The sequence below is a fragment of the Gossypium arboreum genome, chromosome 6, assembly GCF_025698485.1.
Source record: "Gossypium arboreum isolate Shixiya-1 chromosome 6, ASM2569848v2, whole genome shotgun sequence".
NCBI classification, from domain to species: Eukaryota; Viridiplantae; Streptophyta; class Magnoliopsida; order Malvales; family Malvaceae; genus Gossypium; species Gossypium arboreum.
This window is the reverse complement of record NC_069075.1, coordinates 142,007,214-142,078,446: the sequence shown is the minus strand read 5'-3', so window position 1 is coordinate 142,078,446 and position 71,233 is coordinate 142,007,214. Positions and strand designations below refer to the sequence as shown.

Genomic DNA, 71,233 nt, shown 5'->3' with positions numbered 1-71,233 from the left:
AGGAAAGGTTCTCTATACCTTATATTTATATATATATATATATATATATATATATATATATAATCTTTTCCGTTATATCTTTTATTGCGGAAAACTGAGTAAATTGATGAAGAAATTAATTTAATTGAGCAGAATCCCATCATCACTTCTTCCTATCACATTACATTTAGCATCCTCTTAGTTTTATTAATTTAATTTTACTTTCATCCACTTAATTTTATTACTACATACAAGGAAATAAGAGTGTGAAGAAATAAAATATTTGAAAGAATATAGTCATTATCATTTTGAAATATTTGTTTTAAATTTTTTAGAGAAACAATCTTTAATTGATATTTGAAAATAAATTTTGGTACCGAATTTGGGTTAAAGGTTTAAATTGGTAATTAAAGTTTATTTTTTTGTTCAATTAGGTACCTAAACTTGACTTCTAGGTTCAATTTAGTATTTGGACTTTTTTTATCCAATTAGGTACCTTGAGCAATAGACTTTTTGGTTCAAATTAGTGCATAAACTTAGTTTCATGGTTCAAACTGGTTTGAATAAATTATTTACTGTATGTACCAAGTTGGACCATATAACCAAGTGCAGATATCAATTTGAATCAAGAAATCAAGTTCAAGAAGCTAATTGGACCAAAATAAACTTTAAATATAAGTTCACATAATTGGATAAAAAACCTTGCATATGGTATAATTACATAACAAGTATGGTATGAAATTTATTGAATTCGACTCATTTCATAATAAAATTAAAATACCAATTATTTAGTGGAATCGTAAACAAAAAAAGGAAGGCGAGGAGTTATATGAACTTCTAATGGAGTTGCTTTAAAACTCGTTACCCCAAGTCCTTCACGCATATCGACTGCTATGCCTGATGGGGTTTCAAATTCAAACCAATGCAACACATTAGCCAACGTAAGCTGTAGAACTTGAAGTGCAAATGAAACTCCAGGGCACATTCTTCTACCACTTCCAAATGGAACTAGTTCAAAATTCTGTCCCCTCACATCAATGTCTTTGTGGGTAGTTATAAATCTTTCAGGTTGAAATTCAAAAGGGTTTGCCCATATAAGTGGGTCACGATGAATCTTATGAAGATTCATAATAAGCCAGGTGCCAGCTGAAACATGGTATCCATTAACCGTGCAGTCTTCAATGGCTTCATGGATCACGGAGAGTGGAGCAGGAGGGTATAGGCGTAGAGTTTCCTTAATGATAGATTGAAGGTATACTAAATTTTTTGTGTCTGATTCGGTCACAAATAATCTATCCTTACCAATATGGACATCTAATTCTTGTTGGACTTTACTCAATTTGTCACGATTATTGAGTAGCAAAGATAATACCCATGTCAATGTGATTGATGTGGTATCCTCCGCCGCTAAGACAAGACCCTGTTAGATCATATACCATGAAAAGATCAACAATGAAATAACAGCATTTCCTACTTATGTTTGTTATTCATAGCAATCTTGACAAAATAAATAAATAAATATGTCATTAATAACAATCTATTTGGTTAAGAGATATGCACGTACGAGACAAGTGGCTTTGTTGATTGTATCAGCATGGTGTTCCTCCCCATCACTGGGAATAGACAGCATCACTCCCATGAAATCTTCCTCACCATTTGCCTTATTTTCAGCTCTCTTCTGCTTGTGCTCCCGTAGCCATCGCTGCACAACTTGGTCCAATTGTTTAGCTGTCTTCTTCATGCACTTCAGGTCTCCACCTATGTCCAACCATCTCAGAAACGGCAAAGCATCTGATATTAAGAACTTTCCACTTAGTACAAAGAAGTCATCCATCGACTTCTTCCATTTCAAGTGTTCACCTCCTTCACTGGAATTTGGAATTCGTTTCCCTATAATAATCCTCATAATCACGTTCAGAGTAACTTCTTTGAACCATCCCTTCATCTCCATTAATACTTTATCGGAGTTAGCACTTCTCTTCTTGTTCCACAGCTCGTACAACTGTTGCAGAGATGTCTTCACCTCGGATTCCCTTACATGTTTAAGTAATTCGAGTCGGTGATTTGAGAGGAGCTCAATAGTAGCAATCTTGCGCATTTGACGCCAATAAGGTCCATATGGTGCAAAGCCTAACATGGCTCCGTTGTAACCCATAAGTTCCGAGTTTGCAAGTTTTGGACGAGAGGCAAACGCTTTATCATTTGTGGTGAGACATGCTTTAGCAATCTCCCAATCGCTCACCACCAAAGCTCTATGCACACCCAACTTGATAGTGAACATTCTTCCATATTTGTCAGCCATGTTAGCCAAGCTTACGTGAGGTGGTTGTGGCCCTTCTAAGAGGCGGAGATGACCAATAATAGGCCATGCTCCACCAGCTTCTGGTGCTGTTTTCTTCGAGTTTGTTTTTCTTCTTGAGATCCATGGGAAAGAGAAAAGAAGCAGTAGTGGAAAGGCAATGATTGCAACAGTTGGAATTGCTGTGACTGAATGGAAATAATCCATCGCTAGGTTCCCACTTTAAGATTAAGATAAGAAATGGAAAGTGAGTCGCAGAGATAAGAATATATATATATATATTCTATCTTTGAATTTTGTGTCTCGTTGTGGAAAACAGAGTGCATTGACCGAGGAAATTCATAGAAGATCTATATGAGGGAGTTAGGTTTATGGGGTTAAGTAATGTCACAGCATCGCCTATCATTATTGACCACTTATTCAACCGATAGCATCTTTTTTTGGTTTTTGTCTTTTAATATAAGGTTGGAAAGATATATAAATTCTCTTTTTATTGTCTCTCATGGTTGAAAACTGAGTATATCGACAGCTAAGTACTATTGAGAAATGCATTATTGATCTTTAGTTGTCTGAATGGCTAATTGTGATCAACCGCAAGAGACAAAACAGTCCATATAGTACTAGACCTCACAACTGGGCTAAACGTCTCATAATAATCATAGGCCATCACTTGAGAGTATCTCTTTTTCACCAACCTGGATTTATATCGAGCTACTGAACCACCGGGGTTCATTTTGATATTAAATAACCATTAATATCCAATAGGCTTTCTCCTTAGAGGAAACACTTACAGAGACCAAGTACCATTCTTGAGAAGGGCATCTAATTCCTCCTTCACAGCTTCCGGCCAAGTTGGATGCTTCATCGCCTCATGCACATTCACAAGATCAACTTCCTCGTGTGCAACAACCATAGGGACCTTGGTCTTAAAAACACCCGCCTTGGCTCTTCTAAACATAAGATGTTGATTGCTATAATGGGATCCACTACAGATAACAAGATTTTAAATTTGTGAGTAAATAAAATTCTGAAATATTCAAGATGAGTTTTCAATTAAATTTTTATAGACTCTGTAATATTGAAGATGAGTTTTAATTAAATTTTTATGGACAAAGGATAGTTGATAATAATCTACTAGAAAATTGTTTTTTTAAAACTTTTCACGCATTTAATATATTCCTACAATAATAGTATCATGAAAAGATTTTAAAAATACTCTGATTAAATCTCATACATACATTTTGGTGGTTGTGCAAAATAATAAATGGTTAATAAAAAATTATGAAAGTTGTCCCACTTGTTTTACTCCAACGCAAAAGTAAATAGAGAAATTCATAGTAATTTTAATAATAGAAGAAACCATGGTCATGATCACGGTTGCCATACGTAATAAATACTATTATCATGGAGTTAACAATTATTTTAATAAGAAGAATAACAGTGAAAATAAAGAGAAAAGTAATCTAACTCATCTTTCAACAATCTTAAATTTTTGCTATTATTAATGTGGTATGAATAAGCCTACAGTACATTAGTATCTTATTAAGTAGATTGAAATTTCGAGATAACCTACTTAAACAGATATCCATTATTTTTAATGGAATGCAATTAAATTTTATTATTAACTATATGCATAATGATAAAATAAGCTTCGGAAAATACAAAAATGTCATACAAGCCTTTATTTTATTTTATTGATTCCATCGTTTTCCACTAAAGCGGATCATATTTTCCAATTAAAAAAAGACCCACCATATGGATCTCGAGAGTAATAGATTTCATTAATTTAATCAAAACCAAATCTGTAATGACAAGTGACTGATAACAATATTGCAAGATAAATTTGTCATTTTGGAAGTATTCAAATTGATTTTTGATTTCGTGTGTAAATCAATTTGGATAAACTTTTGTTTGAATTATGTTATAGTTTATTAGTTGATTCCATAGATATCGATAATATTTTATAATATTACATATGTCTAAAATCCAACAAACAATAGTAATTAATTGCTGGATTGGTAAATAAAAGTAGGAAAACGAGGATATTATTTATTAAATATAGGTCTAAAATCAAACAAACAATAGTAATTAATTGCTAGATTGGTAAACAAAAGTAGGAAGACGAGGAGATATTTTAACCTCTAATGGAGTTACTTTAGGGCTAGTTAATCCTGGACCTTCACGCATATCAACTACTTCGTTTAATAGAGTTTCGATTTCAAACCAATGCAACACATTAGTTAATGTAAGTTCTAAAATCTTGAGAGCAAACGAAACTCCAGGGCACATTCTTCTACCACTGCTAAATGGAATAAGTTCAAAATCATGTCCCTTTACATCAATGTCTTTATGGGTAGTCATAAATCTTTCTGGTCGAAATTTTAAAGGATCTTTCCATATCTGTGAATCACGTTGTATCTTTTGAAGATTGAGAATAAGCCAAGTACCAGCTGAAACATCATATCCATGAATTGAGCAATCTTCAATGGCTTCATGGATTACAGCAAGTGGAGCAGCAGGATAAAGGCGTAATGTTTCTTTAATGACAGATTGAAGGTATACTAATTTTTTAGTATCTGATTCTGTAATTAAGAGTCTATCTTTACCAATATGAACGTCTAGTTCTTGTTTGACCTTGTTCAATGCATCGCGATTATTGAGTAATAAAGATAAAGCCCATGTCATTGTAATTGATGTAGTATCTTCAGCCGCTAAGATAAGTGCCTATTAAATCATTTAGTGTAAAACTATTAATATCATATTGAAATTGGTATTCAGGTGAATGATGAATATAAATATCAAACAAATATAGGATTTGATTAAGAAATGTACGTACGAGACTGACGGCTTTGTTGATGGTATCGGCATTGTGCTCCTCTGCATCACGAAGAATAGATAGCATCACTCCCATGAAATCTTCCTCACTGTTTGCCTCATTTTCAGCTCTCTTTTCTTTGTGCTCTTGTAGCCATTCCTCCACAACTTGGTCCAATTCTTTGGCTACCTTCTCCATAAGCTTTTTGTCGCCACCAACGTCCAACCATCTCAGATACGGTAAGGCATCCGATACCACGAACTTTCCAGTTAGTTCAAACAAGTCGTCCAACGACTTCTTCCATTTCACGGTTTCACCTCCTTCGTATGAATTCGGTATTCGCTTCCCTACAACAATCCTTAGTATCACGTTAAGAGTAACATCTCTGAACCATCTCTTCATCTCCACCATTACTTTGCCACAGTTTCTACTTTTCTTCTTGTTCCACAGCTGGTATAATTGTTGCAGTGATGCCTTCACCTCGGATTCCCGCACAGGTTTAAGCAATTCGAGTCGGTGATTTGAGAGGAGCTCAATAGTGGCGAATTTTCGCACTTGACGCCAATAAGGTCCATACGGTGCAAAGGCTATCATGGCACAGTTGTAACCCAAAATTTCCGAGCTTGCAAGCTTTGGACGAGTGGCAAACGCTTTATCGTTTATGGTGAGACATTCTTTAGCTATCTCCCAATTACTCACCACCAAAGCTCTATTTACACCCAACCTGATGGTGAAGATTCCTCCATATTTGTCTGCCAGGTTACCCAAGCTTATATGAGGTGGTTGTGGCCCTCCTAAGAGGCGGAGATGACCAATAATAGGCCATGCTCCACCAGCTTCTGGTGCTGTTTTCTTCGAATATGTGTTTCTTCTTGAGATCCATAGAAAAGAGAAAAGAAACAGTAGCGGAAAACCAATTATTGCCACAGTTGAAGTTAGTGTGACTGAATGGAAAAAATCCATTGCCGGATTCCCACTTTAATCTCAAGCAATGAGTAGCAGAGATGAGGGGGTTGGGATTTATAGGATTAAGGGATGTCACCACAGCACGTACCATTTATTTAATTGGTGTAGTTATTTTAAATAAATATTTATTATTATTATTAAGTAAAAAATTTATTAGGTGTTATTGTTCGGGTTATCTATGAGAGTTCCTTAAGTACATCGAATTTTGCTTTAATTCAGCGTATTTAAAATATTTTTTCTTAAGAGAACTTATGGCAATTGCACTATATCCCCAAGGAGCAGAATACAGTTGCTGACTGATTGGTAAAAGAAACTCTAGCTTCTAGAGTTAATTTGTAATTTTTTGATTTTCTCCCTTTTGATTCGAAGTTTTTTAGAGGAGGGTTAGTCTAGAGATTATTTTTCTAATGGTTCAAATGTAATTTTTTAGTTGGTGATTTTGTTTCTTTCCACCAAAAAAAAATAATAATCTAGTTACCATGGATGCATGTATGATATGTATATGTTTTCAGAATTTGCAATAGGCTAAGAAATAAGGTGTTGTTGTTGGTATAATCATAATGATTATTCAAGCACTTACGGCATTCATATTTGAAATTAGAAGGCATAAAGTGATGTCTTAAATTTTGATTTTTCCTCTAAACACGATAATGTATTATAATGTGAAGAAGAAAAAAAAGAAGAGAGATATGTTGAATTTAGGTCAATTATGTTGGGATTTGTGGGACCACATAAAATATTAATAATTGATTATTTAAATAAATTCACCTAGGGCGTATCCACATGATGGTAGGTTCCGACCCTTAAAATAAAATATTTTTATTAAAAATTTTAAAATTTTAAATTAATAAAGATAAAATTTTACTGTAGTCTTCTTTAAAAATAATAAAATTTTAGTTATTATTATATACTCATCAATAGAGAATAAAATTATACTAGATCATCAAATTTTAAAGACATGAAATTATATATTATTATACACTCATCAATAGAGAAATTCTTTTATAAACTCTTCTTACCACATTATTCATGATCCCTTTTAATTATTTAATAATATTTTAATAATTTTTTATGACATTAATACATAATTTTAATTTTTTTCCCTGAACCCAAAACCCAATCCCTTAACCTATAACCCCAAACCTATAACCCTATACCGATTATAATTATTGAAAGTCATCATTCTCCATTGACTCCTATTTAAATTGGTTAAATAACAATTTTAGTGCTTTGGATGATTGCTATCTAGGTCCTTAAGCATTTTCTAAATTAAAACTCAACAGCGATTGGACTTTTATAATTTGATTCCTGAGCTTTAATTAATTATTTTCTCAGTTAAATTACTTTATCGATCTTCAATTTATTTTCATAATAACTCCATAAATATTCTCATTTTACCTTTACAAACTTGTTTGATGGAAATAAGATTCTGAAACTACATTTTCTGGCACCACTTAAAATTGAGTTGTTAGAGTGATCATCACTTAAAAATTAAAAACTTCATACAAATTTTCAGGGGATGGCATGATACAATCTTAAAGTGTCACATACAACGTTCTAATAACTGGACATGTGGTTTAATGACTCTCAATTCAATCAATTTGATCGATTCAACTACTTGATCAACAACAATTAATTAATTAATCAAAAAATTATAAAAAAAATAAAAATTTCATTAAACCAATTCAACCCGTTCAACTACTGGTTTTTGTTACAGTTTTCAATTATTACCGATTTCAAGCAGTTTTTGATTCAGCTGATTCAACCCCTTGTTTAGACTAATATACTAGTCTATTCTCAATCCAATCAGTCCAACCGATCAATTCAATCATGTTCCAAGAATACTGGTCTCATTATCAAATCTTGATAGAATCTAAGTTTAAGAACCAGAATGAATATAATTGTCAATCTCAAATACCAAAGTGAAAAAAGGTACATATACGAAAATGAATTTAGTTACCCAATTATGATAAAAAAATGATATAATCTCTAGAATTGCGCAATAATATAGTCAAATAATTTTAATGGGAATACAATTAATTTTGTGCGTAATGATAAAATAAGCAACACCAGCCAGATCGGATATTAAGAGTTTGATAATACTCGTCCGTGGCTCATTATAAACAATCAAATCTCTATTTATTAATAAACTCTCAACAAATCAATCCACAACAAAATTTTCCTCGCTTGGCCATATCTCTCCTGAGCAGCTTCCCTGATACTTTCGACAACGCAGAATAGCGGATGACAGCTACTAATTCCCTAAAAAACCATTGCCAACGACGTAGCGGAGTCCGATTCTATCAAAACGGCTTTGAGACAAGCATCCCATGCAATAGAGCAGCCATGAAAAATTTCCCAAAGTTCAGCCAATGCAATGCTTCAGTAACCCAAGCTGATAGCAAACCCGATCATATGGTCCAACCCAAAAAAGAAACCCGACCATATGGATGGCGTGGGTAACAGATTTCATTAATTTCTTCAAAACCAAATCTGTCATGAACCATATGGATGGTGTGGGTAACAGATTTCATTAATTTCTTCAAAACCAAATCTGTCATGACGTGTGAATATTGCAAGATAAATTGTCATTTTGGAATTGTTGAATTGTGTAAATATAAGCAAATACAATTTAACTTAACCACCAAGTAAGATCAAATCAAATGATAAGTATAAGATTTGCTCCCATCAAACACAGCTCTTTCTTCTCTCATTCGGCCAAGGGAAAACAATAAATCATCCTACAACAATAAAATTAATCAAAGCAAACCCCGAAAGAATTATTCTATAGAATAATAAAAAAATTACATGCCAAGAATGACATCTTAGAAAGTTAAAATACCAAACCTTGCATATGGTAAGTATAGCACCTTAGAAATTTATTGAATTTTATAATAAAATTAAAATACCAATTAGTTAGTGAAATCATAAACAGAAGCAGGTAGGCAAGGAGTTATATGAACTTCTAGTGGAGTTGCTTTAGAAATCGTTATCCCAAATGCTTCACGCATATCAATAGGTTCGTTTGATGGAGTCTCAAAGTCAAACCAATGCAACACATTAGCCAACGTAAGCTGCAAAACTTGAAGTGCAAATGAAACTCCAGGGCACATTCTTCTACCACTTCCAAATGGAACCAATTCAAAATTTTGTCCCCTTACATCAATGTCTTTATGGGTAGTCATAAATCTTTCAGGTTGAAATTCAAAAGGGTTTGCCCATATAAGTGGATCATGATGAATCTTATGAAGATTCATAATAAGCCAGGTGCCAGTTGAAACATGGTATCCATTAACTGTGCAGTCTTCAATGGCTTCATGGATCACGGAGAGTGGAGCAGGAGGGTATAGGCGTAGAGTTTCCTTAATGATGGATTGAAGGTACACTAAGTTTTTTATATCTGATTCAGTCACAAGTAATCTATCATTACCAATGTGGACATCTAGTTCTTGTTGGACTTTACTCAGTTTGTCACGATTATTGAGTAGCAGAGATAGAGCCCATGTCAATGTGGTGGCTGTGCTATCCTCCGCGGCTAAGACAAGGCCCTGTTAGATAATATACCATGAAAAGATCAACAATGAAATAATAGCATTTCCAACTTATGTATGTTATTAATAGCAATCTTGACCAAAAAAAAAAATTGTCATCAGCCCCGATTCTAGGGTTGTTTGAGAATGTAGCCGCCCAGGGCTTAAAGTTGAAAGGGGCCCAAAAAATTTTCAGCTTTTATTACGGGAATAAAAATTTCAAAATAAATTAAATTAATTAAATGTTTAGAACTTTCAATTTTTCACCATAAATGTTTTATTTTGTAGAGCCTAAAATTTTTTAAAGTTTTTTATTGTATTACATTTTATAATTTCTTTTTAAAAAGAGCCTAATTTATTATTTTGCCTAAGGCCTAAAAATATCAAGAACAGTATGTAATTAATAACAATCTATTTGGTAAAGAGATATGCACGTACGAGACAAGTGGCTTTGTTGATTGTATCAGCATGGTGCTCCTCCCCATCACTGAGAATAGACAGCATCACTCCCATGAAATCTTCCTCACCATTTGCCTTATTTTCAGCTCTCTTCTGCTTGTGCTCTCGTAGCCATCCCTCCACAACTTGGTCCAATTCTTTCGCTGTCTTCTTCATGCACTTCATATCTCCACCTATGTCCAACCATCTCAGAAACGGCAAAGCATCTGATATTAAGAACTTTCCACTTAGTACAATGAAGTCATCCATCGATTTCTTCCATTTCATGTTCTCACCTCCTTCACTGGAATTTGGAATTCGCTTCCCTACAATCATCCTCATAATCACGTTCAGAGTAACTTCTTTGAACCATCCCTTCATCTCCACCAATACTTTATCGGAGTTAGCACTTCTCTTCTTGGTCCACAGCTGGTACAACTGTTGCAGAGATGTCTTCACCTCGGATTCCCTTACATGTTTAAGCAATTGGAGTCGGTGATTTGAGAGGAGCTCAATAGTGACAATCTTGCGTATTTGACGCCAATAAGGTCCATATGGTGCAAAGCCAAATATGGCTCTGTTGTAACACAAAAGTTCCGAGCTTGCAAGTTTTGGACGAGAGGCAAACGCTTTATCATTTATGGTGAGACATTCTTTAGCAATCTCCCAATCGCTCACCACCAAAGCTCTATGCACACCCAACTTGATAGTGAACATTCTTCCATATTTGTCAGCCATGTTAGCCAAACTTATGTGAGGTGGTTGTGGCCCTCCTAAGAGGAGAAGATGACCAATAATAGGCCATGCTCCACCAGCTTCTGGTGCTGTTTTCTTCGAGTTTGTGTTTCTTCTTGAGATCCATAGGAAAGAGAAAAGAAACAGTAGTGGAAAAGCAATGATGGCAACAGTTGATGTTGCTGTGACTGAATAGAAATAATCCATTTTGGATTCCTACTTTAATCTAAGATCTATATGCAATAGCAGAGATGAGAGAGTTGGACTTATAGGGTTAATTTAATGTCACCGCAGGGTGTATCATCATTCACCATTTATTCAACCGATTGCATCCCTTTCTGTCTTTTAACTAATGGTTCAAAAGATAATAAATTCTAATCTTCAAATATATATATTCTCTCTTTAAATTTTGTGTCTCGTTGTGGAAAACAGAGTGTATTCAACCGATAGCATCTTTTATTTATTTTTTTTTTCTCTTTTAATTTAAGGTTGGAAAGATATATTTTCTATCTTTTTATATTGTCCCTCATGGTTGAAAACTTGAGTATATCGACCAATGATATTAATTCAATCGAACGGAATTGTTTCATCACTTGATGTGATTCACCTTATATTTTATAAGTTGAAGTAATTGAGTTTGATTACTTGTAGCAATAAAGAAAGCCGATGGTGTAACTAAGCAAGACAGGTCGGTATAGTTAAGTCAACGATAATTTTATTTATTTCTTATCTTTATTTGCTTTACTTTAAGCATTTAGCTATTTTTTTTTATTAACTAAATACCAGCATTATTGGTGGTTGTGCAAAATAATGAGATGATTAATGAAAAATTAAGAAATTCTATTTTAAAAGTTACTTCATAGTAATTTTAACAATAAAAGAAGTTATGGTCGTGATTGTGATCTTAGCCATAAATATTGTCGAAACTATTTTTTTAAAAACGGGAATCGACGTTGTTTGAAAGTGAAAATTAAAACGGGAGTCGCCACCGATCTTTATTAGGTGTGATCGAATCACCTTTGTTTTAACAAAATATTTTAGTTTACTAAAACGACATTTTTGGTCTACGAAACTTGAAAGAATAGGCTCGGGAGTCGATTACGTGCGAGGAAGGTTAGCACCCTCGTCACGCCCAAAATTGGTACCAAATTGATTAGTTAGTGTCTTGATGTCGAAAGTTGAAAATCGAGAACAAATTTAAAATGCGATCTTTTTATTAATGTCGATATTGAAAAATGCTAGAATTAGCTCAAAATGATTGTTAAAGATTTCCTCGTCTAGAGATATCGGAGTATCACATCCCGTAAGTTAGGACACGATATCATGAACTTCTGAGCGCGAGTTTGTCTTTAATTTTAATTGGAAATCCATGTATTTTAAAACTCAAAAGGATATTTGGCAATTTAGAACTAACGAGAAAATCGAAACCCCGTAAATTAGGGTATAATTCCTCGAATTTCCTAAAACGCCAAATATTGCCTTATTTGGAGAATTTTCTTTTGAAATATAGCGAGTAAGATATTTATCAACGTACATTTATTTCGTTTGGAATAAAATCAAGCGATCCAAGTTGGATAAATACATTGGGTTAATTCACAATGCGATGACATGAAGTAAAAATGTAATAATGGGCATAGAATAATAATACATGAATTCAATATTACACAAGTGAATGACAATAATACAAAAAATACGAAATCAACAAATTAAAATACACAATGATAATCACACAACATACATCATTTAAAATGCTAACATCAACAATTGGAGAAAAATGAATTAAATAACAATTTGAAAGGTATAAAGCAAATAAAATGAATAAAATGTTAAACAACTTTAAAGTGATAATAAATGAGATTAAAATAAATAATGTGAAAAAGAAATTTAAAATCAACCATATACAAAACAATTTAAAATAGATGATATATATAAAAAATTAAATTAAATAATATATGGAAAAGAACCTAAAATAAATAATAATAAAACATTTTAAAACAAATAAAAGGGTTCAAAATAAGTTGTATAAGACAATTTTAAATAAATATACATAAAGACAAGTTTTAAATAATATATAAAGAAATCTAAAATAAATATTAAAAGGCTCAAAATAATAATATGTAAAATGAAATTTAAAATAAATAATATTATATAAAACCGTTTAAATAGGAAACATATGTATATAAATATTCCAAAATAAATAATATGTATAAAATTTATAATAGGAGGATATATAAATAATTTTAAAATAAGTAAGGTACAATAGTTTGAAATAAATAATATATGTAAAATTTAAAATGAATAATAGTTTAAGTATATATATAATATGTAAAAACTTAAAACAACTAACAAATAAACGATTTAAAATAAACAATAGAATAGTTTAGTGATATATAAAACTATAACAAACTAAATATAAAACTGTTTAGAATAAATAATGCGTATAATCATGAATAAATAAAAGGGAAAACAATAAAAACAGGATAAAAAAGGATTAAAATCAAGCTAATTAGGGATTAAATTGGAACAAATGTTAAATTTAAAGCAAAAATTACGACAAAATAAGAACACGGGGGTAAAAAGGAACATGCGCCCAAAGTTTGAGGACCAGACGGGCAAAAAAAAACCAATTCCTAGACATGTGTCCGTGTTCCAGTGCACCAGGACTGATTTGAAAAGTGCAGCAAATTTTGTGGCCAAATCTAAGAAAGTTAAAAAAAGAAAAGACCAAATTGTAGCACGCCACAAAGCGGAGGGACCTCACGTATAAATATCCCAATTATGGGAAACACGCGGATCCCCCCTAGGTATAGGTCGGGTCGCGCGAGCAGAGGCTCTATACGGCGCCTTTTTGGGCGCTGGGACTCATGGTGCAAAACGGCACCGTTTTGCCTTGTTATTTAAAGTAAGTTTTTTATTTTATTTTTCATTTTCTTCCCTTGTTTCTTAAAAAAAATAGAAAGAGCAGGCCTCTTGCCCCCCATTTCTTTGCTCTGCTAGGGTTTCTTAACCTGTCGGTGCCGTCGCCGAACCACCCCGTAGATGGCCATTGGAGAAGCGCGAAAAGGGGTTTTTAACCTCTGTTTTTAAAAGCGCCCGAAGGCTATGTTCTCTTAACCCCAAAAGCATGAAGGAATAGACCCTCGTTTTCCCTTTGGAAACGATTCCAACAACGGAGCAAGGGCTCCGACGTCGCGGTTTCGAGGTTCAGGTGAGTCCTCCTTTTTTCCTCTTTGTTTTTTTTTTTTGTTTCAAAACTGATTTAAGAAAAAAAGAATAAAAAAATAAAAGATATAAAAAAAATAAAAAAACGGAAATAAAAAGACGAGAGGATGAAGTTCAACCTTTTCATTTTTTTGATTGCTTAAATCCTATGTTTTTACAATATTTCGTGTTTGTGGCTATATAGCTGAATACAAAAATGCTTTAGTCTATTCCTTGCTACTGTTTTGCTTCGTTTCTGCTTTTTGCTTTCTTTTTGTTTCTGTTTTTACAGGCTTAGAGGGTCAACGAGTGCAAAAACATGCCGTTTTGGTGTAAGGAAGTAGCCATCGGGCGGAGGGTATGCTGATGGAGGTACGTGGGATGCGGGGCAACCGAGGCTGCGGCGCTGGAATGGATAGGAACCCTAGGGTTTCCTGAAAATTTCAAATATTTTGGGCCAATCGGGCCTTGTGATGTTGGGCTTGTGTTTGGGTTAATTTTTTTTGTAAATGGACTGTTTATTATTTTTTGGGGGTTTTTATTTAGTGGGCCAGGCGAATTTGGGCCTATACAGCTACCCCTCTTTACTCATTGTCGTATAACGGGAATGAAGTAAAGACTATAAAAGGGATAATTTCGCCTGGACCAGCTGAGTCTCGACTTCTTCGGTGGTTCTTTTCTTCAAGTAGCCTGATTCTAACCTACTGCAACTTCGGTGAGATAAGATTTGTACTATGGTAAATTTGGTCTGACCTACTGCAACTTCAGAGGCATAGGACTTGTGACTCGTAGCTTTGTCCTGTTCCACTACAACTTCAGGGAAATAAGATCCACTATCTTTAGTCTGCTCCGTTGCAACTTCAAGGAGATAAGACTTGTGACTTCAACCTGCTCCACTACAACTTCAGGGAGATAAGGTTGGTTTTGTTCTGCTCTACTGCAACTTCAGAGAGATAAGATTTGTTTATTTATAGCTTCAATCTGTTCCATTGCATCTTCAAGGAAATAAGATTTGCTATCCTCTGTCTGCTCCACTGCAACTTCAGGGAGATAAGACTAGTGATTTCAACCTGCTCCACTGCAACTTCAGGGAGATAAGGTTTTTGGCTTCGATCTGCCTCACTGCGACTTCAGGAAGATGAGATTTGCCATCTTCAGTCTTCTCCACTATAACTTCAGGGAGATAAGACTTGTAACTTCAACCTACTCCACTGCATCTTCAGGGAGATAAGGTTAGTGACTTCAATCTACTTCACTGCAACTTCAGAAAGATAAGATCTGCCATCTTCGTAGCTTCAATCGATCTTGCTACACTGTCTTCTGAGGGATATGCCTCGTAAAATTGATTTCTTGAGCCTATGCTTATGCTAAATGATTAGGATGTCATGAATGAATCAAATTCTCCTAACTAGATATGTATGATGTTTGCAAAAATGTTATTTTTCTTTTAATGCTTAATTTGATATTACTTACTGTTCATCAAGGTTTTATCAACGACGCATTATTCAGTCCTTCTCTTCAGTTGATTTTCTTGAAGAATAATCACAATTTGGGCCATTCCTTTTCAATGCTTCTTTGAATTTGGGTAGTTCAAACTAATTAGTCCCGTTTCAAGTCCTTGTATCATTTAAAATCATTCCAGAGTAATATACAGAACTCCTTTTGAATGTAATTAGTCCATTAATTGTTATTTTAATGAAAAGTGCTTAAAAAAGATTATCGCAATGGATAACACGGAATTATATTGAGAAAAAGCTCGAAATGAATAAGATAATCAAAATATAAAATTTTGCTAAGATATAAAATGAATAAAAATAGGTGCCCCAGATGTCGTAGCATGAGCTTCTCTGCCCAAAACTTCTTGAGGACCCTTTAAACTTGATATGTGTTTAGAAGACCAAGAGTACTTTGTTGATGCCCTAAGATGTAGCATTCTTCCTTCTTGTTAATTCAGAGAAGACAAAATTACTGTATGTCCCATTTTGATCAAAATTTGAATTGTCCATTCTTGGGTTTTCAACTCAAAACCCCCTTGGTCTCAAAGTGCCCTTTTGTGGGTTTTCGCCTTAGCCTCTTTTTTTTTTTTTTTTGTTTAAGTAAAGTACCTGTTGACTAAATTTGAATTCACAGGGTTAGGCAAGCTTTTGCCATCCATCTCAGTCATGATCAGAGCTCATCCAAAGAAAGCTTTCTTCACCACATAAGGTCCTTCCCAATTTGGCGTCCATTTTCCTCTGAAGTCCTTTTGTATGGGGAGAATCCTTTTTAAAACAAGGTCTCCTTCATAAAATTATCTAAGACGAACCTTCTTATTATAAGCCCGTATCATTCGCTTTTGATACATTTGACCATGGCGAATAGCTTTCAGCCTCTTTTCTTAAATTCAGTTCAGCTAATCATATTGAGACTGGATCCATTTTGCTTCATCTAACTTTAGCTCTGACAACACTCGAAGGGATGGGATCTCAACTTTGATTGGCAAAATCTCTTCTATTCCGTAGACCAAAGAGAAAGGCGTTACCCCGGTAGAGGTTCTGACTGATGTTCGTTAGGCGTAAAGAGCGAATGGTAACTTCTCATGCCAATCTTTATAAGTCTCAGTCATTTTTCCTACGATCTTTTTGATGTTCTTATTGGCCGCTTCCACCACGCCATTCATTTTTTGGGCGACATGGTGACGAGTTATGGTGTTTGATCTTGAATTGGATATAGACTTCCGCTATCATGCTGTTATTCAAGTTCAGCGCATTGTCTAATATAATCTTCTCAAGCATCCCATATCGACATATGATCTCTTTCTTCAAGAACTTGCTGACTGTTGATTTCGTGACGTTGGCATAAGAAGTGGCTTCTACCCACTTGGTGAAGTAATCGATAACCACAAAGATGAATCGGTACCCGTTAGATGCTTTTGGCGAGATCGGCCCTATGACATCCATTCCCCACATAGAAAAAGGCCATGGGGAAGTCATGACATGAAGAGGTGAAGGTGGTACATGAATTTTATCTCCATAAATTTGACATTTATGGCACTTCTTGGCATAGTTGATACAATCCCCCTCCATGGTGGACCAATAATATCCGAATATCATAATTTGTCTGGCCATTGTGAAACCGTTGGCATGTGTTCCGCAGATACCCTCATGGACCTCTTCCAAGATTTTCTTAGCCTCGACAGTGTCCATACATCTTAAGAGCACCTGGTCCTTCCTTCTTTTTTATAGGATCTCTCTGTCTAAGACATAGTCACTGGCTAGCCTTCTCAATGTCCTTTTATCATTTTTCGTTGCTTGGTTTGGGTATTCACAATTTCTCACATATCGCAATATATACTGATATCAAGGGTGATCATCCTTTTCTTCTTCTTCTTTGATGTTGTAACAATGAGCCGGAGTCTCATAGATACTTATTTGGATAGGCTTCATATCCTCTTGCTTATTTACTTTGATCATTGAAGCTAAACTTACTAAGGCATCAGCCATCTGGTTTTCATCTCGTGGGAGGTAACAGAAAGTAATATCATCAAACTCCTTAATTAACTCTAGAACCAGCTTTCGGTAATTGATCAGCTTAGGGTCTCTTGTCTCCTATTCACCTTTGATCTGATAAATCACTAATGCCGAATCCCTGTATACTTTTAATATCTTGATTTTACGTTAAATGGCAGCACGAATTCCCATGATGCCTGACTCGTACTCCGCCATGTTATTCGTGTAATCAAAATCCAATTTACTAGTAAAGAGATAATGATCTCTATTTGGGGATACCAAAACTGCCCCGATTCTGTTACCCACGGCATTTGAAGCTCCGTTAAAATTCAGTCTCCAAGGAGGATCTTCTTAAGAGTCTCCTTCCGTGGTTGCAACATACATTAGATCCTCATTCGGGAAATCGAAGCTCAAAGGCTCATAATCTTCTAGAGCCCTACTGGCCAAAAAATCCGCTATTGCACTTTCTTTTATGGCCTTTTGGTTCACGTAGACTATGTCGAACTCCGAAAGTAAAATTTGCCAATGAGCCATTCTTCCGTTCAAAGCATTTGACTCCATCATATACTTCAGAGGGTCTAGTTTTAAGATGAGCCAAGTTGTGTGATACAACATATACTGTCTCAGTCTCCGGGTTGTCCAAATCAAAGTACAATACAATTTCTTGACCAGCGAATATCTTGTCTCACATTCGGTGAATTTCTTACTGAGATAATATATCGCTTTCTCTTTTCTTCCCGACTCATCATTTTGGCCTAACACGCATCCCATGGAGTTTTCGAACACTGCCAAATACAATATCAGTGGCTTATCTGGGTAAGGTGGCATTAGTACTGGGGCATTGGACAGATAATGCTTGACTTTATTGAAGGTTCTTTGGCACTCCTCATCTCATAGACCTGGGTTGTGTTTCTTAAGGAGGCAGAATATCAGGTCACATTTCTCTGTTAGTTGTGAAATGAACTGGGCGATGTAATTTAGCCTTCCTAGGAAACCTCAAACTTCTTTTTGAGTGCGTAGCAGAGGTAATTCTTGTATGGCTTTGACTTTATCTGGGTCGATTTTGATCCCCTTTTCACTGACTACGAATCCTAATAGCTTTTCTGACCTGGCGCCAAAGGTACATTTCGCGGGATTAAGCTTTAGCTGAAACTTTCTTAATCTTAAAAATAGTTTCTTCAAGACTTGTACGTGCTCCTTTTCTGTTTTGGATTTCACAATCATATCATCGATGTAAACTTCGATCTTCTTATGCATCATGTCATGGAACAGAGTTACCATGGCTCTCTGCTATGTTGCTCATGTGTTCTTTAGTCCAAATGGCATCACCTTATAACAGAACGTTCCCCATATGGTCACGAATGTGGTCTTTTCCATGTCTGCAGAATGCATCTTTATCTGGTTGTATCCCGAGAATCTATCCATGAAGGAGAAAAGTGAGTAACCTGCCGTGTTATCCACTAATATATCAATGTGAGGCAACGGGAAATTATCCTTTTGGCTGGCTTTATTCAGATCTCGATAGTCCATGCACATCCGTACTTTTCTATCTTTCTTAGGAACTGAGACTATATTGGCTACCCATTCTGAGTATTTAACCACTTGTAAGAAACGGGCGTCAAATTGTTTCTTGACCTTCTCATTTATCTTCAACAAAACATCAGGTCTCATTCTTCGGAGTTTCTGTTGGACTAGCTTGCACTCTTCTTTTATGGGGAGTCGGTGTACCATAATATCGGTATTCAACCCGGGTATGTCCTGATATGACCATGCGAAGACATCCTTGAATTCTTGTAGTAACTCAATGAGGTCTCGCCTTGTTTCTGCGGTGATACAAATTCCAATCTTCAACTCTCTTCCTTCTCCTAAGCTCACGATTTCCATTGACTCCTTGTGAGGTAGGATTTGTTTCTCATCTTATTCTACTATTCTTAACAAATCCGGAGATAAGTTATAGTTTCGGTCATCTTCAAAATATTGAGAATCTTCTGTACACATATCTTGCTCAAAATGAGACTTTGAGTCAGTAGCAACATTACTCATATCGTTGATATCTGGAGAACTGTTATAGAGATGAAGAAAAGTCCAAAAAACAAAAGAATCTAAGAATATTTATTGGTGGTATGATTATGAAATAAAAAAATAAAAGATATTTGCTCAAGATGATACGCAAAGATACATTTTTATTCAAAAAACGATATTGGATAAGAGCCTATTTCACAAAAGGATTTCTATTACCCCTAGGCTTAGAGCAATAAGCTTGTTTTAGACATTACTCTGAATTAATTTTAAAGGTTACAAGGATCTCCTCTGTGGTCCAATTGTTTAAAACGCTCCTAGGCACGTATGGGCAAATGCCTACATGATCTTTGTCTCTTGTTTCTTCCTCGGATATGGCGTTAATGCTCAAATTTTTCAATATTTCTTCGGCAGACCCCTTTTTCGTCGATCTTCTTTTAGAGTAAATAGTCTCTCCCGATGTGAATGTTCTGGATATGTAAGGAAAGGTCATTGGCTCCCATTTGACCTCTTTTCCATTTAAACACGTTTTTCTCCTCTTTTGTTTCTTCTCTATCTCATTTTTCTTCTGCCTTGCATCTGGCTTGTACCCTAAACCAAAACGGTCTCGTTTGTCCGTAAGCATAGGTGCCTCGATCCTTCCTTGTAGATTTCTTCCAAGCCCCTTTCTGGGCAAGGCTCCTTTCCCAATTGTCAATTACAAGCCCATCCTGGTAGTTTTGGAGATTTTGGGCACCGGGACCTTGTTCCCTCCGACAATAAAGGTTGCGTTCACAAATTCTAATGATCGAAAAGAGCATTCTATTACTTCATCATCTGTCTCTACATATGGTGCCTCGCTGGTAATAGACGCAATGATATCTTCTTCCGCGTTTACAGTCACCAATCGACCTTCCTTTACAAATTTAAACTTTTGATGCAATGACGATAGCATCGCTCCTGCCGAGTGAATCCATGGCCTTCCCAACAAACAATTGTAAGAGGGCTTGGTGTCCATCACTAAGAAATCTATCTCGTATGTACTTGGACTGATTAAAAGGGGTATTTCAATCCTCCCCATTACCTTTCTTTCAGTACCATCAAATGCCCTTACTATATTTTGGCATGTCTTCATATGGGAACTATCCACTGGCAACCTATTTAGCGTAGATAGGGGTAGGACATTTAGTGCAGACCCATTGTCAATCAACACTCCCGGTAGTGTATATCTTTTACAGCGGGTGGTGATGTGTAGCGTTTTTGTCGACCCCATTCCTTCCGGCGGTATTTTATCGTCATTGAAAAATATGAAATTATCGGCGCTTATATTATTGATGAGACGGTTCAGCTTGTTGACAGAGATATCATCCGCGACGTAAGTTTCGTTTAGTACCTTCATTAACGCGCTCCGATGTTTTTCCGAACTCAAGAGCAAAGCTAGCACTAAGATACGAGCCGATTGCTTGTGTAACTGTTCAACCACGCTGTACTCACAATGCTTTAATAATTTTAGAAATTCTCTAGCTTCATTCTCGGTTACTGGCTCGTTAATTGGCGATTCGAGCCTAACCGTCTTTTTCTTCCTTTGCTCGACTATTGGGGTTTTTCCTTTAACAGTTTCAGTTCTTGTACCCGTAGGATCATGAGTTAGAGTTCCTGTGTTAAGAGCTTCTATAGTTTCGGTATTTTCTTTATACATCAGCCTACGTAAGGTAAGGGGCGTATGAGTTCCTATTGTAGCACCCCAAACCCGGCCCAGACGTTATGGCCGGATCCGACATGCCACATCAAAAACGTAAAAAAAAAATTCATTCTAAGTCCAGAAAATCGTACTTGATGTTCAAAAGATTAATTCATTAAGGGTTAAAGTGAATAGAAGCTGTGCACCAGGTAGGAAACCGGAAAAGATGAGGTGAGTCCATCGGACTGCTTAAGTACCAAACTCCCTTCGGATCCAATCCTAGACATGCAAACCGCCATTGCCATACCTTAACGTCATGTATATTTCTAGGAAACCGATTTGATTAAGTCCTTTTTAGGAAAAGTGATTAATTTTGGAAAATATTTTCATTGCGGAAGCTTTGCTTGTTTTCGTGTTATTTTTAGGAAAAGTGATTAATCCATTATCATGGAACATTTACCTATCCCATTATCAATTTGTACCATGAATTATGGATATCAATGCTCATATTGTCTACAACAACATGATGGCTGGCCACTTCATGTAAAATGGGAGGTTTGTCATGCAAATCTTCCTATTTTGCACTCCTATTTATTTGGCCACTTCAATTTAGCCTATAGCATTTTCAAACATTTTCATATAGGTCCTATTTCATAATTTCACCCCCTTTTTCTTATGGAACAAAAATTAACTAAAATTGTCGGGTTTTATCTTAAGCTTGGGCCTTCTAAAGGCCCACTAACATAATTAAACCTATGCCAACATTCACAGAATTCCCGAAAATTGGGGCGTTACAACTCTACCCTCCTTAAAGAAATTTCGTCCTCAAAATTTACCCGATCCAACTAGTTGAGGTATTGTTGACGATAGTCTCTTCGATTCCCAAGTAGCTTCTTCCTTCCATGATTACGCTTAAAGCACTTTCACTAACGGGATGATTTCCTTCGAGAACCTTAACATCTCGAGCCAATATTTGCACGACTCTCCTCAAAGGTCAAATCAGTCTGAACTTCAATTTCTACAACTGGCAGGACATGAGCAGGGTCAGAACGATAACGCCTTAATATGGATACGTGAAAAACATCGTGAATCTTGTCTAACTCTGGAGGCAATTCCAACTGATAAGCCACTGGGCCTACTCGCTTCAAAACCTGATAAGGCCCAATAAACCGCGGACTCAACTTGCCCTTCTTACCAAACCTTAATATCTTCTTCCAAGGAGAAACCTTTAAGAAGACCATATCACCTACTGAGTACTCAATCTCCTTACGCTTCAAATCAGATACGACTTTTGCCTATCGATGCTTCTTTTAACCGGTCCCTAATTATTCTGACCTTATCCTTAGTATCAGCTACCAACTCTGGTCCAAGAATTTGTCACTCTCCTAGTTCAGTCCAACAACTAGGCGTACGACACCTTCGTCCATACAGTGCTTCATACGGTGCCATTCGAATACTAGCCTGGTAACTGTTATTGTACGCAAATTCTGCCAACGGCAAGTAATCCTCCCAACTACCTCGAAAGTTAATCACGTATCCCCTCAACATGTCCTCCAGAATCTGAATAACCCTCTCTGACTGACCATCAGTTTGGGGGATGGAAGCCGTACTAAAGTTCAATCGCGTCTCCAATGCCTCATGCAACTTTTTCCAAAACCGAGATGTGAATCTGGGATCCCGGTCAGAGACAATCGAAACTGGGACTCCATGAAGTCGCACAATCTCTGCCACATACAACTTGGCTAACTTTTGAAGTGAAAAGTCAGTACGAACAGGTATGAAATGGGCCAATTTGGTCAACCTATCCACAATCACCCACACCGAGTCTTTCTTCGATGGTGTCAAGGGCAGCCCACTCACAAAGTCCATGGTTAGCCTTTCCCACTTCCAAAGTGGTATCTTCACTGGCTGTAACAGTCCAGAAGGTAATTGATGCTCAGCTTTTACTTGCTGGCATGTCAGACATTTCCCTATAAACTCCGTTACTTCCCGTTTAAGGCTAGGCCACCAGTACAATTCTCGTAAGTCGTGATACAACTTGTTCCCTCCAGGGTGTATGGCACAAAGTCCTCCATGAGCTTCCTTCAATATTGTCTGCCTCAAATCAGAGTCCCTCGGAACACAAATTCTTCCTCGGAAACACAGAACTCCATCACTATTTAAACCGAACTTAGAAGTTTCCCCTTCCTTAACTTGTTGAAAACGAGCAACCAAAGACTCATCTCCCAACTGCTTTTCCTTAATCTGGTCCACCCAGGTTGGCCTTACTTACAATTCAGCCAACAAACTACCATCATCATAAAGATTCAAACGAGCAAACATTGCTCTCAGATCAGATACGGTTCTATGACTTAAAGCATCGGTTACCATATTAGCCTTGCCTGGGTGATACTCGATCGAACAGTCATAATCCTTAAGCAACTCAATCTATATCCTTTGCCTAAGGTTCAGCTCCTTCTGAGTCAACAAATACTTAAGACTCTTGTGGTCTGTGTATATAATACACCTCTCCCCGTACAAGTAATGTCTCCAAATCTTAAGTGCAAATATCACTGCCGCCAACTCCAAATCATGAGTAGGATAGTTCACTTCGTAAGGTTTAAGCTGTCATGATGCATATGTAACCACCTTACCCTCCTGCATTAACACGTAGCCCAAACCCACGTGTGATGCGTCACTGTACACAGTAAATTCCTTTCCAGACTCTGGCTGAATTAACACAGGTGCTTTAGTCAGAACTTTCTTCAACTTCTCAAAAGCTTCCTACTGATTCTCAGTCCATACAAACGGTACTCCTTTTCCTTATGAGTTTTGTCAGAGGTGCTGCCATCACAGAAAAACCTTTCACAAACCTTCTGTAGTATCCTGCCAACCCTAGGAAACTTCAAATTTCCGACACTGTCCTAGGTGGCTTCCACTCCAAAATTGCTTCAATCTTTCAAGAGTCCACCTTAATCCCTTCGACAGAGACCACATGTCCTAAGAAGGTTACCTCCCTCAACCAAAATTCACACTTGCTGAACTTCACAAAGAGTTCCTTCTCCCTTAACACTCGCAGCACTATACAGAAATGCTCATTATGTTTAGCTTCAGTTTCAGAATATACCAAGATATCGTCAATAAAGACGACTACGAACTGATCTAAAAATGGTTGGAACACATGATTCATCAGATCCATAAACGCCGCAGAGCGTTAAATCGATCAAATGGCATAACCAGAAACTCGTAATGACCATACCGAGTCCTGAATGCTATTTTATGGATATCTGCCTCCTTGACCCTTAACTGATGATATCCAGATTGAAGGTCGATCTTGGAAAATACAGAAGCTCCTCTAAGCTGGTCAAACAGATCATCAATCCTTGGCAGTGGATACTTATTCTTAATCGTCAGTTTGTTCAACTGGCGATAATCAATGCACATCCGCATCGTACCATCCTTCTTTTTCACGAATAGCACCGGTGCTCCCCATGGAGACACGCTTGGCCTAATGAAGCCCCTATCCAATAACTCTTGAATTTGAGCCTTTAACTCCACTAACTCCTTCGGTGCCATCCTATACGGTGCGATGGACACAGGCGCCATTCTAGGCAACAAATTTATTCCAAACTCAACTTCTCGGTTCGGAGGCAATCTTGGAAGCTCCTCCAGAAAAACATCTTCGAACTCCTTTACGGTCCTAACCTTATCCACTGTCAGTCCCTCCTCTTCCGACTGACTTACAAATGCCAAATAGGCCTCACAACCTTTCTGAATCCACTTCTCAGCTCTTATTGCCGACACCACATTGGAAAAATAATCCCTTCGCTCACCTATCACCATAACCTCCTCATCCTTTATGGTCCTTAACACCATTTGTTTAGCAGACAATCCGTGGTCACCTTATGCTTAACAAGCCACCCATTCCCAAAATGAGATCAAACTCTCCGAACAGTAACTCCATCGATCTCCGTGGAAAATCCTACCTTGAGTTTCTAAGGGTACATCCCTATACGCTTTGTCTACCCTAACCGAAAGGACCGAAAGGACTTAGTACAGATACCCCACTCACAATCTCCTCAGAGCAGTCTAAGTTGTCCATAATCTGTTCTGAGGCCTCCAACCAATATTCCGCCACATTCAGGGCTATACCAGGTACGCCCTTAAAGATCTCCGCTCTGTTAGCCCGAAGTCATTCAGAAATAGATCCCCGAACTCTATTGCCCGTACTTGCCCCGGCAACCCTTTCCAGAACACGAAGTATTGCCTGTGACAGGGCATCATCCTCGCTACCGCGGTCATGAGACTCTACCTCTATTGCCGGTGGTACCGGTGCATCCACCGCCGGCATATGTCTCGAAGACGAAGATCTCGCTCGAGCACTTCCTCGGCTCCATCCACGGCCTCTTGTACTCATATTGTATTATCTTGATTACGAATTTTTATGCATCAATTAATATTCCAGTGTTTATTATAGATGTTTTTATGAATCAGACAGTAGTTCAGAGTTTGTTTTCGCAGAATCGAAGTCTAGCTACAGTTTCGGTCTCTTATTAGATTTTTCTATGGTTTCAGTATCATCCTATCTAGAGTATCCTAATAGGGTTTCAGTACAGACAGATAATTCAGAAAAATATTCAGAAAAGTTCAGAGTAATACTTACAGGCTTGGGCCGGAGATTCGGAATGCCACATTCTAAAGATCTAAATTTTGAAAATCGCGTTTTTTGTAAAAAAAAAATTATTTTTGAAAATTGTTGTTTTTTTGTAAACCCATTCCACAGCCGAGTTGTTACAATCTAGGCTCTGATACCACTAAATGTAGCACCCCAAACCCGGCTCAGACGTTATGGCTGGATCCGACATGCCACATCAAAAACGTAAAAAAAAAATTTCCATTCTAAGTCCAGAAAATCATACTTGATGTTCAAAAGATTAATTCATTAAGGGTTAAAGTGAATGGAAGCTGTGCACCAGGTAGGAAACCGGAAAAGAGGAGGTGAGTCCATCGGACTGCTTAAGTACCAAACTCCCTTCGGATCCAATCCTAGACATGCAAACCGCCATTGCCATACCTTAACGTCATGTATATTTCTAGGAAACCGATTTGATTAAGTCCTTTTTAGGAAAAGTGATTAATTTTGGAAAATATTTTCATTGCAGAAGCTTTGCTTGTTTTCGTGTTATTTTTAGGAAAAGTGATTAATCCATTATCATGGAACATTTACCTATCCCATTATCAATTTGTACCATGAATTATGGATATCAATGCTCATATTGTCTACAACAACATGATGGCTGGCCACTTCATGTAAAATGGGAGGTTTGTCATGCAAATCTTCCTATTTTGCACTCCTATTTATTTGGCCACTTCAATTTAGCCTATAGCATTTTCAAACATTTTCATATAGGTCCTATTTCATAATTTCACCCCCTTTTTCTTATGGAACAAAAATTAACTAAAATTGCCGGGTTCTATCTTAAGCTTGGGCCTTCTAGAGGCCCACTAACATAATTAAACCTATGCCAACATTCACAGAATTCCCGAAAAATGGGGCGTTACACCTATAGTGTAGAGTTGGTATACAGAGTAAGTTCTAGCTTCATATAGGAGCTTCCGCGCCCGGAGTGTTCCTAAGCATAGAGTTCTTAGTTACCTTACTCGCCTGTCTTAACCTTGGAGTTCCAGTCTTAAGAGTTAGCTTTCTTGAGTTGGAGCTAAAAGTTGTACTCCGTAGTTAAAGTGTCTTAATAGATTGACATAGAAACCTACATCTTGGTTCTCCCTTGAAGCGCTAGCTGGGTTCTCCCCACCTGGGATTGTCACGTTGCAGTCGTAATTCCAGAGAACCTTTTTACTATCCTTGTAAGGGAAGGATACCGGCTTCTGAATTATGACTCTCGGTGCCATTTGTACTCTTGCTTCATTATTATTTGATCGTGAAATTATCACCACAGGATGATTAACTCTTTGGATCCCTTCTGTTGTTCCTTCCTCTGAGGCGTAAACCTCTCCTTCTTCTGATTCCTCGATTTTTTCGTAAAATTCCATCTCCTTATTGTCCATCAAATTTTGCACTATAGACCTGAACTTATTGCACTCTTGGATGTCATGGCCTTCATCGGCATGAAATTCACAGTATCTTCTTGCTTCTTTGGGCCTTTCTCTTGAATCTTGTGTGATTAAACCTCCTTCCACCATCCTCTTCAAAACCCATTTCAACAGGGTTTTTACCTCTGATACATCCATCTTGGTTCTCCTCATTCTATTTTCAATTATCGCATTTACCCCTTTGTCTGAATGACTAGGTAGCGGATTTCCTACCACATTAGGTCCTGTGGGCTTATCGAACTTCACAACGCCCATGCCTATAAGCCTTTCGACTACCTTTTTGAAGGCAATGCAGTTCTCAATCGTATGTCCTGAGATTCCTGCATGGTATTCGCATTGAGCGTTTGCGTCATACTAATTAGGGAATGGAGGTTGCAGGGGTTTTAAGTAGTAAGGTGACACTACATGGGCATCGAATAAACTCTTATACAACTCCCTGTATGTCATTGGGATAGGCGTAAACTGGATTCTTTTCGTGTTAGGCCTCGGGTTTGAATCTTGTCTTGCAGAGCCCTGATGGTTGGTAGCCACTGTCTTCGGTTGGCTCATAGTGACTGGCTTGGAATAACTCTTATTGTATACGCTGGCGTTATTCACTTCATTTTCTTTCCTTCTCGGAGCTGATTTCTTGGCATTTTCCCCTATTTCGATCTTCCCGCATCTTATCGCGTTCTCTATCATCTCTCCTGACATTACTATGTCTGAGAAGCTTTTAGTAGTGCCTCCCAACATGTAGTTGATAAATGGAGCTTTCAGAGTGTTGACAAAGAGCATAGTCGTTTTTTTCTCCAGTAGAGGTGGTTAGACTTGAGTCGCCACCTCTCTCTATCTTTGGGCGTACTGCCTGAAGCTCTCATTTTGTTTCTTTTCCATGTTTTGTAACATGATTCGATCGGGTTCTATGTCTGTTACGTGGCCGTATTACTTCATGAAAGCTTGTGCCAAGTCTTTCTATGAATGGATTTGCACGCGACTTAGTTGGTTGTACCATTTGGCCGCAGACCCGACTAAACTGTCTTAGAAGTAATGGATTAATAATTAATCATTATGAACATACCCTGTCATTCTTCGACAAAACATGGTGATGTGAGCCTCTAGACAGCTAGTTCCATTGTATTTTTCAAAGTCTGGGATTTTCAACTTAGGAGGGAGGACTAGGTTTGGGACCAAGCTCAAATCTTTAGCGTCCATCCCACAATGATAGTCAGCACTTTTCATCATTCTGAACTTTTCCTCCAACCACTTGCATCGGTCTTCCAATTCTTTCGAGAGCCCCGTTCTCACTCTTTTTTCTTCTGCCATATTATCCAGATCAGGGATTGTAGGATTAATAGGGTTATCCCCAGGATTATAGCCTTTGCCCGTTTGATAATTGATTGGCATCGAGGTATCAGCCTGAAATTGCTGAGGCCTGATCGTAACGGACGGTCTTTGTATGTGTAGCTTGGGTTACGTTTGAGCATTCATCGGGGTGAAACCAGGGCGTAAAGGGGATCTTCAGTAATGGATGGCCTTTGCGTGTGTGTCTCATGCTGTGTTTGAGCGTTTACCGGGATAAAACCAAGGGGGTAGAGGGAATCTACATTGTTATTTCCCATATCGGCCATAAGGCCCTTTCTTTTGTCCGGCATACTAGTCAGTAGTCGAGTTAGCTCTTCTATCATATTTCTTTGGGATTCCAGCATCTGGTCCCTCATTTCCTGCTGGATTTTTGCTAACTATTCTTGCACTTGTGCTTACATCTGCTCCTGCATCTCTTTCTATATTTGCTCCAATTACTCTAGTTTTTTATCCATTGTTTTAGTTTTTCTTCTTGTATCGTAGGGATGTGTATTTGGGAAATTCTCGTCGGTTTCCAAATTACTGAAACATTTTTAATTAATTAGGGTCTTTTCATGAAATTTAATGCATAAGATGAAATGTAATGCAAATAAATGAATGCAAAAAGATACGTTGATTCTAATTCAATTTTATTAGAAGAACTTTATTAGAAGAAAAATTTCTTTACATAGAACAGATGATTACATATACGACTTTGCCCTAATGCCCAAAGCCTTAACCTTCCTAAGAAGCAAAGCTAAGTTTCGGCCTCGATCTGATTCTAACTCGTATTTTAGGCTTAATACATCGGCTTGAACTGCCAAGGTTTGCAAATGATCGGCTACCTTTCGAACTTGAGCCACAACTTCGCCCATGACATAATCTCTATTTCTGATTTGATCTTGAAAGTGGTGAAGTTCTTCTTTGCAATGTTCATTGTTTGCCTCAAGGAATTCCACTCGACTTCTGTTATCTTGTAGTGCCATTTCGAGTTCCTCTATTCTTTCTTTCAATTTCTCGATTTTGCTTAAGCTGGTTTTCAACTCAATTACGGAGTTAAGGCTACGATGCAGATGTAGCGATTTTTCCAATTCGGCTATCTGAGCTTGTAATTTCTCTTTTTCGCTCTAGCTTTCGACAAACTCTTTTCCAAAACATCTTCCCGTATCCGAACATCTTGAAACTTCTTTCCTTAGTGATCAGCTCTAGCCTTTTCTTCTTCAATTTCTTGACGCCACTGATCCGATGTTTTACCTAAACTCGTAGTTCTTATTGACATACACAGCTTCTTATAATCGGTCTTCAGACTATCCAAGTTCTCTTCAGCTTTACTCTTCCCTTTCCTTAGCTTCTCAGCGTCTAGCTTGTGAATGTTGACATCTAATCCTAGCCGCATCTTTTCCTCCTCTAATTGCTCTATCTTCTTTCCAAATTTCGAGCTCCTTTTCTCAAAGTCTTGCTTGATGATTTCTAACTCGGATGGGACTACTTGTAAATGCTATTCTATCGGTCGAGCATTTTCCTAACTTGGCATTGGGATGTTGTCGTTGACTCTTTTACCCCACTACCGGTCATACCCAGGGGTCGTCATTGAACTTGCCATTAATCATTTCATTCTTCGTGTTTGGTTCCAAGCATCTGATATCTCACGAACCTTCTTCTTATAATTATTGTCTTTATAGGAGAACTCACATTGTGCCAACCCTTGTGTCACCGGTATAAATTGTCTTGATCGGTATTACCGTAACACTAGTAATGAAACGTATCCAACGGCTCCCCATATTTCAGCCAGAGGGACCCAGTCAAAATCACCGCACTGATATAAGATCTCGTCGGGGATCAACCATGGAGCCCTCCATTCAATATCTTCGACTCGTAAATTTTGGATAATGGTTATTCATTTGCCTTCTGAGATGTCGTCCAGCCTTGATGTAGCCACTAACTCTCTTAATGGGGAATAGTCCTTGGAGAAAACCCAATAAGAGACCATTTCTACCTTCAAAAAATGGCTATGGAACCAAGCCAATAGAAGTTGTGTACAGCCAATAAATCTTCCTTCGCCCGCTCTCCGACATGCATTCAAAGATCTGAAAGTTTCTGCCAGGATTGCTTGGACGGGTGTGGTTCCTTTATCAATGTGATTGAATAAATCCGAGACGGCTTCCTCTACATGTCCTAATGCCTTAGGAAAGATGATCAAACCGTAGAGGCTTAAAGCGAAAACGTCAACCCTTTTTTTCATATCTGGATGTGCTAAGATTAAGTCCCTCAAATTCCTCTAATGAATACATTTACTATCCCCTTTCTGCTTGATTCGAGTTGTAACCCATTGTTCACTCATCCCCGTGGTCTTCATCAATTTCTTCAAAAAAGTCAAGACATTAACAGGTCTTGAATAGGCCCTGTCAGCCTGAATCTTAGGACAATTAAGTAACGCCATGTATTCTTCTACAGTAGGCACTAAATCGACTCCTCCGAAGGTAAAGCAATTGTAAGGGAGATTCCAAAACTGCGCAAGGGCTCGAAACAAGTATTTTTCCACCTTTACATCGAGCAGATAGGGTAGGTCACCGTAATTACAGTAAAAGAGTTGCATGACCTCGTTATTCCAACTATTCCATATATCCCTTAATTCTTGCAGGTCGTTCTGAGTCACACTGATGCGAGTGAAATCCCACAACTCCGATTCATATCCCCCAGTTAAACTATCTTCTTTCTCTTGTTGTGTTCTCTCGGACCACACTCGGACGACCATATTATCCTCCACATTATCAAGAAATCTTTTCTCCATGCTACGCTTTTCTATCTAGTAACCGAAAGTGAATCAACACATTTTTATGATGAGATTCCATGCAATAAAAGCAAAACACAACAAGTCAGTATTAAAACAAAGAATAGAACTCAAGGTAAACAGGAAATAATCAAGCACCTAATCGGGTAAACACTAGGGTTTGGTGTGTATCTACTTAAGGTAGGCTCTTAGGGCTTATTACATGTGGTTTGGTTCTAAAGTAAAGGTACCTGAACCAGCAGATTCCTCGATCCTCACCCATTATAGGCTCATAAGGATCAAGTTCGGCTCAGGAGAATACATTTCCCTATGACCATACGGAGATGAAAATCTCACGAAATCATAGGTACGGATGTATCCCGAAAGCAATCCACTAGCCTATGCGGAGGTGAAAACCTCACGAAGGCATAACTTCTCACTCCCACTTAAAAGGTGTAACCACAGTGGTCATGTAATGCAATGTGCGAGGACATATGCATAAGAAAAACTCGAAGCAATAAAGAAAATAGGAAAAATAATGGAAACTGTAAAAGACGAATGAAATGCAATGAAGGGATCATAAGTTTAAAATGAGTTTTCAATTTTCGACAAAGGACAAAAATCAATCAATTTATGGCTCGACTCTCAAAGTTCCTCAGTGGAGTCGCCAAGCTGTCGAAACCATTTTTTTTAAAACGGGAATCGACTTTGTTTGAAAGTGAAAATTAAAATGGGAGTCGCCACCGATCTTTATTAGGTGTGATCGGATCACCTTTGTTTTAACAAAATATTTTAGTTTACTAAAACAACATTTTTGGTCAACGAAACTTGAAAGAACAGGCTCGGGAGTCGGTTACGTGCGAGGAAGGATTAGCACCCTCGTCACGCCCAAAATGGGTACCAAATTGATTAGTTAGTGTCTTGATGTCGAAAGTTGAAAATCGAGAATGAATTTAAAATACGATCTTTTTATTAATGTCGATATTGAAAAATGCTAAAATTAGCTCAAAACGATTGTTAAAGATTTCCTCGTCTCGAGATATCGGAGTATCACATCTCGTAAGTTAGGACACGACACCATGAACTCCCGAGCGTGAGTTTGTCTTTAATTTTAATTGGAAATCCATGTATTTTAAAACTCAAAAGGATATTTGGCAATTTAGAACCAACGAGAAAATTGAAACCCCGTAAATTAGGGTACGATTCCTCGAATTTCCTAAAACGCCAAATATTGCCTTATTTGGAGAATTTTCTTTTTGAAATATAGCGAGTATGATATTTATCAACGTACATTTATTTTGTTTGGAATAAAATCAAGTGATCCAAGTTGGATAAATACATTGGGTTAATTCACAATGATATGACATGAAGTAAAAATGTAATAATGGGCATAGAATAATAATACATGAATTCAATATTACACAAGTGAATGACAATAATACAAAAAATACGAAATCAACAAATTAAAATACACAATGATAATCACACAACATACATCATTTAAAATGCTAACATCAACAATTGAAGAAAAATGAATTAAATAACAATTTAAAAGGTATAAAGTAAATAAAATGAATAAAATGTAAAACAACTTTAAAATGATAATAAATGAGATTAAAATAAATAATGTGAAAAAGGAAATTTAAAATCAACCATATACAAAACAATTTAAAATAGATGATATATATAAAAAATAAATTAAATGATATATATAATAAATAATATATGGAAAAGAACCTAAAATAAATAATAATAAAACAATTTAAAACAAATAAAATAGTTCAAAATAAGTTGTATAAGACAATTTTAAATAAACATACATAAAGACAAGTTTTAAATAATATATAAAGAAATTTAAAATAAATATTAAGAGGCTCAAAATAATAATATGTAAAACGAAATTTAAAATAAATAATATTATATAAAAACCGTTTAAATAGGAAACATATGTATATAAATAATCCAAAATAAATAATATGTATAAAAATTTATAATAGGAGGATATATAAATAATTTTAAAATAAGTAAGGTACAATAGTTTGAAATAAATAATATATGTAAAATTTAAAATGAATAATAGTTTAAATAAATATATATAATATGTAAAAACTTAAAACAACTACCAAATAAACGATTTAAAATAAACAATAGAATAATTTAGTGATATATAAAACTATAACAAACTAAATATAAAACCGTTTAGAATAAATAATGCGTATAATCATGAATAAATAAAAGGGAAAACAATAAAAACAGGATAAAAAAGGATTAAAATCAAGCTAATTAGGGATTAAATTGGAACAAATGTTAAATTTAAAGCGAAAATTACGACAAAATAAGAACACGGGGGTAAAAAGGAACATGTGCCCAAAGTTTAAGGACCAGACGGGAAAAAAAAACTAATTCCTGGACACGTGTCCGTGTTCCAGCGCACCAAGACTGATTTGAAAAGTGCAGCAAATTTTGTGGCCAAATCTAAGAAAGTAAAAAAAGGAAAAGACCAAATTGTAGCGTGCCACAAAGCAGAGTGACCTCGCGCATAAATATCCCAATTATGGGAAACACGCGAATCCCCCCTAGGTATAGGTCGGGTCGCGCGAGCAGAGGCTCTAAACGGCGCCGTTTTGGGCGCTGGGACTCATGGTGCAAAACGGCACCGTTTTGCCTTGTTATTTAAACTAAGTTTTTTTTATTTTTTTTCATTTTCTTCCCTTGTTTCTTAATAAAACAGAGAAAGCAGGCCTCTTCCCCCCCATTTCTTTGCTCTGCTAAGGTTTATTAACCCGTCGGCACCGTCGCCGAACCACCCCGTAGATGGCCATCGGAGTCGCACGAAAAGGGGTTTTTAACCTCTATTTTTAAAGCGCTCAAAGGCCATGTTCTCTTAACCCCAAAAGCATGAGGGAAGAGACCCACGTTTTCCCTTTGGAAATCGATTCCAACGACGGAGCAAGGGCTCTGACATCGCGATTTCAAGGTTCGGGTGAGTCCTCCTTTTTTCCTCTTTGTTTTTTTTTTTGTTTCAAAACTGATTTAAGAAAAAAAAGAACAAAAAAAATAATGGATATAAAAAAAATAAAGAAACAAAAATAAAAAGACGAGAGGATGAAGTTCAACCTTTTCGTTTTTTTGATTGCTTAAATCCTGTGTTTTTACAATATTTCGTGTTTGTGGCTATATAGCCGAATACAAAAATGCTTTAGTCTATTCCTTGCTACTGCTTTGCTTCGTTTCTGCTTTTTGCTTTCTTTTTGTTTCTATTTTTGCAGGCTTAGACGGTCAACAAGGGCGAAAACATGTTGTTTTGGTGTAAGGAAGCAGCCATCAGGCGGAGGGTACGTTGACGGAGGCACGTGGGATGGGGGGCAACCGAGGCTGCGGCGCTGGAATGGATAGGAACCCCAGGATTTCCTGAAAATTTCAAATATTTTGGGCCAATCGGGCCTTGTGATGTTGGGCTTGTGTTTGGGTTAAATTTTTTTGTAAATGGACTGTTTATTATTTTTTAGGGGGAATTTTTATTTAGTGGGCGGGGCGAATTTAAACCTATACAAATATGATAGGGGACATAATAACTACTATTATCAAGGAGTTAACCTTTATTTTAATCACCAAAAAAAATAATAGTGAAAAGAAATAGATGTGGTGTGAATGGAATATAATTATTTTTAATGGAATGCAATTAAATCTTATTATTAACTATCTGCATAATGATAAAATAAGCTTCGGACAATACAAAAATGTCATACAAGCCTTTATTTTATTGATTCCATTAATTTTCCACTAAAACAGATCATTTGGTCCAATTAAAGAAAACCCACCACATGGATCTTGTGAGTTATAGGTTTCATTAATTTAATCAAAATCTGTGACGATGTCATTTTGGAAGTATTCCAATTGATTTTTGATTTGGTGTGTAAATCAATTTTGGTTGGATTTTTGTTTATTAGTTTATTAGTTGAGTCCACGTCAATAGATATCGAAGATATTTTATAATATTAGGTGTAAACGGGTCAATTTGCTCGGGGCCACACCAAAACCAAAATATAAAACAATAATAAATTAAACTCATAAATAATTAAGTCCAAGTCCAAATTTCATAACCCATTACAGACCCAAAACCATTATAGTGACCCAAAACCCAAATACTTATAATCCAAAACGGACCCAAAATGCTACAAACCCAGCCCGATGGCCCAACACAACAGAAACAGGCTCCAAGGGCCTGTTACTCGAATAACTAGCCAAACAGAAACCCTAGGGTTTCCACTCTAGCACCACAGCCCCCAGCCCACAGCGCTGTACGGCCTCCTTGCGCCACAGCCACGCACCACCTCCACGTCAACCTCCGTACGTTCCAGCAAACGTCGTACCTGCACAAACACAAGAAGACAACAGCAGCACAGCAAAGAAAACAAATATATTTGTATTCTTTTTTTTTCTCTCGGCTATAAAAGCCAAAAAACAAAACAGTTGTAAGGGGGCTGATTTTTTTTAAATACAAAAGAAAACAAAGAATTCACTCAAAGATTGAAGGTGATTTACGATTCATATTATGTTGATTTCTCTATTATGCTTTTAAGTTCTTTTTCAAAAAACAAATAAAGGAGAGTAGCAAAGGAACTTACCCACGGTTTCGATCATCGGAGACCCTTTCTCTGGCGTAGATATTGGACCAAGGGAGGGCTCCTCTTGTTTTCGTTGTTCCCAAGCCATGAGCCACGACGGGAAGAGGCGCATAGGACACCAATGAGGCCCTTGAGTCGGCCAGCAGAAAGAAGAATGGAATAACTTTTATTTTTATTTTTTATTTAGGGTTTCAAATGAGGTTTAGAAAAATTTTGGGGTTTTATGGTAACCAAGAAACGACACCGTTTCATCCAGTCCCAAAATGCTTGAAAATGGGACCGTTTAGAGGCCAAAACCGATGACTTGACCCGAGTACCGTCAGAATCAGCGTGTTTTTGCGGTGAGGGGATATTTGTGCAGATAATCCCTCCTTGTTGCACCGACTTTTAATTTGGCCCTATTTGAATTTTATTTTATTCTATTTTTGTTTAAAAACTACCCCTGGATTTTGCGCGTCAACTCAATGCGGTCCTCGCCTGAACGCAGTATTTTGGATTTAGGACATTTGCAGTTTTAATCCTTAATCATTTGAGCGCATTTTACTCCGATCCTAAATTCTGTCTTAACAATTTAATTTATTTGTAAATTATCCTTCTGATTTCGTTTTTATTCCAATTAAGTTCCTTAGTTTATATTTTTGTATTTTTATGAATTATTCATCATTCTTTTTGACATATTATCTTAGTATATTATTTTGAATTATTTTGTTGATTTCACTGTTTTAGTTTCATTTCCTTTTGCTTTATTATATAATCTATTTATTTTGAAATTCTCTTTTATAAATATTCTTTGCTTCAAATATTAAATTATTATTTTTGTATATATTATTTATATTAAACTATTTGTCTTTTATGTATATTATTTATTCATATATATATATATTTTCTTTTACACTTATATATATAAATATTTCCTACATCTTCAGTGTTGAATTATTGTACATTATGTTTTTTGTATATATTGATGATTTTATATTATTTTATGTACTTTCTTTTAAACCTATTCATGTATGTATGTTTTCTTTTAAATTTATTTATATATAATTTACCGCTTTTAAAAGTTTTATTTTACTATATATATATTTTGTTTTTTAACACTTTCATCTATTATTATTTTTATATATTAACTCTATTAAGTTTTCATCTCATGTATGTTGTCAATAAGTTAATACATGCTGTTTTAAACTATTTTGTATCTCAGTTATTTTAAATTTCTTCTTACGTAATATTCATTTTATAACTTGTCCATATGTTATTACACTTATTTTTACTATATACTTTATTTTAAATTTTCTCGCATGGCCCTTTGTTAGACTTTTTGCACATATAATTTAGGTTAAAATTATATAAATGGATTGGTTTCAAATTTTCTTTTCTTCATTTATTTTAAATTTATTTATTATCATTCAAAATTTGTTTTATATTTTATGAATTTGCCATGCAAATATTAAAAATGTATATATGTATGTATTCGGTTTTGATTGTTAATATTGTTTGAACATGTTGGGAAGTTATCATCATTGTATATTTCAAATTGCATGTCCGAATTATTATCTTTGTCATTCAACAATGTAATGTTATGTTCATATATTTATTTTGTGCTTGATACTATGCTTTCTTCTCCAGCACATTTGGGCCAGTTTTGTTGGTTTCATTGTTTTTGTACCACATGCGAACTAAGTAAAATGCGTTTTGAGCCGGTTTTACAAATGTTTGTTTGAAAATCTCCCAAAACAAAGGCAATGTTTGATGTTTAGAAATTCGAGGAATCGTGCCCTACCGTGCTGGGTTTCGATTTTCCATTTGTCCAAAATAATCAAATATTCCTTTGAAATCTCATTTGTAGTTTCTAAATTCTAAAACAGGGCAATGTTCAATGTTTAGAAATTTGAGCAATCGTGCCCTACCGTACTGGGTTTTGACTTTTCGTTGGACTAAATAATTGGGCATCCTTTGGTAATTTTCAACGTATGAGCTTTTAGAAGTCAAGAATTGATCGTGGTTTCGAAGGTATAAAGGATCGTGTCCTATCGTGCTGGATGTGATGTTGTATTCTTTTGAAACAAGAGAATTTTGACGACCAACTTGAGCCATTCGAATGTTTTAAAAGGAATTATATTTCAAAATATTTTAAATCTTAGACATAAGGACAGTACTTAATCAATTTGGTACCAATTTTGGGCGTAGTGAGGGTGCTAATCCTTCCTCATACGTAACCAGCTCCCGAACCCGTTTTCTCAAATTTACGTAGGCCAAAAATGATTTAAATGGAATCAAATGTTTTATTAGGTGATCCAATCACACCTAAACAAAAGGATTGACGGCGACCCCACACTAATTTGTTTTAAAAGTCAATCCCCCTTTTTTTTCCCATTTATAAAAAATGGTTTCGACATTAGATTTCAGATTTTCCAAATATTAATCATGTCATTATTCATTAAATATAGGTCTAAAATCCAACAAACAATAGTTGGATTGGTAAACAAAAGTAGGAAGACATAGAGATATTTGAACTTCCAATGGAGTTGTACTAAGGTTGGTTAATCCTGGATCTTCACATATATCAATTAGTTCGTTTGATAAAGTCTCGATCTCAAATCAATGTAATATATTAGCTAATGTAAGTTTTAGAATCTTAACCGCAAACAGAACTCCAGAGCATAATATTTTTCTACCATTGTTAAATAGAATAAGTTCAAAGTCAGGTCCCTTTACATCAATGTCTTTATGGATAGTCACAAATTTTATAGGTTGAAATTTTAAAGGATCTTCTCATATTTGTGAATAACGTTATATCTTTTGAAGATTGAGAATAAGCCAAGTGCTAATTGGAATATTGTATCCACGAACTGAGCAATCTTCAATGGCTTCATGGATTACAACGAGTGGAGCAATAAGGTAGAGGTGTAGTGTTTCTTTAATGAACGATGAAGGTACACTAAGCTTTTAGTATTTGACCATGTTCAATGCTTCCCAGTTATTAAGTAATAAATATAAAGCCCATATTATTGTAATTGATATGATATCTTCCGCCACTAAGATAAATTACTATTAAATCATTTACCGTAAAACTGTTAATATGAGATTGAAATTGGAATTCAGGTGAATGATGGATATAAATATCAAACAAATAAAGGATTTGATTAGGAAATGTACGTACGAGACTGACGGTTTTGTTGATGGTATCGACATCATGCTCTTTTGCATCACGAAGAATAGATAGCATCACTCCCATGAAATCTTCCTCACTGTTAGCCTCATTTTCAGCTCTCTTTTCTTTGTGCTCTTATAGCCATTCCTCCACAACTTAGTCCAATTCTTTGGCTACCTTCTGCATAATCTTTTTGTTGCCACTAAACGTCCAAACATCTTAGATACGGCAAGGCATCCGATACCACAAGCTCTTCAGTTAGTTTAAACAAGTTGTGCAACGACTTCTTCCATTTCACGATTTCATCTCCTTCGTATGAATTTAGTATTCGCTTCCCTACAACAATCCTTAGAATGACGTTAAGAGTAACATCTCTGAACCATCTCTTCATCTCCACTATTACTTTGCTACAGTTGCTACTTTTCTTCTTATTCCACAATTGGTATAATTATTGCAGTGATGTTTTCACCTCGGATTCCCGCACTGGTTTAAGCATTTCGAGTCGGTGATTTGAGAGGAGCTCAATAGTGGCAAATTTGCGCACTTGATGCATATAAGGTCCATACAGTGCAAAGACTATTATGGCACAGTTGTAACCTAAAATTTTCGAGCTTGAAAGCTTTGGATGAGTGGCAAACGCTTTATCGTTTATGGTGAGACATTCTTTAGCTATCTCCCAATGGCTTACCACTAAAGCTCTATGCACACCCAACTTGATGGTGAAGATTCCTCCATATTTGTCTGCCAGGTTACCCAAACTTATATGAGGTGGTTGCGACCCTCCTAAGAGGTAGAGATGGCCAATAATAGGCCATGCTCCACCAACTTCTTGTGTTGTTTTCTTCAATATTTTCGGGGACGTCATGGTATAATCTCAAAGTGTCACATAAAATGTTCAAAAAAACGGACGAATGGTTGAACGTCTCCTAATTCAATCAATTTGATCTGTTGGTTTAGCGAAGAACTAATAGAAGCATAGAAAATAAGAATGAAAGGGATGATTTAATTCATTAATCAAAATAATCCTTATATACATGATTCAAGTAACCAACTTTAGCAAATTTTAGGTTCCTACTCCTACTAGCTTGCTAACAATCTCCCTAAGACTTAGTCATCTTAATAATAACAGACTTTGCAGCCTTTGAGACACAAACATTCTCCTCTTGCCTCAAATGCTGCAAACATCAAGTTGATTGCAAAGAAATTCAAATAGACTAACATAGAAAGATTTAGTAAATATATATGTCATCCAATCCTCTGATTTGTAATAAATCAATTTCTTTAACTTTTAGCTTCCTGTAATTCCATCTTTAGATCATCTAAATAAAAATTCCACAATTGAAAATCATCATCAGTTGCTCCAGAAAAAACATGAGAGTAGCCAGAGTGTCGCCCCTTTCCTCCAAGGTCTAGTGTTGTCATTATACTTGCGATTAACACCATTTATAGTTTGATTAATAAATCTTATCGTAGTCCATAATTCCTTCTTCAATTTTTCATTTTGCACCGAAAGTCTGATCACCTCACAACTAAATTCTTAAACTCAACAATATCTACAGATGTTAATTCTTTCACATATGAAGCTACTTCAGATAATATTTCATGTGTAGAAGATGATAGTTTATCATCAGAGAGAGATGTCAACTGTTGCTCCAAGTGAGTTACCTTTGCATGCAATTCCTTATTCTCAGAACACTTGTTTTGCAGTTGTTCTTGTAGGATACAATTATCTGTCGATTTTATCTCAAGCTCAAAACTCTTTTCATTACATTGCATCATCAATTTCAAAATTGTCTTAACTTGCTCAGCAAGAAGGTCCATTTGATTTGATGTTATTACTCCTTGACACTTGGGTGCTACTTACTCCTCCTCGAGTGGATTCAATGAGAAGAACTTCTTCTGCATCTTGATCCTAAACAATTCATTTCCACTAGAGTCAATGATAAGATACATTCCCTCTTCAACCATCACCTTGAATCCCTTCTCTATCAATTGCCCCACTCTCAACATTATTAATTAAAAATTAATTTAATTAATTATTTCTAACAAAATAATTTACACAACTCAATTTTGATTTCATTAACATCAAGACGACTTTACCGTATTAAAATTTATGTGCAAGCTTATTTAATTATTTGAATAAAATTAAATTAAAATTACTACATAATTTAAATTTTCACTCTTAACTCAATTATTTAATTTATTAATCAACCTAAATAATAATCTAAAGAAATTAAATTACTCCTAAGTCATCTCTTGCCTTCTCAAAAAAAGTACAATTAATGCGGATAATACTCGATGCAATCTACTTCTCATTCCATGTTTTTGTCTATTCATTCAAAGTTCTTATTATACATATACTGCTTCTACTCAGTATACACTAGATTGAAAAATCCGACGATTCAAAAATAGTCTAATATGATTCACAATAATTTAGATCATTGCACAAACTAATTGACCAAAATTGAAAAGGGAAATCTTATTATGCAACCAAATCCCTAATGTTGCATAAACAATTATTTTAGGATCTTTAGAATAATATGGTTTTCACAAGTCTATGAATTACTTGATCTGGAATTTCAGTTAGTTATTGGGTTTGAAGAAGATGAATACTTGATAAATTGATTTCTCCCTCTTGATCTTGTCCCTCAATTACAGTACAAATCTTAAGTGATGAAGGCTATAACTTTTATTTGTTCTTTTGCGTGTATAACCCTAATAGGTAGAGGGATAAATAATTTATAATGATCAACATTTAATATAATACATCCATCAAGTAATTGAATGAACAGGACACGGATTTAATTTCTATTAAAGTAGAGCTCTTATTCCCTTTAAATTGGGCTACATTGTTTTGAACTTAATTCGCTCCATAATATTAGGCTCAAAAAATCTTACTCTGTGGTCTATAAATATTTGGGAGTAAAGCAATCAAGAATCTACTAAACTCAACATTAAGGGCCCTAGTTTAAAAAAACTTGGTATTAGGTATAGTAAAGCACATTGCACTCTTAAAAAGAGAATCTAAACTTGAATCTTTCAAACAATATTATTAGGAGCAACCATTAACTCTGAAAAGATTAATTCTCGTAAAACTATAACATAATTAAATGACAATTATGACACCTTAGAAATTTATGAATTTTGCTTATTTTTAAAATAAAGTTAAAATATTAAACGTTGCCTATAGTATAAATACATGACATATGATATCTTAGAAATTTATTGAAATCTATTCATTTTTATAATAAAATTAAAATACCAATTAGTTAAAGGAATTGTAAACAAAAGCATGAAGGCGAGGAGTTACATAAACTTCTAATGGAGTTGCCTTAGAACTCGTCAGGCCAGGTGCTTCACGCATATCAACGGCTTCATCTAACGAGGTCTCAAATTCAAACCAATGTAACACATTAGCTAATATAAGTGACAAATTTTGAAGCGCAAATGAAAGTCCGGGACACATTCTTCTACCACTTCCAAATGGAATCAATTCAAAATTTTGTCCCCTCACATCAACATCTTTATGTGTGGTCATAAATCTTTCAGGTTGAAATTTAGAGGGATTTGCCCATATAAGTGGATCACGATGAATCTTATGAAGATTCATAATAAGCCAAGTGCCAGCTGAAACATGATACCCATTAACTGTGCAGTCTTCAATGGCTTCATGGATTATGGATAGTGGACCAGCAGGGTATAAGCGTAGCGTTTCCTTAATAATAGATTGAAAGTACACTAAGTTTTTGGTGTCTGATTCCGTCACTATCAACCTACCCTTATCAACCTTAACATCTAGTTCTTGTTGGAACCTACTTAATGTGTCACGATTATTGAGTAACAGAGACAAAGCCCATGTCAGAGTAACTGACGTTGTATCCGCCGCCGCTATGATGATAGCCTGTTAGATCAAATACCATAAAAGATCAAACAATGAATTAATAGCATTTCCAACTTCTGTATGTTATTAATGGCAATCAGTTTGGTTAAGAGATATGCACGTACGAGACTGTTGGCTTTAGTGATTGTATCAGCATGGAGTTCCTCCGCATCACTGAGAATAGACAGCATCAATCCCATGAAATCTTCCTCACTATTTGCCTTATTTTCAGCTCTCTTCTGCTTGTGCTCTCGAAGCCATCCCTCCACAACTTGGTCCAATTCTTTCGCTGTCTTCTTCATGAACTTGATGTCTCCACCTATGTCCAGGAATCTCAGAAACGGCAAAGCATCTGATATTAAGAACTTTCCACTTAGTACAAATAAGTCATCCATCGATTTCCTCCATTTCAAGTTTTCACCTCCTTCACTGGAATTTGGAATTCGCTTCCCTACAATCATCCTCATAATCACGTTCAGAGTAACTTCTTTGAACCATCCCTTCATCTCCACCAATACTTTATCGGAGTTAGCGCTTCTCTTCTTGTTCCACAGCTGGTACAACTGTTGCAGAGATGTCTTCACCTCGGATTCCCTCACAGGTTTAAGCAATTCAAGTCGGTGATTTGAGAGGAGCTCAATGGTGACAATCTTACGCACTTGACGCCAATAAGGTCCATATGGCGCAAAGCCAATCATGGCACTGTTGTAAGCCATAATTTCCGAGCATGCAAGCTTTGGACGAGAGGCGAATGCCTTATCATTTATGGTGAGACATTCTTTAGCAATCTCCCAATTGCTCACCACCAAAGCTCTATGCACACCCAACTTGATACTGAAGATTCTTCCATATTTGTCAGCCATGTTAGCCAAGCTCATGTGAGGTGGTTGTGACCCTCCTAAGAGGCGTAGATGACCAATAATAGGCCATGCTCCTCCAGCTTCTGGTGCTGTTTTCCTCGAGTTTGTGTTTCTTCCTGAGATCCATAGAAAAGAGAAAAGAAAAAGTAGTGGAAAAGCAATGATTGCAACAGTTGAAGTTGCTGTGAGTGAATGGAGATAATCCATCGCCAGATTCCCTCTTTAGAATTAAGATATGAAATGGAAGGTGAGTAGCAGAGATGAAGGAGTTTGATTTATTGGACAAGGAATGTGCATGTCATAGCAGCTCGTACATTGTCAACTTCTTCATCCAATTGCATTCAAACAAGTGTTCTGTTTTTTGTGTGTGTGTGTTTGTTTTCTAAGCTTTAAGTTTAAAATTCCAAATGATGTGGTACAAGTAAATTTTGTTAGTATACAATAAATTATTTAAAATAAATAATTTTATGTTTATCTTATCATAAAGTTTATATATGATAGATTGATTTAAAAATATATATAATTTTCATATCTATTTTTTCATTCCATCACTAATAAGTATTAGATGTAGTGGTAAGATATATTATACTATTAAGGAAGAAAACACCAGTTTAAACCTTGATCAAGACGAATATTATTAAAGAAAAACAATTACAAATCCCAAAGACAATAAAATAGATATGCAAAAATAAAGAAAATGATAAACCGCACAATTGGTCACTCAACTTTTATAGGTATTCATTTTAGGCACTAAATTTAAAAGTTTACGATTTAAGTACTGTCGTCATATATTTTTATCATTTTAGTCACTATCGTTACATACTTTTTTATCATTTTAGTCACCCACCGTTAATTTGTCATTAAATATACTTAGTTGGTCACTCAACTTTTATAAGTATTCATTTTGGGGCACCAAAGTTTAAAAGTTTTCAATTTAGGTACTGTCATTATATACTTTTATCATTTTTTATATCATTTTAGTCACCCACCATTAATTTTCCATTAAATATACTCATTTTTAGTCACCCAACTTTAATAAGAACTCAAGTAATTTCCTATAAAACTCTAGGTGTTTCCCTTTTATTGAGGAAAACTAAAATTAATTCTAAAAAGATAAATTAGTTTTTCTAGTAAAAACTAAGGTATTTTTTCTATGAAAACCTAGGTAATTCCCTATAAAATCTTAGGCTTTTCCCTTCCTTTTTATTGAGAAAAAAACTGAAATTAATTCTAAAATGAAAAAATAAAGGAATTTCTAACCTGAATTTTCCTCTAAATTTTCAGTTTTTCTCCTTTACTGAAAAAATTTAAAATTGATCCTTAAAAACTAAAAAATTAAAAGAAATTAAAAAGATAAAATGGGTGACCAAAATGAAAACTTTCTAAATTTGGGTGACTAAAATGAATATATTTAATTGGAAATTAAAGGCGAGTTGCTAAAATGATAAAAGGATATAAATGACAGTGACTAAAATGTTAAAAGTATGTAACAGTAGTGCCTAAGTTGCAAATTTTTTTATTTTTGGTGCCCAAAATGAAAGATTGTGGAACTTGGGTGACCAATTGTGCAGTCTACCCAAAAAAAATATATTCCGCCACACTATAGTAACAATAATTTCTTTAATTAAGGTTAAATTTTGTTATTAGTCCCTATACTTTTTAAAAGTTCTAGATTTAATCCATACCCTTTAATTTGATCAATTTTGATCATTGTACTTTTTGAATTGGTGAATTCTAGTTAATTTTTTTAATTTTGAAATGCTAGTCCTAACCTCAGTAATAGTACTTAAATCCGTTTGGTTTAATTCAACTATTAGTCTTGTATTATGTGTACAATTATAGATTTAGTCAATATTCTCCAATTAGATCATTTTAAGTCCTTATACTTTTTAAAATTTGAAATTACATTCTTGACGTAAATGACAGTTATTAATCCATTAACTGAAATTTTAGTGAGTAATATTTAAAATAATAATAATAAAATATATTTTTTGCATGAGATTTTAAAATAACATAACTCAATTTAATAAAAGTGATAATTATCGTTTAATGATGACTGAAATTTTAAAATTAAAAAGTTATCAAAATCAAATACAAAATTAATTTCATATAGAAATTAATAGTAAAATTTAACTAGATATAATTGTAAGATTGCTCAATCCCTTACATTTGTGGAAAAATCAGGCAAAATCCACCCACGTTTTCTGCTTTTGACAAAGAATAGTACATTGGCACCCATGTTTCCTACTTTTTACAAACAATAATAGAATACATAGCCAATTGAAGCTTGGCAGTGTTCGGAAATATTCAAGTTTTGGGACTTTAAAACATCCTATCCACATGTGTGGGATTATTTTTTAAATTATCTTGCATTTTTTTATTCATATTTTTTATCTAAATTCGGATATTTCCTGATTTTTAACTGTTTTATATTGAGTTAATTTTGATAATTATTAATTAAATTTATATTATTATTTAATTTTTTTTGAGTTGGTGTCACGAGTTAATTGAGCATCAATTCCTAATTAAAATATGAGGGTATTTTAGTTTTAAAATAAGTAATATTATGGGTAAACTACTAAAATAGTCATTTTTGTTTACTTTAGATTATATTTTAGTCACTTAAGTTATCGCACTGTAACATTTTAGTCACTGAGCCGTTGACTATCATCAACGATGTAATGGTAAGTTAATGTGGCACATTAAATCATCATTACAAACAAAAATTTTAGTTAAATTTCTATAATCGATCCCTATATTTTTTTTATTTTGAGCAATTTAATTTTTCTTTTACATTATTTTATCTTTTTTTTTCATTCTCTTTTGCTTCTCCCTCTATTTTCCTCCCTTCTCCATTTCTTTTAACGTAATTTTTCTATGTTTACCATTTGTTAAAAATAGTCCCTATACTTTTATTTTTTTGAACAATTAAATTTTTTCGAGTGGGATAAACTTGTGGACTAATTTTAAAAATAATATTTAAGAATTAATTTTCAAAGGGAATGAAAGGGTACTATACCCTTTAGCCAAGTGGGGGTCAAGTTCAAGCCCCTGCGTGCTAGAAAGCTCCATCTAACAAGTTACATGCTAATATAGAAAGCTCCGTTTAATGACAAATACAATAAAAGCATTTAATTTCAAATCAACTTTTAATTCAAATTGTCTAATTTAATAGTTTGGGTAGGCTTTATAATATCTTTGTTGACATGAATATCGTTTAGCATAATAGTTATAAGGATGATAGTAGTAGTTTTCGTGTTGATTTGGATAACATTTTAGATTTGGTTTTGAGTTTGGTATTAGAGAAATATCACGATAGAAGTGAGTCCACATTTACTATACCAATTGTTAATGCTTGGATTTGATAAGACGGAAATAACAGTGGAATTAGACGGTTCACCTCGTTGGGTACAAGGCGGACAACCACCATAGGAGGTGTTCAAACGAAATGGTGTTGAAGGAGGAATGAAAGGAGCGGAGAGAGAGACAGAGTCCCTTTTTCTAGTCAAATTTGAGAGATTTTAAACCCTTAGCTACAATCTCGAGATGCCACATGTCACGTCTCTATTAGCAAGTTAGGAATAAGGGGCCAAATGGTTTGTCACCATAGGTTTAGGTAAGGTGGCGTTTGGACGTGCTTTCAATCACTTTAGATGAAACACGATAGTGAAGATGAGTAGTGACGATTAATGAATAGAGCTCACATAAATTAATATGACTGTTAGGTCGAGGAATGTTCCCGAAAGATATGTCCGAGTAATAGGTGGAGCTTTCGTGAGGAGTAGATCCAAGCAGTGGAGGCATAACAACTCTAAATTTATGACTTAGCTAAAATTATATCTTTATGAAATGAACTCTGTGAATTTTTCTGAGAAGAGCCCAGTAAACAACTCCGACTTGATGCTTTAGTAGTACATTGATGATAAGCCATAAAAGTAACATATTTTTCATCTCATTCTTTACGCATTTTTGGATGATTTATTATGTAAGTTAGTGAATTTGATGCTCCTAATCCTTTAAATTCATGTTTCTATACTTAGGTGAGCATAGAGGAGCAAACAGAGCAAAAAAAAGCCAAAATTGAGCAAAAAGAGTTGTTTTCAGCATCCACACTACTTGAGCATTTCCACACAGGCTGGCCACACGCCCATGTGTGCCACATGGGCTGGCCACACACCCATGTGCTAGCCTGGGTTGATTTCGCAACTTGTTCCCCAAACACGCAGAAAAACCCAATTTTTAAGCTTTCTGTTCTAAAGTCTATAAATAATACTTAAAAGAATACCTAAGGGGGCACACGGAGAAGATTGAAGAAATTACTCGAAGAACACCATCGGAACCAACTCAGAAGCGGATCTCCTTTAAGATTAAAGATCTCCTTTTAACTTCTTTTGAAGTTTATTTGAATTTCTTTATGTCTTGTAGTTTTTCTGACTTCGAGATGTTTTCTTTTTAGAATATGAATTAAATTCCCTAGATAACTAGGGAAGATGAAACCTGTGATGAATCTTTTTTTTTTCTGAATTACATGATAAATACTTGATTCTTGTTCTCAATTATGTATACTTATTTCGTGTTTTAATATTTTTGGGATATTAATTCATGTTTAATGTGTTTATTTTAGTGGAGCAAAAGTCTCTATTTAAGAGTAGATCTAGCATAATTGAGCGGAGTTGCATGCAATCCTAGAAATAGGACGACATAAATCTACCGAATTAGAGTCAAATCTAATAGAGGAATTCATAAATCGAGTTAATGCGACAATAGAGGTTTTAATTAGAAAAAGATTTAGATTAATGAACCTATAGAGTCAGTTGTTCTTACTTTCGAAAGAGATATTAACATAATTTAGGGATTTCTACGGATCAAGACACAAGTAAATAAATTATTTAATTCAGATTCAGAATAATAAGTGAAGTCTATGTAGATTCTTTCCTGGGTATTGTCTTTCTCTTTGGTTATCTTCAAATATTTTCCTAATTCACTCTCTGTCGCATTCTTAGTTAATTTAGATCAGTAAATTTAGATTAAAACAATCATCCCAATTTATCGACTAAATAATAGAAAAATAGTAATTACTAGTACTTTTAGTTCTTGTGGATACGATATTCCCTACTCACCATAACTAAACTATTGTTCGATAGGTGCGTTTGCCTTTGTCATAATTATAGTTAGTTTAGTGACCATCAATTGATATCCACCAATACAGGGGTAAGGTTCCAATCGACTTTTGTTCTTATATGTTTTAGTATGTTGAAATATTCTTTCAACACAACTATCGATAATGCATGTTTTGAATAAAATTATTTATTCAAAATAAACAAATAAATGAAAATATTAAATCAGCAAAAAGATATATTAGTAATAATACTAAAAACTTATTTATTATAATTATAGGTAAACATAAGTATGAATGCGAGGAGTTATATAAACTTCTAATGGAGTTGCATTAGGACTCATTAACCCGATTGCTTCAGACATATCGACTGGATCGTTTGATGGAGTTTCAAACTCGAACCAATGCAGCAAATTACCCAGGGTAAGCGCTAATGGAGTTAGTGGAATTGTAAACAAAAGCAGGAAGGCGAGGAGTTATATGAACTTCTAATGGAGTTGCTTTAGAACCCGTTAACCCAAGTCCTTCACGCATATCGACTGCTATGCCTGATGGGGTTTCAAACTCAAACCAGTGTAACACATTAGCCAACGTAAGCTGTAAAACATGAAGTGCAAATGAAACTCCGGGGCACATTCTTCTACCACTTCCAAATGGAACTAGTTTAAAATTCTGTCCCCTCACATCGATGTCTTTGTGGGTAGTTATAAATCTTTCAGGTTGAAATTCAAAAGGGTTTGCCCATATAAGTGGATCATGATGAATCTTATGAAGATTCATAATAAGCCAGGTGCCAGCTGAAACATGGTATCCATTAACCGTGCAATCTTCAATGGCTTCATGGATCACAGAGAGTGGAGCAGGAGGATATAGTCGTAGAGTTTCTTTAATGATGGATTGAAGATACACTAAGTTTTTTGTGTCTGATTCGGTCAGAAGTAGTCTATCCTTACCAATGTGGACATCTAGTTCTTGTTGGACTTTACTCAATTTGTCACGATTATTGAGTAGTAAAGATAAGGCCCATGTCAATGTGATGGATGTAGTATCCTCCGCGCCTAAGAGAATTCCCTGTTACATCAAATACCATGAAAAGATCAACAATGAAATAATTGCATTTCCAACTTATGTATGTTACTAATAGCAATCTTGACCAAAAAAAATTGCCATTAATCACAATCTATTTGGTTAAGAGATATGCACGTACGAGACAATTGATTTTGTTGATTGTATCAGCATGGTGTTCCTCTGCCTCACTGAGAATAGACAGCATCACTCCCATGAAATCTTCCTCACCATTCGCCTTATTTTCAGCTCTCTTCTGCTTGTGCTCTCTTAGCCATCCCTCCACAACTTGGTCCAATTCTTTCGTTGTCTTCTTCATGAACTTGATGTCTCCACCTATGTCCAGGAATCTCAGAAACGGCAAAGCATCTGATATTAAGAACTTTCCACTTAGTACAAAGAAGTCATCCATCGATTTCCTCCATTTCAAGTTTTCACCTTGTCGAAACCTTTCTTTTGAAAACGGGGATCGACTTTGTTTGAAAGTGAAAATTTAAACGGGAGTCGCCACCAATCTTTTATTAAGTGTGATCGGATCACCTTTGTTTTAATAAATCAATTTTAGTTTACTAAAACAGGGCCTTTGGTCTACGAAACTTGAGAGAATGAGTTCGGGAGTCAGTTACGTGCGAGGAAGGATTAGCACCCTCGACACGCCAAAAAATTGGTACCGAATTGATTAGTTAGTGTCTTAATGTCGAAAATTAAAAAATCGGGAAGGGACTTGAAATACGATCTTTTCCCTTAATACTGATTTTAAATTTCTTAAATTGGCTTAAATCGATTTGTTTAAAGATTTCCTTATCTCGAGATATCGGAGTATCACATCCCGTAAGTTAGGACACAATACCATGAATTCCCGAGCACAAGGTCGTCTTTATATTGGAAATCCATGTATTTCAAAACTCAAAAGGATATTTAGCTATTTAGAACCAACGAGAGAACTGAAACCCCGTAAGTTAGGGCACAATTCTTCGACGTTCCAAAATGCGAAACATTGCCTTATTTATTGAAATTAGTAAAAACATGAATAAAAATATTTAAAGTAATGAACACCAAAATGATATAAAATGGGCGGGAGACAAAAAATAAACGAGTTGGAAATACATTGAAACAAATAATAAATATGACAAAAATATTAAAACACTAACAATGCATGCAATATATTAAACGTAATAATAGCATCCAACGTGAAATAAAAACAATGAATATATACATAATAAAGATATTAAGAGTATGTACGTACAATAAATATATATATATATATATATATATATAGTAATAGTGTTAGAAATATACTATATATAGTGTTTGAAGTATATACATAAGATAGTAAAATATATAACTAGTAATGTTAAAATATATATAATATATACATATGTATAAAATAGATATTAAAAAAATATGTACATAACATATATGAAGAATATATATAATAATATTAAAATAAAATAATAAATGATAATAGTGGAAATAATAGGTATAATAATAAATATGATAATGTATGAAAAATACTATATAAAAAATATATATATACTGTATAATAAAATGTAAATACTAGTATTAGCAATATAATAGGGATAAAAATAGATATAATAATACATACATACATAATATGATATTAAAAGTATTTACATAGCATTTACACATTAGAAACAATAATGTTAAAAGTACCTATTAATAATATTATATAAATATAATAAATAATAATAATAATAATAATAATAATAACAATAATAGCGATAATAGTAAAAATACAAAAGAAAGTATGACATAATAATGAGGTAAGGAAAATAAAATATAATATATTAGATATATAAATATAATAGTAAATATAATAATGTTAAAATACCATACATAAAGAGTATATATAAACATATATAATAAAAATATACACTAATATTTATAAATAATAATAGTAAATGTAATAATAATAATAATAATATTAAGTATAGTATAAATAATATGTACATAACAGTAATAATAATAAGTAATAATAATAATAATAATATAAAATTTAAAAAAAGAGTAAACACAATATAATAATATTGAAATAAAATATACACTAATATTTATGAATAATAATAGTAAATATAATAATAATAATAATAATAATAATGATAATAATAATAATATTAAGTATAGTATAAATAATATGTACATAACAATAATAATAATAAGTAACAATAATAATAATAATAATAATAATAATATAGAAATTAAAAAACTAAACATAATATAATAATATTAAAATAAAATAATATAAAATACTATGTAGATATAAATACATATACGTATGTAAATAAAATATATACTAATATAATAATAACGATAATTGAATAATATTTAAAATGAAATAAAATAACAAAGATAATACGAAAATAAACTAAAATCTAAAAAAGGACTAAATTTTGAACAAAAACAAAGTTTTGGGGTAATTTTAAAGAGAAATAAAGAAAAAGGATCAAAATGCTACACGCACATAACCTGGGAGGACTAAAATAGCAAATATTCCTTCCCATCAAAACACAATATATCAGTGGGGACTAAATTGAAAAGCGCGACAACTTCATGGGGTAAATTTTAAAATAAAAAAAACTTGATTGCAAAAGCTTGAAAACGCGGAAGGACCGTACGCGCAAATTCCTCCTTCTCCAAAAACACGCGGATCCTGAGGCGGGTCGGGTCGGTTTGGACCGGGTAGCATCAAAACGACGTCGTTTTGGGGTTAAATGGCAGCCCCCAAAACAACGTCGTTTTGGGGGGCTATATAAAAGCCAAAATTAACAAAAAAAATCATTTGGTGAGGAGAGAAAGAAAAAAAAAAGGGAGAGAAGGAAGAGAGAAAGGAGAGGGAGGAGGACTTCCGGCCATGGACTGGTCACCGGTCTGATCGCCGGACCCTCACCGGCCGCCGCCGCCGGCCACCGTCCACGGTGGCCGGAAAAGGTAATTTTTTTTTTTGCTTAATAACATATGTATATATATATATATATGTATGTATATGTGATTGAGTAAACGAGAAAGGAGTAAAAGAAACCGATTTAAAAATAGGAAAATCACCTTTAAGGTTTTGGCTACTGTTTTGGCGTTTTTGACTCTTTTTCTTTGAACTGCTTTGTTTATTTTTTTGGATTTTTTTTTTGCTGGAAAATTTTTTTGCTGGAAATTTTTTGCTCTCTTTTTTTTAAATGGGAGAAACCTCTCTTTTTTTTTGTGTGTGTGTGTGCTTTTTTTTTATTTCTACCATTTTGCTTGTTTTTTATGCCATTTGCAGGTAGTGGGTGAAGAAGGAACAACCACCCATGTTTTTGGCCTGAAAATCTGGGAAGTGGGTGCCCCAAATCACGTAATCTGCCTGAAGGACCAAATCACAAATGCAACAAAACTTCTGGGGCTAAATGTAATTTTTAGAAAATTTAGGGTGAAAATGTAATTTAAAGAAAGTTTAGGGGCCTAAGATGTAATTTTTTTTGAAATTTTTTTATTTTTTATTTTATTTTTTTGAAATTTTGGAACTTAAACACGAATTCTAGTCGGACAAAAATTTAGTCTCCTTCACTGGAATTTGGAATTCGCTTCCCTACAATCATCTTCATAATCACGTTCAGAGTAACTTCTTTGAACCATCCCTTCATCTCCACCAATACTTTATCGGAGTTAGCACTTCTCTTCTTGTTCCACAGCTGGTACAACTGTTGCAGAGATGTCTTCACCTCGGATTTCCTTACATGTTTAAGTAATTCGAGTCGGTGATTTGAGAGGAGCTCAATAGTGGCAACCTTGCGTATTTGACGCCAATAAGGTCCATATGGTGCAAAGCCTAACATGGCACTGTTGTTACCCAAAAGTTCCGAGCTTGCAAGTTTTGGACGAGAGGCAAACGCTTTATCATTTGTGGTGAGACATGCTTTAGCAATCTCCCAGTCGCTCACCACCAAAGCTCTATGCACACCCAACTTGATACTGAAGATTCTTCCGTATTTGTCAGCCATGTTAGCCAAGCTTATGTGAGGTGGTTGTGACCCTCCTAAGAGGCGTAGATGACCAATAATAGGCCATGCTCCACCAGCTTCTGGTGCTGTTTTCTTCGAGTTTGTGTTTCTTCTTGATATCCATAGAAAACAGAAAAGAAATAGTAGTGGAAAAGCAATGATTGCAACAGCTGAAGTTGCTGTGAGTGAATGGGAATAATCCATCGCCAAATTTCTACTTTCAATCTTAAGATACATACAATGCATATATATGCATTGTTGTGTTGTTGACGTAATTATCGTATATTGATCTTTCACTAACTTAAGTTACTGGTATTGGAGTTCTGAAGCCATATAAGAAAATCAACTAAGTACTGCGATGTGAAGAAAGACGACAGGTTATACTAATTCCAATCTTGGGTTCTTTTTATTTTCTTGAAAATGGTTGCCAAAAAATGATTTTTGAAAATAATTTTATTTTTCTAAAAAAGTTAATTTTGTTATGGTGTTTAAATAAATCAGTACAAAATATTTTCTGTTATTAGATAATTCTCTTAAAATTATTTTATAAAAATTGTTTTCAATTAATATATTTAATATTCACTTATATATAGAAACGCGGAGAATTAAATAAATTTCTAATGGAGTTGTTTTAGGACGTGTCAACCCGACTGCTTCAAACATGAGTTTCAATGACAACTGCCAACTAAAACATTACATCTATTAGTAGTGTAGTCTTCAATAACTTTATGGATAATCGAAAGTGGAATTGTAGGGTATAAACGTAATATTTCTTTAATGATTAATCCAACACGAAATTGTTGGTGTCTAATTCTATCACTAACAATCTATGTTTACCAATATGAACGTTTAGCTCCTGCTGTACTTTACTCATCGTTTAGCTCCTGCTGTACTTTACTCATTGCATCACGGTTATTGGTATAACCATCCTATATTGGTATTTCACTAACATACGTTACTGAAATTGGAACTTTGAAGCCGTGAAAAGAAAACCCAAAATTTGATATTTTCCTCTTAGAAGAAAAAAAGAAGCAACAGAGGAGAAGATGCTGATTATTATCGAGGAAATTAATCCTTTAGTCAATTTAAGTAAAAGTATTAAGATTTTTGTATTAAAAGTTTTATTTTATTTTATTTTTATTTAAAAATAATTAAATTAGTTCTTATTTATTAATTCAAATAGGAAATTGATTTTTCTTAAAATTTTATTCATTTTTATTATTAAAACTTGCTGTGGCTAATAGAATCACCAGCCAGTTTCACATAAAGTGCTACATGTATTTAATTCTAGCATACATTGACCAATTTTTAATAGTAGAATTGAATAGAATTTTTAATAAAAAAAACAATTTGCTCTTTGAGCTAACATACAAAAACTAACTTACTCATTTTTTGAGTAGTGAGGATGAAATGCAATCCGTCTCTTAATATAAAGGCTACCATGATACTTTTACCATTGATTTATCATCATTAAATCATGTATATATATTATTAAAAAAACATTTCCCAATAGTTCTTTAACAGTCCGTGACTTTAAAGAGTTTCACCTACAATTTCCATCCACAATTTTTTTGTTAAAATGTACCACAAGTTCCTGTACTCTTTGTAAATATGAAATTTTATCTCTGTACTTTTATTTCTAAGAATTTGGTCCCTTACATTTTAGATTTTAAAATCCATATCAAATTGTTTATATTGTTAAAATTATTTCATTAAAATTAGAAAAAAATATTAAGATTGAGAAATAAGTTTTGAAAAAAAATTAAGCATACTTAAAATATGAATCAAACTCGAGGTTCAATATTCAAAACTCAAGCTAAGCATAGCCCGACTCGTCTTCAAATTTATAACATATCATTTATCATTTAGTTTATATATTTTCAAATCATATATTTTACTTAAAAGGAAATTAAAGGGGCAAGGGTGGGGCAGAGAATGGAAGCAGATAGCCATGTAAAAGGAAATTAAATATGATTTGAAAATAAAATTTTATTTTATTATTTATATTTTACTTAAACATTGTTACATTGTGTGTGAGAAATAAAAGGAAAAGGTGCGTTTAACAAATAACAAAAATTCAACATAGTAAACACAATAAAGGTATAAAATCCGAATTCACCCTTTATTTTATCTTGCCTCCCCTGGATTTATGGATCATATATAAAGTTCAGGGGCAAGGCGTGGTGAGATGACTGTTTCAAGCGGTGTAGATTTCATGTCGGTCAATCCGACAGTGCCAGTCAAGTCGATCAAGCCTTTGTCCGGTGTCGAAAACTCGAATGCATGTAAGAAATTCGACAACGTCAAATGCAACATTTGAAGTGCAAAAGATGTTCCAGGGCAACTTCTCCTCCCACTACCAAAGGGCATCAGTTCAAAATGTTGACCCCTAACATCAACATCTTTGTATGTCGTAAGAAATCTCTCTGGCATGAATTCTGACGGTTCAGACCATACTTTAGGGTCTCTTTGGATCTTATGTAGGTTGATGATTAGCCGAGTGCCTTTGGGGATTTCGTAGCCACCAATGGTACAACTTTCATTGAGTTCACGGGGTGCTGATAATGGTGCTGGAGGGTACATTCTCAATGTCTCCTTAATTATGGCTTGGATGAAGACTAATTTACTTATGTCTGATTCTTGCACAAACCTGTCCTTGCTTACATGGATGTCTAATTCCTCTTGAGCCTTTTTGAGTAGATGAGGTTTGTTTAGCAACAATGAAAGTGCCCAAATTAACGTAACTGTTGTCGTGTCACTTCCAGCTAAAATCATTTGCTTCAAAAAATACATAACATATAATATTTAAATACTCAAGTCTTGATTGACATTAAATTCAAAAATGGAAAGAAAAGAGAGAAAAGAATGTACCAAAGAAGTGGCTTTGTTTATGGTATCGGCATCGTAACCAGCAAGGTCAGCACCTTTAAGAACAGAGTTCATAACATCCATGAAATCCTTCTCCTTTTTACTTTCATCCCAATATCCTTCCCTCCTATGATCATTCAACCATCCCTCGGCGATATCATCCAACTCTTGTGCCGTTTTCTTCATCCATTTCTCGTATCCCCCCAAATCAAGCTTTCGAAGGAAAGGAATGGCATCGCCTATCACAAATATGCCCGACAAGTAAAAAAAATCCCTCAAGGCCTTACGGTACCGTGACACCACTTGTTGCTCTTCTTTACCGACACCCGAATACCTCTTCCCAGCAACGGTCCTAAGAATAACGTTCAACGTCAAGTCCAAGAACCGTTTCTTCATCTCAACGAAAGCTAAACCCGATTCACCATCCTTTTCCTTAACCCAAAACTTGTATAGATCTTTTATCGAACCTTCTATTTCGGATACAAAAACTTTTTTCAACTGATCAATCCTATGGTTCGATAACACCTCTAACATTGTTATCTTACGCATTTCACGCCAATACTGTCCATAAGGAGAGAACCCAAACATGGCATAATTGTATCCCATGTGTTCCGCTGCTGCCATTTTGGACCGTGATGAAACGGCCATGTCGTTGGTGGTGAAAATTTCCTTAGCTACTTCTCGTGAACTCACCACCAAGGCCGGATGAACACCTAACCGGATCATGAAGGCCGGTCCAAGTTTATCAGCCAAGGCTCCCAACGTTACATGAGCGGCCACAGGTTTCCCTAGCAACGGGAGGTGACCGATTATTGGCCATGCACCACCTGCTTCCGGTGCAGCTTTGCCATTGGATCTTTTGAGCTTAGTGTAGAAAAACAATGTTGTGATGGCAATCAACACAAGATAGTAACTAAGATATGGGATATTGAAAAGTTCCATTATGCAAAGCTTTAATTTGGTTAAGTATATAGAGAACTTGTGTGTGATAGGAAAGTTTGGGTTTTTGCATGTATATATATAGTTTGGTGGGTCTAACAAGACAAACATATAGTTGGGAGAATATTATAGGTTTTATTTTATATTTTATTTCAAGCTGCTTAGCCAAAGTTGAATGAATTTTTGGTGTGCCGATATTGAATATTTGTGTGCATCCATGCATGATGTAGGTTGAAATTAATAGTAAAAATATTAAAAATATTTTCAACTTAGTTAATATTGTGTAAATTCATACAGTGTCAATAAATTAAAATATATATTGAATTTGATGTCACTGATCTCAATTTCATAATGATAAAAATACTCACCTTATAAGTATGCTATAATCTAATTAAAATAAATTTAATTATTATAATATAATTCACTAACAATATATAAACTTAATCCTAAATTAAATTCTATATTCATCTATCCCTTCACAAGTGTTAAATTGAAAACCATCACTTTTAGGCTTGTGGCTGCCATATACTAAATGAACTATGTTTATGTGAAGTGTCTTTGACATCTTGGTTGGTAGTCAATTGGTCACACATGGTGGCTTGAATTTTGTTTTAATCTTCAATGTCATTCTTAAATTAGTATAAGGTATTAGAAACAAAATAAAACAAAAACCATGGTTTCATTTTTATTTAAATGAAAAACCCACAGTTTTAAGAAGGAAAAAAAAAGGTTAAATAACACTATTTATCCTTATATTAAATTTTCAACAAAATAAGTCAAGTCTTTGGTTACAAATAAAAATATTAAGTCAATGCCGCATGAGTGAATCTTAAACACTTGATTCATACGTTAAGACTATTATATATTATCTAAATTAAGTCTTAGTTAAGCTATATTATTGTCAATTTGAGAAGACAGAAATTTAAGTGCGTTAAAATGTATTTCTCTTCTTATTTAAGTGTTAGAAAGAATTACTAGTAATTCTAAATATTGTATAAAAATTATCTAAAATTAATATAACATAAATCCTTTAATACTCCACGTATAATTCAATTCCATATACAATTTAAGTCAATTTAAGTCATCAACTTATACAAGATTCAAAAATATGTATTTTTTTTCTCAAGTTGTGTAGTCACACTATCAACAATTTTAGCTTGAAAGTAGAAGATAAGAGCACACAGATATATTAATTAACTATTAATTTGATAAAATTAGTATAAATATATACTACATTAAAAATAATGTAAATAAAATAAAGTAAAATTAATGTAAAATTGTAATATTTTATTATTTGCAATTGAATCAACCCAAAGAAGTAGACATGAATTTCTTTTAAAACAGTCCACAGCAAGCATTTTTGAACGAAGAGTAGCTGGTAAACAAGTTGAAGAGAAAACTGCGGATGATTTTCTCAGGATATATGAAACGCCCACCGCTTCAAGTTACAGTCAAGACAACGTGCTAGGTAATAGGAAGATGGCTGTTTTTTTTTTTTTTTTAATATAAATATTGGGGTTGGTTGATTTTGTCGATTACATATTCGTTCAGTTGCAACTAGAATTACTAGTAGTTTTTAAATTTGAGATGAACATCAGAAATTGTTCACATGGTTAAATTATGTTATTAATCTTTGTACTTTGTGAAAATTGTGAATTTAGCTCTTATACTTCAATTTGATCAATTTTAGTCTCTGTACTTTTCGTATTGGTCAATTTTAGTTCTTGTGTTTTTCGAATTTTGAAATTTTAGTCTTTACCCAAATAGTAGGAATTAAATTTGTTTGATAAAATTCAATTACTAGTCTTGTACTATTCGTACAGTTCAAACTTTAGTTCGTATTTTCCAAATGGATCAGTCTAAGTCCCTATACTTTTTTAATTTTGAAATTTCAATTTTTATGCAAATGACAATTGTTCATCCATTAGCTGAATTTTCAATAAGTAATATTTGGAATTAACAAGTTAACATAGCATTACACATATGATAATATATTTATCGCATTGGATTTTGAAAATAGCATAACTTAATTTATTGAATTTAACAATTATTATTTGATGAGAACTGAAATTTTAAATTTTGAAAAGTTTAAAGATTAAAACTAATCAAATTAAGATGCAAGGACATTCATAACTTTTGCAAATTACAGGGATAAATAGTAGAGTTTAACCAAGAGAAATCCACTATAAAATCGACAAACACTAACTATTATTTAAGTTCAACTCAATCATCAAGTTTCAACCTCACTTTTATATTTTGAACTAACTCACTCTCTCTCACAGTCTTTTTCCCTAAGAGCTTGGATGTAAATTGACAAACAATACAGTTTACTTGCACAATTTGGCACTACAAATCAATTCTTTTGTGAACAAGTCATATTAGAAGCTACCCATATCTTTGAAAAGTCTAAGATATGGGTGTCAGAAAATTTGGCACCGAAAATCAAAACATTTAAGGCACCGAAATTTGGTTTGAAATTTGGCATGGAATAATTACAATTTTGGTCCCTAATTGTATAGAGACTTTGCAAGTTGATCCCTTAGCCTCAACTATAAATAGGCCTAACCATTTCTCATTTTCTTCATCTGATATTTGTTATTCTCTACTTAAAGCATTATTCTCTATCCCTATTTGTAAATTTCACTTGTATTTTTGGAGTGAAATATATTTGATAGTGCCCGAGGACATAGGCAAAATTTGCTGAACCTCGTTAAAATTCTGGTGTTCTTTATTATTTATTTTTGCATATTTTGTGTGTGTAATTGTAGTGATTTATTATGCTATCAAATTACGATAGAGGGATATTCTGGCTAGGAAAGACCTGGTACTTAAGTGATCCTCGTGATCCACCTCTCTTTCCTGGGAATTGAACTTAGTGTGATTTTTCAGTACAATAATTTTACTCTTTTACACGCTTCCGCGTAACAATTGGTATCAGAGCTAGATTTGTACTTGGGGAATACAACCGTTTATGATACTATTTACGTATACAGTACTGTTCACATATACAGTAGTTGGGATTGAGGAGAAAAATGGCAGAGGCATCGTCATCAGCAAGGACTACTGTAACCAATGCAAAATTTGAAGTAGAGAAATTTGATGGTACCAATAATTTTGGTATGTGGCAATGTGAGATCCTAGATGTCTTATGTTAGCAAGAGCTGCATATAGCCCTTGAAGAAAAACCTGACAAGATGGATAACAAGGAATGGGCTAAGATTAATAGACAGGCGTGTGGTACAATCCGTCTATGTTTAGCCAAAGAGCAGAAGTACTCTGTCATGAGGGAGACATCAGCGAAAAAGTTATGGGATACATTGGAAGAAAAGTTTCAAACGAAAAGTCTCGAAAATAGGCTTTATATGAAAAAAAAACTTTTTCGATTCACGTATGCTCCCGGTATGTCGATGAATGACCATGTGAACTCATTCAATAAAATTTTAGCAGGCTTGTTAAATTTGGATAAGAAATTTAAAGATGAAGACAAGGCATTATTGTTGTTGAATTCCCTTCCTGGTGAATATGATCATCTTACCACCACTTTTCTTCATAGGAAGGACACGATCACATTTGATGCAGTCTGTAGTGCGTTGTATAGATCTGAGACTCGAAAGAAAGATAAAAGAGATCACAGAGATACAACTGCAGAAGTCTTAACAGTAAAAGGTCATTCACACAGCAGCAAATCTAGTAGAAGGGGAAAGTCCAAAGGGAGACCCGCCAAAGATGAATGTGCCTTTTGTCGTGATAAAGGGCATTGGAAAAAGAATTGTCCTAAGTTACAAAAGGGCAAGGCTATTTCTACTACATGTGTAGCAGAGCATGATGAGGAGTCAGACTTTAGCTTGGTTGGCATGGCAATGGCATGCCATACGGATGAGTGGATTTTGGATTCAGGATGTACTTACCATATGTGTCCTAATAAGGACTGGTTTTCTAGTCTTAAAGAACTAGAAGGTGGAGTTGTTCTTATGGGCAATGATAGTGCTTGTAAGACAATGGGAGTGGGTACAATCCAATTGAAGAATCACGATGGCTCAATCCAAGTCTTGACAGATGTTCGTTACGTACCTAGCTTGAAGAAAAATCTCATCTCATTAGGGGCCTTAGAATCTAAAGGGCTCATAATCACTTTGAGAGATGGATTACTAAAGGTAGTAGCCGGGGAATTGACGGTGATGAAAGGCACAAGAAGAAATAACTTGTACTTTTTAAATAGAATTACAGTTATTGGATCAACATCAACAGTTTCTACGAAAAATGCAGATTCAGAGGTTACCAAGTTATGGCATATGCGATTGGAACATGCTGGTGAAAAAGCTTTGCAGACTTTGGCGAAGCAAGGCTTGTTGAAAGGTGCAAATTCTTGCAAACTGGAATTCTGTGAACATTGTGTTCTAGGAAAGCAGACTAGGGTAAAATTTGGTTCAGCAATTCACAATACGAAAAGAATTCTGGACAATGTTCACAGTGATGTGTGGAGACCTATCAAAGTGGCTTCTTTAGGAGGTATGCACTATTTTGTTACTTTTGTTGATGATTATTCAAGAAAAGTATAGGCGTATCTAATGAAAAGAAAAAGTGAAGTATTGGATGCATTTCTGAAATGGAAGAAGATGGTGGAAACTCAGACTGGTCGAAAGGTCAAACGACTTCGATCAAACAATGGTACTAAGTACAAAAATGATCCATTTCTACAAGTACGTCAAGATAAGGGCATTGTGCGACACTTCACTGTTCGGGATACACCACAGTAGAATGGGGTGGCAGAACGCATGAATCGGACTATACTGGAGAAAGTTCGATGTATGTTGTTCAATCTTGGATTGGGCAAGGAATTTTGAATGAGGCGATTACATATCGTGCCATCTAATTAACCGTTTCCCATCAGCTGCAATAAATGGAAAAACTCCTATGGAGATGTGGACTGGTAAATCTGCTGCTGATTATGATTCTTTACATGTTTTTGGTTTCACTGCATATTATCATGTAAAAGAATCTAAGTTAGACCCAAGAGCAAAAAAAGCATTATTCTTGGGTATAATTGATGGAGTAAAAGGATATCGTATTTGGTGTCCTGATACAAGGAAGATTATTTTCAGTAGAGATGTGACTTTTGATGAATCAACCATGTTAAAGTACAAGGATTCACAAAAGGATGACAAAACCAGTAGTACTTTGCAGTAGGTGGAGCTTGAAAAGGTTAATAATGATCCAGCTAATATTGGAGGGACAAATGATGAAGAAGTTTTGACCCAAGAATCTCTACAGCAATAAGATTCAATTGCATATAGGAGGCCAAGAAGAGAGATTTGTAAGCCTGCTCGCTTTGATGATATAGTGGCCTATCCATTTTCAATTGCAGATGATGATGTTCCTTCTACTTACACAGAAGCAACAAGTAACCCTAATGGTGTAAAGTGGAAGTAAGCCATGAATGAAAAAATGCAGTCTCTTCATAAAAATAGGACTTAGGAGTTGGTGACACTGCCCAAGGGAAAGAAGGCAATTAGATGCAAATGGGTGTATGCAAAGAATGAAGGATTTCCTAGTAAAAATGAAATTCGATACAAGGCTAGATTGGTAGCAATGGGTTACGCTTAGAAAGAAGGAATAAACTACAATAAAGTGTTTTCTCCAGTTATGAAGCATTCGTCTATTCGGATTTTGCTAGCCTTGGTTGCACAATATGATCTTGAACTAGTTCGGCTTGATGTGAAGACCGCATTTTTACACGGTGACTTAGAAGAAGAAATCTATATGACTCAGCCAGATGGATTCAAGGTTACTGGTAAAAAAAATTGGGTTTGCAAACTGACAAAGTCGCTTTATGGATTGAAGCAATTTCCGAGGCAGTGGTACAAGCGATTTGATCAGTTCATGAAAGGGCAAAGGTATACAAGAAGTAAATTTGATCATTGCGTGTATTTTTAGAAGCTACAAGTAGGAACTTTCATATACTTGCTCTTATATGTTGATGATATGTTGATAGCATCTAAGAGCAAAGTTGAAATTCAGAGATTGAAGACCCAACTCAATCTTGAGTTTGAGATGAAAGATCTAGGTGAAGCTAAGAAGATTCTTGGCATGGAAATATGTAGAGATAGAGCTCATGGCAGAGTTAGCTTGTCTTAAAAGCAGTATTTGAAGAAGGTACTACAGCAATTTGGCATGAACGAGCGGACAAAACACGTAAGTACCCGTTGGCTTCTCATTTCAAGCTTTACGCACAACTATCTCCTTCGACGAATCTGAAATGAGAATACATGTTGCAAGTTCCGTATTCTAATGCAGTGGGTAGCTTGATGTATGCAATGGTGTATACAAGACCCGACATTTCACAGGCAGTTAGTATAGTGAGCAAGTATATGCATAATCTTGGAAAAGGACATTGGCAAGCTGTGAAATGGATTCTACGGTATATTCAGAAGACCGTGGATGTTGGATTACTGTTCAAGCAAGATAATACACTTGGTAAAGGTGTTATTGGGTACGTTGATTCTGACTATGCCGGTGATTTGGACAAATGAAGATCATCCACTGGTAGAGATTATCCTAATCAAATCTTCAAGGTGGAGATTATTAGAATCTACCCATATCTTTGAAAAGTCTAAAATATGGGTGTCAGAAAATTTGGCACTGAAAATCAAAACATTTAAGGCACCGAAATTTGGTTTGAAATTTGGCATGGGATAATTGCAATTTTGGTCCCTAATTGTATAGAGACTTTGCAAGTTGATCCCTTAACCTCAACTATAAATAAGCCTAACCATTTCTCATTTTCTTCATCCCATATTTGCTATTCTCTACTTAAAGCATTATTCTCTCTCCCTATTTGTAAATTTCACTTGTATTTTTGGAGTGAAATATATTTGATAGTGCCCGAGAACATAGGCAAAATTTGTTGAACCTCGTTAAAATTTTGGTGTTCTTTATTATTTATTTTTGCATATTTTGTGAGTGTGATTGTAGTGATTTATTGTTCTATTAAATTACGATAGAGGGATATTCTGGCTAGGAAAGACCTGGTACTTAAGTGATCCTCGTGATCCACCTCTCTTTCCTGAGAATTGAACTTAGTGTGATTTTTCAGTACAATAATTTTACTCTTTTACACGTTTCTGCGCAACAAGTCATTTATTAATAAGCATAATAAACAAGCTATCACTACAGGAAAATAGACTTTTAGCGGCGCTTTTTTTTACCTTTAGCGGCGCTTTTAGGTGCCGCTAAAATTATTTGTGACGTTTTTCCAAACGTCGCAAAAAACGCCGCTATAGATGACGTCACTAAAGTTTGCGGCGTTTATTTAAAAAAATGCCGCTAAAGGTCATGACCTTTAGCGGCGCTTTTCCCACAAACGCCGCTAAAGGTCATGACCTTTAGCAGCGCTTTTCCGACAAACGCCGCTAAATGCATGACCTTTAGCGGCGCTTTTCCCACAAACGTCGCTAATGGTCATGACCTTTAGCGGGGCTGATCCCACAAACGCCGCTAAAGGTCACAAAATTTAAAAAAAATTATTATAAAATATTATAAAGGTCATGAAAATTAAAATTCATTATCAAAATATTGAGAAGAATAATATCCATTATATAAATATAAAAATTTTCTATTAAAATTCATTATCAAATTAAATTTTCTATGAAAATTTAACTTTAAAACTAAATATAAAAATTGATTAATTCAAATTTAGAATTTAAAATAATAAATTAATAACACAATTAAAATCCAAAAGTTAGAACTTAAGTTATTAAATATTAAAATAAAAATAAAAATATAGAATCAAAACTAAAATAAATAATAAAAATTAGATTAAATATAAAGATATAAGTAAAATACAACAAGTCTTTTACTAACACAAAGTCCAAATACAACATCTTATTTGCAAATCTAAACAACACTGAAAATGCAAAGGTCTTTTATAAAAGACAAATTGCTAAGTTTTGAACTAGGAATTCTAATACCTCGGAGGACAACGCAAAGTTTAAAGCTTGATAAACTACACTCTCATCAGGAGAAGATGCCAATAAACCTGCAAACAGATGCCAATTTACAACATTTAAGCACTTCAATTTATAGCATTTAAACACTTCAATTTGCAGCACTTTATCATCTCAATTAACAACATTTATACAACTCAATTACAGCAATAAAACATCTCAATTTCCAGCAACTAAACACTTCAATTTACAACATTTAAACACTGCAATTTACAACATTTAAACACTTCAATTTACAGCATTTAAACACTTTAATTTGCAGCATTTAAACAACAGCATCCATCAATTAAATAAAATGAATTTTAAACATTTAATAGTCATTTCCATTATAATCGACAGCCAATTATCCACCATTTAATTAGCTTAGTTTCAGCATTAATTCGGTAATGAGCAACAATATACAGCAGCATTCAATCCACCATACAAAGATATTTCAAACATCAATTTTCTCACTTCCGGACCTCATTAATAGCAGCAATTTAACAGATTTCTTTCATACAGTTCTTCGAACCCGAAACAGCAAGATTAAACAACCAAGGATTGATCTTACCTAAACCTAATAAGCCATGTTATTAGGATGTTGAAATTTGAAAACCAAGATCATTGCTAGTGCTAATTAATAAAAACAACAAAACATCTAAACGTTGCAAGACAATAAGACAGGAAAAATAGGGCATGCTTTCAATACATATAGGCTAGCTCAAAATGTTCCTAAGTTGCCAAACGGACTACTAGAGCACTGAAATTTAGCAGGGACTTGAGACAGCTAGAGTTCCTTTCTTTCTACCTTTTTCATTTCATTTTGTCCTCCATATAAATAATTAGAGCTATAATTTCTATTGCAAAATAAAAATAAATACCAGCTGCGATCATAAACATTTAAATACTTGTGCACATAACGAGATGAATTATTTTAAGGAGCAATTAGTATAAAAAAACTAAGGAGTTGTTTCAAGGAACAAAATAATAGATACAGAGCATGTTCTGGTAAAAAATTAACTTTGGAACAAAACTAACAACAATTTTAAGCTCAAACTTATACATTTATTCTATTATAGAATTAAAACAACAATCTTATATAAAAATAATAATATAATATTTAATAAATATTCATAAAAAATGAATAAAATATGTAATTACATATTAAATTAAATGAAATAAGCACCTTGGTAAAAACAGTTTGAGTACATATGATGGTAAAAACAAATAAGCACATTGGTCATACCTGCCAAAGTATCACAAAGTTCATCAGGGAATAAACTGTACAAAGATAGGACCTTGAGTACATACCCTGTCCAGTTTTGTGGAGCCAGTAACATCGACATATAAGGAATAACCATGTGCTTAGCCTGCTTGCACAAGCGATATTAGTATATCCACATGCTTTCAAGTAGAAAAATTTATTCAAGGGGGTTACTGTTTATGAATGGAATGCTTGTTAAGTGCCATCTATTAAAGACTACTTACAGTTTTCTCAAATCCTTTGCGAACTAGTGGATCACATTCAATAACATCATATCTTCTATTGCCTTTGCTGGTAAAGGATAAACACACACAAAAAAAATTCTATTGTGAGTTATAAGTTATGAGTTAAGGCACAAATAATGAAATATAAGCATTATTTAAAGAATAAATAATTTAGCAAGTCCATCAGCCATGGTTCTTGAAGAACTCCATGACTCAAGATTCACTCTTTATTCAAAAAATCCAAATAAAGCTAATATTATTGAGCATGCAAGCATACAAGTACTATATCCACGTCTAATTCATTTTCAAAGGATAAAATAGGTATTATATGACGCCCCCCAAAAAAAAAGAATGAGCATTCCTGCACAAAGGTATGTAAGCTATCTATTTTTTTGAGAATAGAATCTCATGTGCAAAATAAATTGAATAAAAGACAATATTGCACTGTTTGGTAGTAAAAATTAAACATTCCCCTTTTTTCTAAAATTTCAAAAATTTCAACAAGAATAAGAAAATTAATTAACCTATTTCTATCATGAAGACTCCTGCCTAAAGAAAATGTGGATGGGAAAAGCAGAAGTTTGGGATAGCATTTTACTTGCTAAAGTAATAAGAGGTTCCACGTTAATAACCCAACCTATTTTTAGTAAATATATTATATTAACTTAATTGATAAGTACAGTTTACCCAAGAACCAAAGCTCCTTTCAAATTGCAGATTAGGTAAATAAAGGATTTTAGCAGGTCTTAGAATCAGACAAAAAAGCAAAGTTTATATAATATTCACACCCAGATTTAGTTCATACAATTTAATCAATTGAAGATCAGATTTGCATCAAAGAACCAACATGCAAAAGTAAAGATATGGAATATAGGATAGTATTAAATCCTACACACAAAATAATACATGGATACTGACCTCTTACAAAAATAATTGTCAATTCAAGTACCGATAACAAAAACTCCCCTTATAACATTTTAAAAAAATGAACAAAAACAATAAATAAACAAAGATTAAGAAAGGAAATCTTTCATGGAAAAGCAGATCAATTAATTTCAAACATAAATGATCAGTATAAGAGATAGAATAAAAAGCCTGCATATTGCATTGATAATGATAAATCTAAAATCATACACTTATCAATGCATGAACATGGTAATATTTCCTTCTATATTTTGCCTGTAAACGTAGTGTAATTGTACAACCATCAAAAGAAGATTCGAAGAATTGAACATTGTACTAAACAAGCGTGGTACATTATGAACAGATTGAGGGGTATTGTTATCTACTTAAATAGATCATTGCCACCAAAACAACCTCAAGAACTGCAATGGTCAATCAGAAACTTCATGCATGTCAAAAAAAAAAACCCTCTTCCGACTATAGATAAACAAAATAGAAACAAAGACATCAAATAAGACCCGAACAAAGCAACAAGTTAAACGACAGAACCTTCGTTTGGCATTGAGAGAAGCGAGGACAGTGTTGTACTCAGAGACATTGTTAGCATACTTTCGTTTGGCTTTTGTTCCAGTTAAATCTGAAAAATGGCGATGACCCAGTGAACGAAGCAGAGTCTTGTTGGGACCTGTTTTTGTCATTGCTTGCTTTCAAGTAAAAACAACAGCATCGCTTAAAAATAACAGATATCTTGGATTCTATTTTCCATGAAAATGAATCTAATAGAAATTTGGGTTTACCAAAATTGCTACCAACAATGCAGTGCCAAGTAGGTCCATATTTCTTGTCAAATTCTTTCTTAATGTACTCTGCTACATCTTTCTTTACATTGTTCTTCTCGAAAGCCTACTCAAAACCCCCAGAAGGAAAAACCACTCCAAGTCAGCAAATTTACAGTATTTACTAACAAATCAAGATCAAATGAAAAAAACCCAGAAAATAATTCCAATAAAAAAGCCATAAAAATTAGGAATCTTGTAAGGTAGATAAAAAGAGCTAACGGAGATGGCGATATTGACAGCCTCTTTTTGCATGTCGTCTTTCATGTCGGCACTTTTGCTGATAACTTTCTTGGGTTCTGCAGTAAGCGCCGGAGAAGGCTTCAATTCATCGATTTTCCGTTGTTTCACCGTTAGAGCTCCGGTGGTGCTTCTCTTAACTGCTTCAGTACTCATCCTGTTTTTTTCTTTTTCGTTTTTCAAATTCCAGAGCCAAAAGAAGAGAAAAAGAAAAGAGAGAGACTCAGTTTCCACAAAATTCCAGTTTGCAACAATGGGATTTTTGTTTTAGAAGAAAATGAAAAATGGAAAATTGGAAACGATTCTGTCAGGTGCTATACTTTGGTGAATGAATTGAAGTCTGTTAACTGTTGAGAAAAAGAGAAAGCAACGAGCGGGCAACCAAAAGTTATTTTAGGGGATTGAGCGGGATTTTAATTTCACCTTTTGCGGCGTTTTAAAAAACAACGCCACTATAGTTTAGTTTTTTGTGGCGTTTTTGATAAAAATGTCACTATAGCTTAATTTTTTGTGGCATTTTTCCTAAAAACGCTACTATTGCTTAATTTTAATTTTTTTTGTCATTTTTAATATTTTTATTTTTTCTTTCAAAATTTTTGTGATAAGATTATCATTTTTAGAATTTTTTAATTTTAAATATTTAAATTTTAACTAAAATATAGACTAAAATATTAAATATTAGTTTTTAGTTTTTAATTTTAATTTTAATTTTTAAATTTTAATTTTTAATTTTTTGAGCATTTTATAATTTTAAATTATCATATAAAATAAAACAGAAACTTTAATGAAATAAAATGAAATCGATGAATTAAAAAATACAAAATGACACAACAATACAAGCATTATTCTTTTAAGTATAGTCTGCATTAGTTGCTTAGATTTTTATATAAATGACATTTAATTATATGTATACACCTAAATTTTGATAGAGATACATCTCGAATTATATATGAATTTCAGTTTAATATGTAATTGTAGACGGTTAAATTCTAATTATGGTTTAAATGTATAGTTGAAACTTTAATTTTGATTTAAATCATACACGTTTTAAAAATAAATACATCAATAATATATTTTTATATTGGATAAATATAAATATTTATGTATGCAATATATAAATATAAAATGATGTTATATCAATAATTGTGTTAATAATTTACGAACCTGGATCAAATTAAAGTTCATATATACAATTGCACACTAAACCATTGTTAGAAAAAGAAACATTTATTGGGGATAATCATAAACATAATCTCTAAACCTTAAAAATATAACACTTAACCCCAAACCCATAAGCCTTAAACCCCAACCCTTAAACCATAAACCATAATCCATAAACCTTAAAATAGTAACTCATACACTTTAAACCATAAATAATATACCCTAAACTATAAACCCTAAACTATAATGATAATTAATTCAATATTTTAAAATTAATACTATCTCTTTTAAAATTATATAAGAAAATATTTATCATATAAATTAAAAATACTAATTAATCTAAACCCTAAGCTTCTAATCCTCAAATCCTAAACTCTAAATCCTAAAACATGAACCATGAACCCCTGACCCTTAACCCCTAACACCTAAACCTTAAACTCCAACCTTAAACTACCCTTAAACCACCCTTAAACCATGATCCCTAAACCCATAATTCATAAACCTTAAAATAGTAACTCATAGACATTAAACCCTTAACAGTATACCGTAAACCCTATACTATAATGATAATTAATTCAATATTTTAAAATTAATACTATCTCTTTTACTATTATATAAGAAAATATTTAACATATAAATTAAAAAGCAATCAGTCATATACCAAAAATCTTTAAAATTATTTTAAAAATAGTATTTTCATTTTTTCATTTTTAACAAATATTTTTCTATGTTTTTACTTTCAAATTTTTTATCTGTGCCATTATTTTTTATGAAGAATTTAAATATTTAATTAAAAATAAATTTTATTTTA

The 71,233-nt window shown here is 34.2% G+C and overlaps 7 protein-coding genes and 1 long non-coding RNA gene across 16 annotated transcripts; 1 reads left to right on the top strand and 7 right to left on the bottom strand.

The window, feature by feature from the left end:
• Positions 1-696: 696 nt before the first annotated feature.
• On the bottom strand, positions 697-2,662 carry LOC108482178 (cytochrome P450 CYP82D47-like). Its single transcript, XM_017785292.2, has 2 exons — positions 1,544-2,662; positions 697-1,399 (listed from the first exon to the last, which is right to left on the bottom strand). The coding sequence occupies exons 1-2, from the start codon at positions 2,483-2,485 to the stop codon at positions 764-766; spliced, it is 1,578 nt and encodes a 525-aa protein (XP_017640781.1). The 5' UTR covers positions 2,486-2,662; the 3' UTR covers positions 697-763.
• Positions 2,663-4,293: 1,631 nt separating this feature from the next.
• Positions 4,294-6,137, bottom strand: LOC108482585 (cytochrome P450 CYP82D47-like). Its single transcript, XM_017785716.2, has 2 exons — positions 5,115-6,137; positions 4,294-5,002 (listed from the first exon to the last, which is right to left on the bottom strand). The coding sequence occupies exons 1-2, from the start codon at positions 6,054-6,056 to the stop codon at positions 4,367-4,369; spliced, it is 1,578 nt and encodes a 525-aa protein (XP_017641205.1). The 5' UTR covers positions 6,057-6,137; the 3' UTR covers positions 4,294-4,366.
• Positions 6,138-8,737: 2,600 nt separating this feature from the next.
• Positions 8,738-11,292, bottom strand: LOC108482188 (cytochrome P450 CYP82D47-like). Its single transcript, XM_017785305.2, has 2 exons — positions 10,028-11,292; positions 8,738-9,607 (listed from the first exon to the last, which is right to left on the bottom strand). The coding sequence occupies exons 1-2, from the start codon at positions 10,967-10,969 to the stop codon at positions 8,972-8,974; spliced, it is 1,578 nt and encodes a 525-aa protein (XP_017640794.1). The 5' UTR covers positions 10,970-11,292; the 3' UTR covers positions 8,738-8,971.
• Positions 11,293-42,310: 31,018 nt separating this feature from the next.
• LOC108481809 (cytochrome P450 CYP82D47-like) lies at positions 42,311-44,228 on the bottom strand. Its single transcript, XM_017784887.2, has 2 exons — positions 43,095-44,228; positions 42,311-42,990 (listed from the first exon to the last, which is right to left on the bottom strand). Exons 1-2 carry the CDS (start codon positions 44,034-44,036, stop codon positions 42,355-42,357), a joined length of 1,578 nt encoding a protein of 525 aa, XP_017640376.1. The 5' UTR covers positions 44,037-44,228; the 3' UTR covers positions 42,311-42,354.
• A 4,963-nt stretch (positions 44,229-49,191) lies between these two features.
• LOC108481807 (cytochrome P450 CYP82D47-like) lies at positions 49,192-54,226 on the bottom strand. Its single transcript, XM_053030154.1, has 3 exons — positions 53,573-54,226; positions 50,153-50,463; positions 49,192-50,016 (listed from the first exon to the last, which is right to left on the bottom strand). Exons 1-3 carry the CDS (start codon positions 54,207-54,209, stop codon positions 49,360-49,362), a joined length of 1,605 nt encoding a protein of 534 aa, XP_052886114.1. The 5' UTR covers positions 54,210-54,226; the 3' UTR covers positions 49,192-49,359.
• Positions 52,814-53,577, top strand: LOC128294166 (uncharacterized). Its single transcript, XR_008284442.1, has 2 exons — positions 52,814-52,959; positions 53,288-53,577. It is a non-coding gene; the product is annotated as an uncharacterized LOC128294166 (long non-coding RNA).
• A 1,753-nt stretch (positions 54,227-55,979) lies between the features above and the next one.
• Positions 55,980-57,858, bottom strand: LOC108482320 (cytochrome P450 CYP82D47-like). The gene is made up of 2 exons (XM_017785443.2): positions 56,877-57,858; positions 55,980-56,783 (listed from the first exon to the last, which is right to left on the bottom strand). Exons 1-2 carry the CDS (start codon positions 57,813-57,815, stop codon positions 56,160-56,162), a joined length of 1,563 nt encoding a protein of 520 aa, XP_017640932.1. The 5' UTR covers positions 57,816-57,858; the 3' UTR covers positions 55,980-56,159.
• Positions 57,859-65,662: 7,804 nt separating this feature from the next.
• On the bottom strand, positions 65,663-69,705 carry LOC128294087 (DNA-directed RNA polymerase 2, chloroplastic/mitochondrial-like). Of its 9 annotated transcripts, none has more exons than XM_053029940.1 (7): positions 69,244-69,704; positions 68,983-69,088; positions 68,735-68,885; positions 67,283-67,349; positions 67,106-67,164; positions 66,981-67,040; positions 65,663-65,847 (listed from the first exon to the last, which is right to left on the bottom strand). In XM_053029940.1, exons 1-7 carry the CDS (start codon positions 69,415-69,417, stop codon positions 65,826-65,828), a joined length of 639 nt encoding a protein of 212 aa, XP_052885900.1. In that variant the 5' UTR covers positions 69,418-69,704; the 3' UTR covers positions 65,663-65,825. The 9 variants fall into 9 exon arrangements, with proteins under 9 accessions (XP_052885900.1, XP_052885896.1, XP_052885898.1 ...); XM_053029936.1 differs by having other exon boundaries at positions 66,981-67,164; positions 69,244-69,428; positions 69,582-69,702; XM_053029941.1 differs by lacking the exon at positions 65,663-65,847 and adding an exon at positions 65,857-66,371 and having other exon boundaries at positions 69,244-69,705.
• Between the last annotated feature and the right edge of the window lie 1,528 nt (positions 69,706-71,233).

Excerpts from the sequence above, each read along its gene's own strand:
- LOC108482178 (XM_017785292.2), bottom strand. The coding sequence starts at position 2,485 with ATGGATTATTTCCATTCAGTCACAGCAATTCCAACTGTTGCAATCATT. Across the intron at positions 1,400-1,543 it reads TCAACAAAGCCACTTGTCTC|GGTCTTGTCTTAGCGGCGGA; the intron begins GTACGTGCATAT and ends ATGATCTAACAG.
- LOC108482585 (XM_017785716.2), bottom strand. The coding sequence starts at position 6,056 with ATGGATTTTTTCCATTCAGTCACACTAACTTCAACTGTGGCAATAATT. Across the intron at positions 5,003-5,114 it reads TCAACAAAGCCGTCAGTCTC|GCACTTATCTTAGCGGCTGA; the intron begins GTACGTACATTT and ends ATGATTTAATAG.
- LOC108482188 (XM_017785305.2), bottom strand. The coding sequence starts at position 10,969 with ATGGATTATTTCTATTCAGTCACAGCAACATCAACTGTTGCCATCATT. Across the intron at positions 9,608-10,027 it reads TCAACAAAGCCACTTGTCTC|GGCCTTGTCTTAGCCGCGGA; the intron begins GTACGTGCATAT and ends ATTATCTAACAG.
- LOC108481809 (XM_017784887.2), bottom strand. The coding sequence starts at position 44,036 with ATGGATTATCTCCATTCACTCACAGCAACTTCAACTGTTGCAATCATT. Across the intron at positions 42,991-43,094 it reads TCACTAAAGCCAACAGTCTC|GCTATCATCATAGCGGCGGC; the intron begins GTACGTGCATAT and ends TTGATCTAACAG.
- LOC108481807 (XM_053030154.1), bottom strand. The coding sequence starts at position 54,209 with ATGGATTATTCCCATTCACTCACAGCAACTTCAGCTGTTGCAATCATT. Across the intron at positions 50,464-53,572 it reads GAAGCGAATTCCAAATTCCA|AAAGGTTTCGACAAGGTGAA; the intron begins GTGAAGGAGACT and ends CGTTTTCAAAAG. Across the intron at positions 50,017-50,152 it reads TCAACAAAATCAATTGTCTC|GGAATTCTCTTAGGCGCGGA; the intron begins GTACGTGCATAT and ends TTGATGTAACAG.
- LOC108482320 (XM_017785443.2), bottom strand. The coding sequence starts at position 57,815 with ATGGAACTTTTCAATATCCCATATCTTAGTTACTATCTTGTGTTGATT. Across the intron at positions 56,784-56,876 it reads TAAACAAAGCCACTTCTTTG|CAAATGATTTTAGCTGGAAG; the intron begins GTACATTCTTTT and ends TATTTTTTGAAG.
- LOC128294087 (XM_053029935.1), bottom strand. The coding sequence starts at position 69,417 with ATGAGTACTGAAGCAGTTAAGAGAAGCACCACCGGAGCTCTAACGGTG. Across the intron at positions 69,089-69,243 it reads CTGTCAATATCGCCATCTCC|GCTTTCGAGAAGAACAATGT; the intron begins GTTAGCTCTTTT and ends GGTTTTGAGTAG. Across the intron at positions 68,886-68,982 it reads CATTGTTGGTAGCAATTTTG|CAATGACAAAAACAGGTCCC; the intron begins GTAAACCCAAAT and ends CTTGAAAGCAAG.